The sequence below is a fragment of the Carya illinoinensis genome, chromosome 11 (assembly GCF_018687715.1).
Source record: "Carya illinoinensis cultivar Pawnee chromosome 11, C.illinoinensisPawnee_v1, whole genome shotgun sequence".
Lineage (NCBI taxonomy): Eukaryota > Viridiplantae > Streptophyta > Magnoliopsida > Fagales > Juglandaceae > Carya > Carya illinoinensis.
Genome location: NC_056762.1, coordinates 35,931,441 through 35,989,003, shown reverse-complemented (window position 1 = coordinate 35,989,003; position 57,563 = coordinate 35,931,441). Strand labels below are relative to the sequence as shown.

General features: G+C 34.6%; 3 protein-coding genes and 2 long non-coding RNA genes across 5 annotated transcripts; 4 read left to right on the top strand and 1 right to left on the bottom strand.

Annotated features, from left to right (window-relative positions):
• The first annotated feature begins 6,722 nt into the window (after positions 1 to 6,722).
• Positions 6,723 to 7,298, top strand: LOC122282442 (late embryogenesis abundant protein At1g64065-like). Its single transcript, XM_043094395.1, has one exon. The coding sequence runs from the start codon at positions 6,723 to 6,725 to the stop codon at positions 7,296 to 7,298; it is 576 nt and encodes a 191-aa protein (XP_042950329.1).
• Positions 7,299 to 10,942: 3,644 nt separating this feature from the next.
• LOC122281000 lies at positions 10,943 to 12,272 on the top strand. Its single transcript, XR_006230113.1, has 2 exons — positions 10,943 to 11,650; positions 11,907 to 12,272. It is a non-coding gene; the product is annotated as an uncharacterized LOC122281000 (long non-coding RNA).
• Positions 12,273 to 12,770: 498 nt separating this feature from the next.
• Positions 12,771 to 15,020, bottom strand: LOC122281951. Its single transcript, XR_006230347.1, has 4 exons — positions 14,760 to 15,020; positions 14,592 to 14,676; positions 13,286 to 13,349; positions 12,771 to 13,084 (listed from the first exon to the last, which is right to left on the bottom strand). It is a non-coding gene; the product is annotated as an uncharacterized LOC122281951 (long non-coding RNA).
• A 1,003-nt stretch (positions 15,021 to 16,023) lies between these two features.
• On the top strand, positions 16,024 to 17,022 carry LOC122281888. The gene has a single exon (XM_043093744.1). The coding sequence runs from the start codon at positions 16,182 to 16,184 to the stop codon at positions 16,851 to 16,853; it is 672 nt and encodes a 223-aa protein (XP_042949678.1). The 5' UTR covers positions 16,024 to 16,181; the 3' UTR covers positions 16,854 to 17,022.
• Positions 17,023 to 26,983: 9,961 nt separating this feature from the next.
• Positions 26,984 to 27,965, top strand: LOC122282585. Its single transcript, XM_043094521.1, has one exon. The coding sequence runs from the start codon at positions 27,158 to 27,160 to the stop codon at positions 27,815 to 27,817; it is 660 nt and encodes a 219-aa protein (XP_042950455.1). The 5' UTR covers positions 26,984 to 27,157; the 3' UTR covers positions 27,818 to 27,965.
• Positions 27,966 to 57,563: the final 29,598 nt, after the last annotated feature.

The window sequence follows — 57,563 nt, the reverse complement described above, 5'->3', positions numbered from 1 at the left end:
ATGAAAATGCACAAAGCTAGAATACATGAAATGAGAAGAAGAGCATGAACATAGAAAGGATCCCAAAAAGTTCATGCCTTGTGCTCTCCGCCAAGAACCTTGAAAGTATGTCCTTCTTTTCCTCCTGGAAATCAGCAAACAAGTTTTCAAGATTAAACTAAAACCAAAGCACATCTTGTCGTACCAAATTGGAAGGTTAATTTCAAACTAATACTTCTCACTTGTAACAATGCTTCCTTCTGTAAATATTTTGGAAACCAAAAAGCAATATTTTTTTTCACAAGAACAAATATTTCCAAAAATTAAAAAATAGAAGTGTTGAAACTTTGAAACTCATGCAATCTTGTTGCACTGCCAACAGTTCCTCTTGGTTCTAATCACTTCGTACACAAAATTGTTGATAATTTTGATGTTCTTATTAAGGACAGTCTCGCACCCAACGTTAAGAAACCTCTTCAACTTTCAGAATGGATCGACATAGCACCAATAGACCAAAGCATTTGGATCATCAAAAACCTTCATGAATGCAATTCCCTCTTTGCTCACCTTTCGAGTGGATCAAGTGCAGATGGGGGAGGGAGAGAAAGAAGGAGAGGGAGAAGTTTCGGTATGAGGGTTAATTTTAATTCTTTTTAGAATGCCTACGTGATACTTATTGAGTGGCCAATGTGAAAATAGTTTTCACATCCATCTGGCCTCAAGGTTTTTCCGTTCAAGTAATAATTGATACGGTGGGAATATTGTTGCCATGACTTTTTGCAGCGACTTTGAACCTTTGCCGGCAAATAGTTGTCACTGGAAAAAGTTAGGAATTAAAAAACTAACCGACCTCTCCTTTTTCCTCTCTCTCTCTCTCTCTATCTCTCTCTCTCTCTCTCTCTCTCTCTCTCTCTCTCTCTCTGTGTTCCTTTTGCCCATTTCCAGAAAGCCCAAACCCTAACCCTTGGCTTCCTTTCCAGCTCGTCTCTTTATTTCCAAAGGGTGGAACCCTAGCCTAAATCTCCTCAAGGAGAGGGATAAACATTGGCAAGCTTCCAAATTTTGGTTTCCATTTTTGTGGATTTGTGTTCTGCACGAAATGGCAACTTAAGGTTACTCCGAAAATTTTGTTTTGCTTCCAACCGAGATTGCTCCTCCATTCCTTTGGATCACATACTTCCATTTTCCTTATTTTGATGCTTAAACTTGCACCTTGGGGAGAACAAGAACAAGTCAGGTAACACACTTAGTTCCTAAAAATCTCTTTTGGTTGGATTTATGCTAAGCAAACCGTGACATGCTATATGGTTTTCTAAAAATCTACTGTTGACCGATTGTGTGTAGTGGCTTCCAAATTCGAGTTCTCATTTATTTTCTTCTGATGCTTGTTTAATTGGGTGTGTAACTGAGTTGAGGAAAGGTGGATAGAGTAAAAAATTGTGCAACTATAGCTTGAGGAGGTGAAATGGAATTTTCTGCCCTGTTTTCATTTCATTTATGTAGTTTTGGAAAAAAAAATTATATTATGGCTATTCATTGCCTTTTCTTGAGTTTGAATCATGTTTTGACTATGTTTAACCCTCTATTTATATGTGTTAAACAAGTGGAGATGAAAATATATTTTTTTAACACTTCTCTTTAAGATTAATAGCTTAAGTAAGTGACCAAGGATTTTATTCAAACTAATAGGTTCGATTAGATTTTCTGGTTTCTAAATCGTGATTGACATTATTTTCTACAGGAGGTTGGTTTCTAAAATTAGTTGGCCTACAGGTTGACAAAAATAAATCTTATCTATCACACTATTAATAGAGGCTACAACTCAACCATCTATTACATTGTCAAATCAAATGGTTAGCTTATGTATATCTCCAAATGATATATTTTAGATTGCTGCATTTTAGATGCTTCATTTAGCTTCAGATAAAACTGTTAAGTTATATATAGTCGTGGAGTAAGTAGAATCTCTTTTAGCTAAGATATCATTTGCACATGTCTAGTTCTGTTTCGCCCTTTAGAATACGATCCAAGCCCAGTAATCCTTTTGCTTTCTGTTGTTGTTTCTTCGCGATTGTGTTCGGGTTCGTTTTGTCTAGTTCGTTGTGTCCGGATCGATTTGGGATCTTAGAAATTTATTTTAGAAGTTTCTTGTAACTTTGTTGTGTTCCTCTGTCATATAGGAATTTTTGCTATAATTTCATATCATACTCACCATAATACGGTTGTGTTCCATGCAGGATGTTAATATTGATTCTTACTACAAAAATTTTAGTACATCTACGAGAAAATCTCTTGAAGCTTGGTCTGGTTCACAGCTTGATTTGAGCCTGGTATATACTTTTGGTTATCCATTAACCAATGAGAAGAATATTCTTTATCAATAGCTTGAATTTTTTTATCAATCTCTTGAAACCCAAATTTTTGATAAGTGTGAATGATTTTCACTATCTCTTCTTTGGTGAGTTCCCATTTACCTAATCTGTCAAGGACTTTTAAGAGGTTGAGGAGATGGTTGAGGCTCTGCTACGTTTTGAAAGTTTAAATTTTTTTGAAGACCAGATGCAACTCTAGCCTATCACATTGGTCACCCTCACAAGATACTTAATTGGTATCCAAGGTTTGCAAAACTTTGTGCATTGGAGTTGTAGTTTATCTTTTTATCAATGTTTTCTCATCTTTTACATGACTAAGTTTTGGTTATGGTTGAAAAGTTAGGCCTGATCAGGGATTCCTGGAGAGGGGTATTGGAGACAACTTGATCACTGCCAAACTTGGCCCATTATGTTCCAAGTCTTGCAAAAAAGTTCCTCAAATGACAACTTTGGCTACCTTTATGTTATTGAGTTACTTTGTTTTACTTTTTGTTAGTTGTAGTTACTTTGCGTTCATCATATTAAACTTGGAGTTTCATTCCAAATTCATGAATAATATGGTTATTAGAATTGACTTATTTTTATTTATTATTTCAAAAGGTTTGAGAGGAATCTTTTCTGCAGGGTCCATAGCAGCATGGTCGTGGCCAACATTTTCCACCATAGATCAACAAGTTCCAGAACCAGATTCATGGGGGAGGCAATATGCAATGCAATTGGTGGAGATAATGAACAACCAGCCTACAATTTCATACCAAATCATAAGGTTGGATCAATCAACTCCAAACCTATTCCATTGGCCCAATGTTGCCATGTCTGTGTAAATTAGATGGATCATAAAATTAGTGTACTCAATCTTCCATGGATTGATCCTTGTAAAAAGGGCCAAAACCTCATTGTCCAAGTTTATATGAATCAAGAGAAATTTTTTGTTGCAACTTTAAGTGTACTTAGATTCATTGTAAGTGATTCCATGCTCTTTCCTCTATCTTCATGGGCATCCTCTGTTATAGAGTAAAAATAACAGAGTTCATATAGCAGAAAGCTTAGTTTCTCCATGATTAGATTTTTATTAGAAACACACTATCTACATGACCAAATCCAGGGTTGGATTTTGGCTTTTTTGATTTACTTTCTCTCTCTTTTTTTTTAGATTGATATTTGCCTCGTTTTGACAATTGATAGATTTCATTAATTTTGCTCACCTTTTCTTTGTAAGACTATTAGCAAGAACTTTTTGTGCTGGCGAGAGCGAGTAGTTACCATAAGTTTTTGGTTATTTGTGTCTCCTCTAATAATATTTCAATTATATTTATTCTTCTTTATTGTGAGTTGAGACTCATGTTACTGGTTATTTCTATTTCTATTTTCAAGCCATAGTAGTGAAAATCAATTTCATTGACAATTTCCTTACTGCTAATAAACTTAGGTGTAACTTGGGGACAAAAACTATAACAAAAGCTTCCTTAATAGGGAAAGCTGTAACCTGCAAATATGTCAAATAAGACATCTTTCTAGAGTTAAGACTTCCAAAGTGTTTGTTCCATTCTCTTGCCTCTGTGTTAGGCATACTGATGACACTTGGATATATATATATGGTATGTGATCGTAGATATATATCTTTAGTAACCTTGTATTACCCCGATTGCAAGTTAATATCTTTAGGCTCCGTTTGGTTACACAGATGAGATGAGATGATATGTTTTAAATAGTAATAAATAAAATATTGTTATAATATAATTTTTTAATATTAATTTTGTATTGAGATTTGAAAAAGTTAATTTGGTTATTATATTTTGTATGAGGATTTGAAAAAATTGTAATAATAAGTTGAGATGAGATGAGATAAGATTTTTAGTATTGTGTAACCAATCCTCACAGATATATCTGTTTAGTACAAATTTTTTGTTTAGTGTAATATTTTTTCTAATTTTTTTTTTTTTGTAAAAAATCTTTTCCGACGAGTTACATTCGTTGGAAATATTTTTGACAGGGACTATTTCCGACAAATATTACCCTCCAGAAATAAAGTCGTCGACATTTAACCATGGTTAAAATGTCATATTTCTGATGATTTTAATACTATTTCTAGTGATTAATAATCACCACAAATAGGGAAAATTTGCTCCAGCGAAAATCAAGAAATGTCAGGATCAATTTTCGGCAATTTACCTATGATCAAGAAATCACAACAAACCGGTTTTTGTTGCGATTTTGGATCATTTTGTTACGGGTGTAAATATGTTAAGTAAATTAGTCATAAATTTTTATTCTCATATCTTATTTTGGTAATATTGGTGTCTTTGAAAATTTAACTCAATTATCTACAAATTTGTGTTTCACAAGAATTTTCAAATTTTACTAGGTAAAAAACTAGACAAAATGTTCACTCGATTGTTTAGTTGAGTGAAGATTCCAAAAAACGATTTTTTACTAGGGCTTGGACTCTTTAACTGGTTTTCTTAAACCCTAAGTATATATATATATATATATATAGAACAATATGCATGACTTCTGTGCTGTGGAGAGAGGCCAGAGATGCCATTGTCATTGTACTTTTTAGAGAAAACCTAAAGAGATTCATTGCGCATTGAAGATAGATTCTCTATTGATAAACAGACCTTCATCATATTGTGCTGGTGTTTGAGTATTACTTAGTCCATTGGTATGGACATGTTCGTTGGTTGTAAGGATTTCTGGAGCTGCCTGGGTGTAGAGATCGATTGAGTTGGTGCTCTTGGTGAAACTATAGACAGGTCGGCCAGTGGTCTGGAGCTGCCAAAGTACAGAGATTACGTGGGATACTGATAGTGTTACAAGCTAGATTTAGTTATTTTAACGATCTTGTAAATGTTTCTAAATTAGTTGTTACAAACTTAATTTCTATAGTGAATTTTAGGTGGTGACTTATACCTTGAGATGTTTTAGATTTTGAAAACGTTTTTCAAATAAGTTTCCATGTTGTTATCAAAATTGATGTGTTAATTATTTACTATGATATAATTGATTGGTTGATTATAATTCAAATAGTTCAGTAAATTTAGAAAATACCTATTCACCCCCTCTAGGTATATTTGGGATCTAAACACTTAATTTTTCATGTAGTATTCCGAGAGTACTTAAAAATTTTCTTATTTTAATTAATATTTCTACATTATGTCTCTTAGAAAGATTTTCAATGAACCACTCAACTTCTGTTGCCTTCTTATTATTAATCAATGCAAGCAATGATTAAGAAAAGAAAATGGGTGTGGTCAAAATGCACACCCCATCACGATTCACGCTACTGATGGAACGTTTGCATTAATCCTAACTCGTTCTTGCAAGTGCCCAAGAGTGCGACTGATAGATCGATCGATAACGTGCATCCGATTAATTCCAACATTAAAAAAAAATGGTAGATCTTATTTTTAAAGATGCTCTAAATTATCCTTATATATATATATGCTCAAAACTTCAAGCCCTATAACTAATTATTAAAACTAATTTATGGCAATTCGCTTGTGGAGTCCAGGATTGTCTCTGTGATCTGCTCTCAATGCTCTCATAGCATATAATTATATAATAGATCAATATAGCAAAATTGTGACAAATTCTAAATGAATATAGGAAATAGTAATCAAAGAAACTTCTTTTTTCTTTGCATTCCTTTCATGTGATGAAGAATCCGATGAATTCACATATAAGTTTAAAAGATTTCACCCTATAACATTAATAATAAATTAATTACCGGCCGATAATTTGACAGAAGAAAGTCAATACAAACAGAGAGAAACCAAATTAACAAAAGCTGGAAATTTAAAAATAAAATAAAATAATAAAGCTGTTTAAATTTGAAACTGATATGCTGCAAGGTTTGTCAAAAGAGGGACCCATCAATTAATTTTGCTATCGTTAGCATTATATGTGAAAGCATTGAAACTAATGAACTAACCTCTTAAGTCAATAACCCTAGCTGCCAACTCGTTTCTTGGTAATTGCTACGTACGTACGTATATACGTGTAAACCAAGATGTACGAAGCTGGGCGCTAGCTGCATGGGTGTGGGGGCTGCTTCTTTCAGAACAAGCTTATTTCTTTGTCCTATTTTCAATTATTTTTTGTATAATTTTCCAGGCGCCTCTATTGACAATAACCTAATGGCTACGACAATTTTTCGTACGTTTTCATTTGGTCCAATAACAACACAATATTCCACAATCTTAATCATGTTCATATTCCACGAAGAATAAAGAAATTAATGTCTAGTACTCCTTGGTTCCATATATATTGAAAGCAACCAACTCCATTAATAGCATACAAATATCACTTTAGCCAATCGAGCTAAAAGGAATATCTTGGCAAGGTTTCAAACCCAGTACATATACAACCATGTTGGAGTCTGAGAAATTCAAGAGCAGGCAGAATAGGAAATGCTTTGCATATATCATAGCTGGGGTTGTTTTCCAGACCATAATCATTCTGGTTTTTGCATTGACAGTGATGCGCATCAAAACTCCAAGTGTTAGGCTGGGATCCGTGACGGTGGATAATCTCAACTATAGTGCATCGGGCTCCCCCTTCTTCAGCATGACTTTGAACGCCGAAATCGCAGTGAAGAACAAGAATTTCGGGCACTTCAAGTTTGATCATAGCACTGCTAACGTAAGTTATAATGGGAATGCTGTTGTGGGTTATGGAGATATTATCAAGGGACGTGCAAAAGCTAGGAAAACGAAGAAGATGAGAGTTACGATTGATGTTACCTCAATTAATACTGGTGCCTCAGATACTGCTAAGCTGAGTAATGAGCTGAATTCTGGGAATGTGACGCTGACAAGCCTTGCGAGGTTGAGAGGGAAGGTGACGCTGATGAAGGTGATGAAGAAGAAGAAGACGGCAGAGATGAACTGCACAATGACTGTTGACTTGAAAGGCAGGGCTGTTCATATTTTAGATTGCGAATAACATGTTTACCGGTTGATTTTGTTTAGCAAAACTGTTCCTCCAAATCTGTTCGGACTTTGGAGAATCTGCTCAACAAAATTTGATATTATTGGAATTATCATATATTATTTCTATTTTGTTTCTTCTTTGTTTTCTTTATCTCAATTCCCTCTTTTATAGATGGCCCTTCAAATCCTTCTCTTGTATTGCTTTGAGACAAGTAAAAATCAAATTATAATAAGGGCAAATTACTTCAAACTGAAAAAAGCCTAATTTTCTATCTCTAAAGTATTATCAATATGTTTCATTCTAATTCCAGTCTCCATTGGAGTCCATTCGTTTGGATTATTTCATGTAGTTAATTTTTAATTTTTCTTAACGGTCAGATCTTTAATCAGAAATGTAAATTTAAATATTTAATTTTATAATTTACTAGAGGTGAAAACAGTCCGGTCTGGTTGGGTTCGGTCCGGTCCGATTCGGTCTATTATTTTTTCGGTCTATCATTTTTTTCGGACTGGACTGGACCAAACATCTAGTCGGTCCGTTCGGTCCGGTCTCATTCGGTCGGATCTAATTATTCTTTTTTATTCTTTGTTGTCTAGATGACTAACACAAGATGGAGGTGAATTGAGTTGTATTAAAAAATAACAATTATAAATTAAATATATAATATAAAATATAAACAAAATATGAAATAACAATAAATATAAAGAGTAAGGGTAAGAGAGAAGCAAACTCAGTATGTTAACGAGGTTCGGCCCTACTGCCTACGTCTTCGCCTCAAGCTACCCCTTGAGAATTCCCAAATTCATTATTCAATCTCCTTCAGGTGGAGATAGAAACCTATTACACCTTTGAATAACACCACTACAAAGGATCCGTATAGAATACCCTCTACACTTGCAATCACTTTACACGTGGTAATTCAACTATTCCCCGTGTAGAATACTTTCTACACGCACAAGGGTTATACACACTATTTTTCTGGTACAAAAGCTGATAGTGGGTAGGTTATCAGAAAACACTCCTCAATGAGTGAAATAAGAATAATACAACGCAAACTATATCTCTCAAAATGAATAAAGATTAAGGCACAATACTTAGAGAAGAGAGAATGAAAGCTTTGAATGAATGTTGTATGCTCTTGGTGTTGTAAATGTGAAGCTCTCAAATGATCTATTTATAGGCATATGAGACTTCATATTCAAATTTAAAAAGATTCACATGTCAAAAACAACATCATTCACTTTTTCAAAAAAATCAAATCTAATATTTTACTTTTGGCATATGACAAAAGGAGCACACTTTCATTTTCAAAAAATTCAAACCTAATTTTTTACTTTTTGCATATGACAAAAGGAGCACACTTTCCTTTTCAAAAAATTTAAATCTAATCTTTTACTTTTTGTATATGACAAAAGGAGCACACTTTACTTTTCAAATTTTTCAAACAAAATCATCTACCTTTTGTATAAGTCTAAAAAAGCATCAATCACTTTTGAAAATATTCAAATAAAACATGCACATGTGAAAGATGACAATCAATCATCTTTAATATTTTCAAAGTTCAACCCTTTAATCAAGGCATGCACATGTAAAAGATGACAATCAATCATCTTTCAAAATTTTCAAATTTAATTTTCAAAAATATTCATGCACATGTAGAAAATGTATTTTAATGCTTTATAATAAAATATTAATTTTGAGCATTAATCCTAATTTTGAATTTTAAGAAATTTACAACATTACTTTATGACTTTAATGTAAACTTATTTCCTTCTTGCTCATGCTTGGTTCTTTGATGTGCTTGACTCCATTGTGTGGACAACTTGAGTTTGAAGCTCATTTATTCTTTGAATTCATTTGTTATCATCAAAATCCATGTGTAGATTTATAATCACATGAAACTTGAAACCTTGGGTTCAATATTCTTTTTTTTCTAAATAAATCAATTAAACATTTTATTTAAATTACTAAATTAAAATTAAGTAAATTATTAATATAGATTATGTAACTAACTCATTAAAAAAAAATTTATATGGTCAATGATACATATTATAAATTATATATACATACATAATACATATTCTAAATTATAAATTATATTTATATATAAATTATAATATATATATACTATATACATATATACATAACGGGAAATTGGTATTAGGTTAGTTAATTTATAATTTACCAATTGTTTTATATTTACTTACAATTTAGGTATTTTAAAAAACATTTATCTAATAACTTTAATTAGATATATATGTAGATGTTAGTAATTAATTAATGGTGAATTGATTATAATTAATTGATAATATATACTATTTAATTAATAGAATATTATTTTATAATTACATATTTAAAATTTTATATTATAAATAAAAATAAATTAAATAAAAATTACATAATTAATTATATAAAATAATATATATAATAAAAATATATATTTTTAATTCGGTCGGTCCCGTCCATGACTCACGTTCTCGAATAATTCATTTCTTGGGACCCATATCTAAGTCCTTTCCCTTGTCACGGCAGATCTTATACCATAAAAAGTAAGCCCTTTTGTTCTCCTCGCAGGTTTCGCTAGTTTCTTTGTTATCGTCGCCAATCAAGACCAGTTTATTGGGGCCAGTGTTGTGTAATTTGTATTCAGTTTGTGCAATGGCTAGCCAATCCTCGAATAGTAGTCCATGACTTCACCGTCAAGGCTAGTTTCTCTGTTTTTTTTTTTGGAAGTTATTTCCTTTGTTTACTTCAGAGATGCTTTGCTTTTTCTATGGGTTTTGTTTTTATTTGGTTGGTGTAATATGTATGTCAAATCATTTCTTATCTGCTGGTTATTTAATTACTAATGGTTTATTCTGTGTTTAAGTGTATGAAGAGCTTGTGGCTCGAACTGGTCCCGTGAAGCTTTAAATCTACTTTCAACAGGCACGTGAGGAGCTGGTGCCTTTAATCCGAATATATGAGCTGAGCCGTTGGATCCGATACACGTGTTACAATCCTGATGCACCATATATATACATCTTGTTCCTTGTAACCCTAAGGGCAGATTTCATTTGTGTGTATCGGCTGAGAATAAGAGGCACAGAGGGAAAGAGGGCGATTCTAGGGTTTTCTAGGGTTTGTGCTTGAGGGAAGAAATCGGTGTGATTTCTTTGTGAGATTTGAGTGTTTCTGTATGTATCTGAACTGAGGCTTCTCTGTGATTGATTTGATTCATCAATAAAGATCTCTGAGGCCATTCCTGTCGTGGATGTAGACCATTAGGGTCGAACCACGTATCTCGGTGTGTTCTTTCCTTGCTTTCTTATTTCCTTTTATTTTCTTGTTCATATATGATTCTTGTAATCTCCTGATATATCTGTTCTTGTTATCTTGTTGATCCATGCGTTATAACTGATCTGGAAGGTGCTGATATATTGATAGTTGGATCTGTGTTGGTATAATGTTGGTTTTGTGATCATAGCCGATATGTATATATTGTTTCTGATGTAATCTTGAGCATTCTATTATTTCTTTTGTCATAAACAGAAAGAAGTACGTGTTGTTGTTTTCTGTAAACAAGCCTTATATATATAGGATATTAAACTGTGATTTCTTTATTAAATCTTGGCATAATTTTGTAACTATAAAACACAAGTTTTATAACAGTTGGTATATTTCGTTTTGGCAAGAAAAGGTTTTGATTCTATACTTTCATTCAACAGTAAGCTGCTTGAGTGATGGGAAAATGAATGTTTTTGAACGAAATTTAGTTAGTGCTTTACTGCTGAAGTAGCCGTTTGTTTGGATGCTGAGAAAAACGATATGAAAATAATAATCAAAGGTACAACCAAAAAGCTGTGATTTTAGATAGGGTTTCCTTTTGGTTCGCATGTGTTTGCTTGGTAATTGTGATAGTTTCTTTAAATATTGCAACATGTCATAGGCGTCGGACTAGTCGCTAGCATAAGTGCAAGACGGAGTACTGATGGCTGTATCTTTATTCTTTAAGTTAAGAGCCTTAGCTAACTTAGCGTCCTAACTCCTAAGGAATAGTCACGTTTGTCTCGACGTGGTTATCTTCCTTGAGGTCAGTTTGTGTCTTAGTTGAACGTAATGTATATTCATAATTTGCCACGACCCAACTCCATTCACCTCAGTCTGCTTTCGTGCTTGCAGGATGCTAGGGGAAATGATGTTGATCTCAGCCAGTATAAGGGGAAGATGCTCTTGATGGTCAATGTTGCATCCCAATGGTATGCTTTAGCTTTTCGTGTTTTATTTTTCTTTTTAGATCTGTTAGTGCCTCTGTCTTATCAAGTGCAGAAAGTTGGCTCAATTCTGTTGGAGACTAAATATTTGGATCTGAATAAAATTTGCCAGTATGTGAATTATGCTCCTTTCTTTCTTGTTATTTAGCTGTAGTACTGGATGATTTAGTTCTGACGTTCACTTTTGAAATTTGTGGGTAGACATGAGAGATTGAAAATTTGAAATTAGCAATTGTTTTTTTTTTAATCATTGTATAATTGTACGAGACAGATTCAATTCCTTCATTTGCTTCCTGGGTTTATGCCTTTTTTCTCCTAATCTTAGTTGGAGTAATGCCTGATGAAACTTTATTTCATGCACTGTAAGGTGGATGTGAATGGTAAAGAAGCTGCTCCGTTGTACAAGTTCTTGAAGTCTAGCAATGGTGGGCCTATTTGAAGACAATATAAAGTGGAATTTTTCCAAATTCCTGGTTGATAAAGATGGGAATGTTGTTGACCGTTATGCAAAGGTGGCCATAGAAAAAACGAAGCTTGTTTTGTAATGGACTTTTGTTTTTGTACTGGACTTTTGCATTTGTATTGGACATGCCAATAAGTAATTATTCTAACATATTTTGGTGTATTGAGAAGTTGTACATGTCTATCGCGAACTTTGTTGGAGCTTGGAGTTGTAAATATGTGTAGCTCTAGTTTTGGTAATTTGACAAGTTCTACTAGACTTTTGCATCTAGTTGAAGTTTCAGTCAAATTACAAAGTCTAAGAAATGATACCGTCAACTATGATTTCCGGTTTTCTAGTTTATATTTTTATTTTATAAATCTGATATAACATGTTTTCTAGTTTTGTTTTCCATGGATGTCACATAGAATCCATGAGCCAACAACTCTAGATCCAACAACACAGGCAGAATGATACTTTTTTTTCATCAATACCATCTGATACACAATTACAATCTGAAACATGGCATGATCTGTATGAAAACGGGTCTCAACCAACTTTTAATTTTGACCATAACCATTAAACTTAGGCCACCATTTCACTTGTCAACAAAACCATAATATAATTATCTGAAAGTTCCAATATGATAACATATGAATCATGAAGTAAAGTCCATTCTGATCTATCAAAAGTCGAATTATCTGCTTTCATTCTATCATCACAAACCTGCAACTATGCTTCTTTAAGAAAAAATCCACAAAAATACATCCAAACCACAAAAATGCATTAAATCCACAAAAAATCCCTATATTACATTCAAGCCACAAAAATACATTAAATCTACAAAAAAATCTTTGGATTACATTCAAGCCACATAAATACATTAAATCTACAAAACAAATACATTAAAGTCCATAAAAATACATTAAATCTAGGAAAAAAAAACCCTAGATTATATTCAATCCACAAACAAATACATTAAAGTCCACAAAAAATACATTGAAGTCCACAAAAATCCATTCAAGCCACAAAAATCATTTCAGTGATTGTGATCCGTCCATCCCATGATGCAACGATTGTGATCCATCAAATCCAAAGTGCATCTATAAAGAATAAAACTCAAATATTAACGTGGTGTCAATAAATACATTAAAATATCAGAAAAAATTAGGATCCACTTACACTTTTTTGACTCTGAATCACTATTTCTCAAAGTTGGGATCTAGTAATTCAAAAGCTGTGCTTTGTGGCACACCCTGGTGATAAATACTCATAAAAACAAAACAATAAATGATATAACATACCACGGATGGGGGATTTGAGCTAGATGATGTTTGCGTAGATGGTTGTTCTTTCCTTTTTCTCATGCTGAGAATGAGACAAATGCATTGTCAATATATGCATGGATATACAAGCCGTTCAAAAAAAAAAAAAAAAAAAATTACTCTACTTTTGAAAATTAGCAAAAGTAATGTCATTTGTTTATGATCTTAAATATAACTCAATTTTAAAACATGAAGATATATATGCTACATTTGTATGTGTCTGTAAGATTGAGTGAACTAATAATTAAAATGATGGAAAGCTATATATTATTAAATAGAATGAAGTAATTCAATTGCTTAAGCGTTAAATAGAGTGAGGACTATATATAGAATCCTTTATAGCATAATTTTGGCAGTTAACAATTGTGAGTCAAGTGATGTTTCTTTACCAGATTATATCAATTGTTGTCTAACATCCAGTTGTCCTTTTCCTGAATATTCCTTTGTCTTATCATTAAATTTCTCCCACGTACATGGAATGGATAGATTGAGGACTGTATATAGGAAAACAATGGCTCCAACTTATTTAATAAATGAAGAGGGTGATTTGCCCTCTCTTTCTGTATGTCCATGCACCATTTGTCTTCATCAAATTTCTTAAAGCTTCCTGACCGAAAGGAAATAGGCCCGTAGGTGGGGATGCCCAACAAGAATAGATAGCCATGATCATGCACATGCTGAACCAGTGTTAGGTATGCTATGAGGAGACAACCAACTGAAGTAGGATTTTCATAATGTAATGCCAAAATTTTTTGAGCAATTTCTCAAACATTTCTCAAAGCAGGGCACCATCTAAATAGAAGGTAAAGGAAAACTTCATTTGAAGCTTTTTCAATTTAATTAAATGAAGAGGTAACAAATAAAAATCACATTATATACTGCAAGTGAAGATTGATGTACTTCGCGGCAACTTCGAATATACGTATGTTAATGCACAAACATGAGATTAAGATCAAAAGATTGGCAATTAATCTCTCTTCTCTGATCAACTATATGCATGTCACCATCTCGATCGAAAGCTGCTTAAGCAAAACTACTTTGGTTGGCATACATAATCCATAACGACAGCACCAAATAAATTAAAGAATAGATAAGAAGAGAATAGAAAAGGCATACACGCATGCACAAAAGTCCTATATATTTGTATAAAATACATGTACGCATAATTACATGCGTTGCTTCAGCCTTAAAGAATCTAAAGTCAAAGACATGCATGCTTTTCCCTTCCAGAATCATGGAACTACATGCAGCCTTGGGAGATATGCCATATATAGAACATACGCACCTCCAAGAATAATTTTCGCTGAGATGATGGCCTGACACAGATCCACCCACGAGGCCCGAACTCTGCTTGTGTCAAAGTACCCAAACTGTTCAAGACCAGAGCCAGTCATTAAGCAAAATTTTGAAACGAAATCTTGAAGAATGCCTGAAGAAATGTGTAAACACTCACCAAGAATATGCGGAGGACTGGGTTGGGAGAACCGAATCACCTCTCATGGCAACCACAGATCTCTATCTCACCCTCCCCGCTGCGACTCAGAGTTACGGGTACGTGACGATGGCGACCCAGACAACCAGACGGTGACAGCTACCAAAGACATCGACCGAAGACACACGACACGATGGCGAGGGTGACGTCTCTGCTCAGATCTCCCTCTCTCTGGTTTCGCTCTGCATATCCCTTTCAAAATCTATTTCCCTCCATTCCGTGATATTTGCCCCTCTCTTTTCTTTTTTTATTTTTCTATTGGCTGAAGTGGCACTGCCACATCATCTGATGCCGCGGCGAAGACGCAGGGACGGTTGTCCCTAGAAGAACTCATTTTTTAATTAGCTTACGATTTTTTTTAAAATTTTTTAAAAAAGTTTTGAAAAGAAAGTTACGAAAAAAATATATTGAAGAATCTCGATGATATCCCTTGGAGAAATACTTAGATCTCGGTAATGGGTCTCTAGCATTTCTTTCGACAAATTTTATTTTTATTTTTTATTTATTTAATAATTAAAAAGTATTTTTATTAATAATGTGAATTTTATTTCTTTTTTAAATATTTAAGAATATTTAAAAAATTTAAAAAATAAAATAAAATATACTTGCTGGAACTTAAATTTGGATACCAAGGCAGTACCTGTAGAGCCACTATATCCCTCGATGTGAGTGTGGTAGCATCACCCAAAATGCTTTGTGCATGGACGCGTATACAGACAAATTGTTTACCGTGTAGCAAAAGTACTTTATAATTGTTGAGTAATTTTATGCATCAGTCATTATTTATATTACACACCACATATTTATAAATTTTTATAAAGTGTAGAGATACTTTTTATAGAATATATAAATATTTTTTATAAGGTATATATTGTAATAATAGCAGCCAATATTTTTTCTTAATTATTCCTACAAACAACATTCATATGTATGTCATGTCATGTACCTATCAAGATGTCTCCTCAAACCGGAATAAATTGCCTCTTCAACAAATAGGTACAATCGAAGTTTCTTTAGGTAGCTAATGTTAAAAGGATCAAAACGTGTTTTGGCAAAAGTCATGGACTCTAGAAGTCAATATTCCAAACTCAAGCGCGTGAAAAGAATTTGGTACCGGTTGTTAAATCCTACCTGTTGGGTCTCTCTTTCTACGAAGCTAACCCCCCCCATTATACATATAGTACCTTATAATTCTCTCCGTGTATATATATATATATATATATAACACATCACTCCCACCACTCTGCCACAAACAATTCACCCTTTTCGAGTACTCTTCGTATATAGATCGAAGGATATAGAAATTTTTTCTAGAAAAGAAAAAGGAGAAAATTAAATCAAGTGTTTTCTTATAACTTTATCGTTTGTAAGAAAAAGCAGAAAATGTCTGGTCATGATAGGAAAACCGAGCATCCCTTAGCACCAGCAAACACGTACCCCAGAAGCGATGAAGAATCAAACACTTCGCAATCCGACGAACAGCTCAAGAGAAAGAAAAGAATCAGGTTGGCCATGTATATTGCTGCTTTTGCTGTGTTTCAGACCGTAGTCATCGTGATCTTTTCTCTCACTGTTATGAAAGTGAAGACCCCTAAGCTCAGGTTGAGCAGCACAGCCGAGTTCCTGAAATTGAATACGAGCACTAGTACTGGGGGCAGCACTCAAGCATCACCACCTTTCTTTGACATAAGATTCATAACACAAGTAAGGGTAAAGAACACAAACTTCGGTCCCTACAAATATGACAGCACCAATGCCACGTTCCTGTACCAGGGCGTGACTGTGGGGGAATTCATTATTCCCAAGGGTAAGGCTCGGATGCTTTCCACCAAAAAAGTTGATGTCACCGTTAATCTGAATTCCAATGCCATAAAAAGCACTACGAGTCTTGGAAGTGAATTGGAAACAGGTCTGTTGAAGCTGGACAGCCAAGCCAAACTAAGTGGGAAAGTGGAGTTGATGTTTGTGATGAAGAAGAAGAAGTCTGCCCAAATGAACTGCACAGTCAGTATCCATTTGTCAAATAGGGCATTCCAAGATTTGAGTTGCAAGTGAGAAATTTAATTCTGCTTCCGTTTATTTCTTTTGTTTCATTCCCGTCTTGTTGAGATGATTTATAATATCTGGAATTAATTTGCTGCTTAATTTTATGTAATTTGTATGGTGGTCAGGATGTATACAAAATTATAAATAATTGGTCACGATCCCAATGTACGTGTTCCTATTTTCTTTGTACTTCTTCTCTAGTCTCGAATTAAAAAATAAAGGATGAAAGTATTCATGATCACACGAGCTTAAAGAGTCAATTTTTTTTTTTTGTTTTTTTTGTTTTGAAAAAATAAAGTCATCACAAGGCCAGGCAGGTGAGCGACTGGACAACTTGTGTAATGTGGGCAGTCATCATGGACTTGACCCCTCGCACCTACCCAATTTCCACCGAAGGCTTCTGAACAGCTTAACTAAAATTTCAAAACATAATTAAAAAAAAAACAATTGACATTTGATTTTGGGCAAAAGACAAGCAGTACTTACTAGAAATGGTACTGGTCATCGATCGATTCCATCCAAGATATCGGGACCCAAGAAAATTTTTTGAAATTTTGAATTGCAAGTGGGAGCAATTTTTAACCCTTGTATTTTGAAATAGAATAATTGTGTTTGCAGTCCTAGTAAGGTGATTGCACATGTACGTGCGCCTTACGTATTTTTATCATTGTTTTTAAAATCGTACCGTACCGGCCACTGGACCGGTATAGAAATTATATATATTTCGTACCGGTTTAAATACCAGCCGATATTTCGGCCTGTACTGGCCTATGTACCGACCCGTACCGGCCGGTATTTCGGTCTCGTTTTTTTTTTTTTTTTCATTTTTTTAAACTACAAATTTATTTTTTTTACTCCCAATTTAGACTAAACTATTTATAATTTATATAGATATATGTATTTATGTATAATTTATTTATATATAAATTATTATTTTGAAATATAATTAATATATATAATTTATTTATATATCGACTATTCCGAAACGGTACACGAAACGGTACCGGTACCAAAATATTTCATTCCAGTGCTTTGACCGGTACGGCATCCGGTACGGTATTCAAAACATTGGATTTACACTAAAATGAAATGAATAACTGCAAAAGCCCCTACCAATGAGTCCTTTGGTGCATGGGAACCCAGTGACTACCAACGTCTTCTAAGCCTCATCCCCTTCTCACATCAACTTAGTCCCTTTCCGTGTGCCCTGAGCCGCTGTCCCCTTCTCAACTAAAGTTTGCCGTCATTGTTGCTGCCGCCTTCATCAGAATCGCTTAACCCACATTATCCCCTTTTCAAATCAAGTTTCTTGTCGCCAAACCCATCCCCTTCCTCAACCTTAACTGTCGTCCCCTACTCAAGTCCGTCGTTCTTTTCATCAACTTGAGTCCATCGTTCCCTTCATCATCTCGAGGAAGTCATGCCTTGCCTCAGCCCTAATTCAACAAGGTAAAACACATCATCTAGATCAAACAAAAATTACGCATCATTGAAAATTTAAGGGTCTGTATTTATGTGTGCAGAAGTTGTCTGTTGATTCTAATTGTGTTTGAAAGTTTGAATGCAATGCTTTTCTTTGTTCTTTTGTTAATAAGACAAGTGCATTTTCGAACATGGACATGGAAATTTACAGGGATGGATACAGGATAGATGTAGGTAAACCAAAGGATCCCTCCTGCAAGTCTGCCCTCTAATATGAAAAGCAAAGAGCTATGATCCAATATATCTATTAATTATTGGTGACAATATTTTAATCTGAAAGTTCTGTTCACAAGAAAAGAGAAATAGAGAGAGAGAAGAGAGCCGAACACATGATGATATTATATTTCTTTCTATAAGATAGCTAGATCCATCCTTGTAGTTCAGACCACTATAAGAAATTGGACCTTTTGCAGCGATTTTAATTTTGTTGGAAATAAAATTGTTGCAATAGCTTATCAAAAGCAGTGATTTCAATACACTACAAACTTTTATAACAGTAATTTCCATTTTGTCTATTTGTAGCGATTTTTAAGTTATTGTAACGAAAAAAATTGCTGCAAAATAAAATTCATATTCATTGCCGAAATTTCCAACGACTTTTTGTGTTATTACAACGATTTTTGTTGTTGCGAGTAAAATTCTTGTTTTGCAGCACTGTGATTATCGCTAGGATTGAAGTGCCGCGCCAAATGCCTTATTTCACTTTTAATTTCCCCTCAACTTTTTTTTCCCTATGTTTGCCCACTTCGACCGAGACTCGAGCTCTTCTGCACTTCGACCCATTCCCACCAACAAACTCCAAGTCCATTCTCAATCCTTGCAACGAAAACCCTTCCCAGCGTGCAACAACGGCTTAAGCTCCTCCTCTTATTGCCTGGGTTACCGATTCTCCCATTCCCATTTCCCCACACCTACCTTCTCTAGAGTCGTTTCTGGTTCCCCAAATTCAAAGAAGATTTTAATCTCCTCATCGTAAACCCTAGTGTGCGCATAGCCTTTTCTCAACTTGAATATTGTCTCCATTTGGGAAGCTAGGTCCTATGTTTCCACCTTCGCTTACCCTAGACGATTCCGTGTCTCCATTTCTAATAGGAAGATATTAGTCATCTGTTTTAAAAAATGATCAATTGAGGCTCCAAGTATCTCCTATTGCCATTGAATTTATCTTCTCCCCTTTATGAGTAGGTTGCATTACAAAAGGTGTTGTTTTTAGATGTACACAAATTTTTTCTTCCTCTATGAAACTGATTTGCATGTGCTTCTGTTTGAGGTATACTGGTTGTATATCTGCCTCTTGTGTTTGGATTGCTCAATCAGTTGTGGGTATTAGATAATTTGAATATTCACCAAATAGAACTTCTTTTTGCTGAACCAGAAGTTACTCATTGAACAACATTACCCAGAAAAAGTCTTGTAATAAAGGTGTTTAATTAAAGTTTTGGGTGACTATTTTAGATCATGATGTCAGTATATTAATCATGTCTCTTGGTAGTGATCGAGCCCTCCAGAAACAAAACTTGAACCTCCGAATCCCTCTCCACGCAGCTTGAAGATCTAATATCCCTATTTTACATTGATCATAGCTATAAATACACATTGGTCTTCGCATGCAATATCTTCATTTTGGGTCAATGAAACATTCAATGTAAATTCGTTTCTCCTAAATCTGCATTAATTGACTCAATTTTGGCCCCAATTAGTAATATTTTAAAAAGATAATTGAAATACAAATTAATTCATAACTACTTCACAACTCTGTAAAAAAATAATAACGTACTTTTAAGAATTCAAAGTCATACATACATCAAGTCAAAGAAAGAGTAAGAAAATAAAAGAATAAAAATCTCAATAGATCATAGTACCAGTTTTTAAAATCTGAGTAAACTATTAACACAGGTAAAAATTAATCTGTGTGTCATGAGGCTATGTTGTGTTTTCCATACACTCATGTTTGATTGGAGTAATGTGATTATGAAAATTAATATATATTAGATTTTGATGAATTACATGGCACTACAAGAAAATGGTCATTTTGTAGCGATGTATAAGAGGGAGCATTATAACATAACATCAAAAGATGTATAAGAAATGCTAAAAAAGAAAAACACCTCAATACAAGTTGTGCCAATTAATTAAAGAATGTTCATTTCTCCATCTCATGACTGGTGGGATTTGGTCTTGTTTTTCCAACTTATTTATATAAGTAACTTAGTGATATATTTATAGAGTCAAGCAAATAAATGTCTCTTTAATGAAATGTGGAAAGCCCCAACTTCTTTCCAAGAAAATCAAACTGCCATACTCTATAGATAAGATAGGAGCATCTTGATTGTTTTCTGGGTATTATGTTGCTCTAAATACTTACAAATAAACATTGGCTGAAGAGTTTGAGGGATTGAATAACTTAGAATAACATGTATCCTTCTACCCCCACTATGAGCATCTCTTTCAATCAATATAGTTAGGTTCAGTGCGTGTCATTATATGTACTTTTACCATACAGGCCTGATTATGGCTTTCCTAATGAATTGCAGCAAAAGCTGTTAAGACTAGAGTCTCACAGTCAAAAGCTCAGCCTCATAAAGCCTAGAATGATTGATTATCACATCTCAATTTTGGCAAAACTTAAACCACTTATCTGGTATGGACAGCACACATAGTTTAAGTATAGCTTGCACATTTGTGCTATGGCCTAACCTCTTTTCATATTGACATTCAATGTGCTATAGATTTAGTCTGAATAAATTAACATTACAACTTCTCTGGTGCATAAACTAATTTTTCGATAAACTCATATCACTTTAATCATTTTAATTATAGGGTAGCTGGGGTGAACAACATTCATCTCTAATGTCTTCAAAAAAACAACAAGCTTTTTTCACTTGAATTTGTGAGGGGGCAACTTTTGCAAATTCTGGTTTATTAACAGCTTTAAAGTTGTCCAAAGTATGATTTTTGAAAATTGAAGACCTCCTCAATATAGATCAGACATCTAGCACTTGATATGGACTTAAATTTTTGCAACAATTTATTTTGGTTTGTTTCTATGTACCTAATCAGTAAATGTAATTAGCAGTACTCCATTTGGTGAATGAGTTGGCATGCATCTTGTGCATACTTAAAACCGAACTAGCTGATTTTCCGGTTATTTGTTTCCCTATCCGTTGGTGAAGTTTGGTTGTATGCCCTGTGTTGTAATTCAAAGTTTGATTTGTAAGAGCTTTTTTCTGATTGTTTCTTGTTTGTTTTCTGTTAAATAAACTTTGTGTATATATCAACAGATTTAATTTCTGTGTGTGTGCAGACATCATATAAATATGGTTTCTCACAGTGTCCCCTCTCCCATATCTTTGTTTATCCAACATCATTGGCGTAAGCTAGCTAATAGTCATGCATTGCTCATATTTATCTCTGACATCTTTAAGCTTAAAGACCACCACAGGGAAAAAAATAAGATTAGACTACAACCATAGCAATGGTAAATTGACTCGTACAATAACTTTTAAGTTCCAATAAAAGGTGACCTGTGGATGTCAAAAATCAAGTAACCATTTGGACTTCTGTAAATTTCTATCAATTTACAGTTGTTTTCAATTTTTTTACTTAGCTTCTTATTTTGCTGTATTAACAGTCATTTCTCGGTTTTTATATTTTTTCAACTGGTCAAATGTTCATTTTTCTTTGTCCTTACTATATATATATATATAGTAGCACAAGATTGTTGAATGCAACAAAAAGGGGATTGCCTCATATCAAAAAAAGATAAATTGCTAAATGCCATTTTTGGAATGCTAATTCACTTTCATCACTACAATTATATATCCCCTATGACAGATAGTTGGAATTTTTTTTTAAGTAAAAATTTTATTCAATGATTTTAATAGGCAATGCCCATGTACATAGGGAATATAGTAAAGAAACATCTAATTTGTTGCACCGTACCTAAAATTTGCATAGCCTACCAACCATCTATACATTATATCAAAACACTGTGTTTATTTGATGAAATAAGTGATGATATATTAATGAAAGTTCATAGCTGCAAATGCACTTTTCTTGTAGACTAATTTCTATTTGTTTGAGTCAGAAAGTTTGAAGTTTGTAAGCACGAAAATGCACCCTTTATATCTGCATTTTGTGTGGGTGTTGATGTGACTATTAGACGTTTCTCTCACACATACGAATATTTTTTTAAGATTCAGCAAAGCTTGACCTTGATATGGGTGGGAGAAAGAGTACTGTGGGTTTATCTTGGAAAATAATGGTTATATATATATAACCAACGTAATTGTCGAGATCGGGAAAAAAAAAATACACCAAAATGTCAATTGCAATATTTTGATAGAAGTTCCAACGATTTCAAATGCTGCAATTACAGTTTAACAACGATTTTTCAAACATGAATGACCACTTTTGCAACAGTTTTTTGCTATTTGCAGTGCTTTTAGATCTATTTTCAGCATTTATATTACGTTGCAAAACATTATTTGCAACAATTTTTAAATCAATCACTGGAATTTCACAGATTAATTCCAGCAATTTTTATAGTGATTGCAACGATTAATAATACTGCAATTACACTTTAATAACGATTTTTCAAGCATGGATGACCACATTAGCAATATTTTTTGCTATTTGCAGCGCTTTTGGATCTATTTTCAGCTTTTGTATTACGCTGCAAAATATTATTTGCAACAATTCTTAAACAAATCGTTGGAATTGATCTATTAATTCAAACGATTTTTACTGTAATTGTAGCGATTCCAAATACTGCAATTACACTTTAACAACAATTTTCCATACAACGATGACCACATTTACAACAATATTTTTCATATTTGTAGCGCTTTTGGTTCTATTTTCAGCATTGATATTAAGTTGCAAAAAATTATTTGCAACAATTCTTAAATAAATCGTTGGAATTAGCAAATCAATTGCAACGATTTCTATAGTCATTGCAGCAATTTTAAATACTGTAATTATACTTTAACAACGATTTTTCGTACTTGGATGATCACATTTGTAACAGTTTTTTCCTATTTGCAGCACTTTTGGTGCTTTCTTCAGCGATTATATTACACTGCAAAAAATAGTTTCCAACAAATTTTAATTAAATCGTTGGTAATACATGAGAGTTATTGCAGCGATTTAGATAGTTTTTGCAATGATTTTAAATGCTGCAATTACACTTTAACAACGATTTTACAATCATGGATGCCCATATAAGCAACAGTTTTTTTCCTATTTGCAACGCTTTTTGTTATATTTTCAGCGTTCAAATTATGCTGCAAAATCCCATTGGCAAAATTTTTTTTAAATATTCGCTAGAAATAGAAGATATCAATTCTAGCGATTTATTGAGTATTTGCAAGGATTTAAAATGCTGTGATTGAGATTTCTCAGCGATATATCTTTATGGGCCTGAGAGTTACAGCGATGTTGGGAGTATTAACAAGGAAAAAAAATTCGTTGGTAATGGTATTTTTAGTAGCAAATTTTTTTTATCGATGCTTTGAGTAAAAAAGAAGAGATAATAGCGGCGAACGTGCAAGGAATATTTTAAAATCGCTGGAAATGAGTATATGCAGCATTTTCGATGGTTTTTTGCAGCGATTTTAAGCGCTGTAAATGACCTGATATCTTGTAGTGGACATCCATAACCTTGGAGAGCTTCTATTTGAGCTCATATAGCATACGTTTATCTTGGGGGGGGGGGGGGGGGGGGGGGGGGAATAGAGGAACTAAGTAGATCAAGCTAACAAATTTATGTATGACTTACAAATTCCTTACATGCTCCATTGATGATGGAGAAGGTTGGTAATGGGCAGTTGAGCACTCGACCACTGGTGGGGGAAGCCAGTGATTGGCAATGGACACAGATTTAAGGAGGAAAATTTCTAGATTTTGAATCCACTTCATTTGTGTTGTTTTTTTCTCTCAAATAGAAGCAGTAACAGTTTGGTCATTCGAATAGAAATCATGTGCTCACGTATTAGGACTGCAAATTAGGAGTCCCTGTATGGGAGTACTGTGTAACAGTACTCTTTGAAATAATATAACTTCTCAGGAAAAAAAGAAGAAGAAGAAGTTAAAACTCACATTTTACAGTCTTCAAGATTGTGACCCCCTCAACCCCATAACAAATGCTGGCGCTATCTGGTGCGAAATGTTCCAAATTAAGAGACAGCAAATCCAGTCGACAAAAAACTTTGACAATTGGTTCAGATGGTAATTAATACTATTTGGGCATTTCATTATCCTTTTTGTGATCAATAATGTTGCTTCGATCCACTTGTGTTCAAGGGCTGTTCAAAATTAATAATAGTTGGGAATTTGCTTTTGTTTTTATGGATTGCGAGTTCTTGTAATTCTTTTATTGAGATATATACTCAGCTTTATGCAGATAGAGATAGTAGACAGCTTTAAAAGTAAAAATAAATAAATAAATACAAAAGGGAAGAAGAAGAAGATAGAGATAGTAGACAAACTTCATTACATTAAATACAATCCGTAGACAGGTTTTTAACCCCCAATATTAAATATGTATCATGCTAGTGCCACCAAGAGTAGCGATTCTTGGTGGCTTCTGAGGATTCTTACCAACAAGTGCAATGCACTTTTTTTATTTTGTGTTAAATTTTTTCAAATATTTTTAAATTTTTTTCTTTTTAAAAAAAGAAAAAATTTACAAATTCATTTAAAAGTACTTTATTAACGATCAAGTAATATATATATATATAAACAAAAAAAGAATTGATGGCTTTTCTTGCACTACATCTAAGGGTGTAAATCGGTCCGGTTCGGGGGATAAGTTACTTTCGGTCCATATTTTTTGGTCTATCATTTTCTCAAATTGGATTGAACCGATCACTCATAGTAGACTGTTAGCTATCGGTCCATATTGGTCCAAACCAATTTCAAATGGGGGCTTAATCATACAAAAAAGCCCATCATTCTTGAAATATACAAAAAATTCTGCAATGTGTATTTTCAGCTCATTAGTATAAAAAAAGCCCATAATGTTTATAATTTTGAATAATATAACTATTTAATTCTATTTGTATATTTTTTTCATTAAAAATAGCCTAAAAATTTATCAAAATTGATAATTATATATTAGTTAATTAATAATTATAGATTTAACATTTTATATAGTCAAATCATAGGTTAGATGAAAAAATTACATAATTCACTTATATAACTACCATATAAAATAACATATATAATTTATAAAAACATATTTAAAAATATTTATTTGTAGTTCAGTAGGTCCGGTCCGGGATGAAAAAAAGGCCATCCTAGGACAGTAAAAAACCCATTTGGTCCCACAAATAGAGGATCGAAACCGACCAAACAAGTTTTTGGTTTGATCCGATCAATTTTTTTGGTCCGGACATAAAATTTTACCCTCCTAACTATATCCTCGGTGGAAGCAGCATTTTCCATTAAATACAGTGAAGTCCACATGCCGTGTCTAGTTCTCTCTACATTAAATAAAGTAATCAGCCAGAAAATTATAGGGAACTCCCCAACTTTTATAGAGTTGTGCAAAAATCTCAAACTTTGTTGATCATCTGCTTCAATTAGAGTTGGAATTCTCAAAGTTCATGATCATAACTGTCGTCTCAGATTTTAAAAGTTGGAGTTGGAATATGTGAAATGATCATTTCACATTGAAGAAAGTAATCTAAAGGGAAATTATTTGTGTGTAATTTCTAGGATATATAAGTTCTATATACGCACTTGCTTTGAAAGGCAATTAATCTAAAATTCATATAAAAAATTTAATTTTTAATAACAATGGACATCACTTTTCTCTAAAGAGAATGCGTTGAATTTAATCATAAAATTGTATTACTCGTGTTTAAGCCCTTGTTCGGGAACACAAACAATCTCATAATTTTCTTTCCAAACATACATACATCACTCAAATGTAAATATTTTTCAATTTCAAAATTTTAACTTTTTAATCTAATTATTAACTAATCATTATAACTTTCCAATACTTCCAAACAAAACACAAAATAATATTATTTTTTTAAATTTCAAAACAAAAATTATATATTAACAATATTTTAACTTAATAATAATTTTATTCACATTTTTTAAAATTTAATAAAATATCTTAATTCAAACTATTTATTACTATTCACTAAATTATCGTCTCATCCATTCTCCCAAACATCTCCAAATCGTAAAAATGGGGATCCTGTGCAACTTGGGCCCTCGAAGGTGCCGTAGAGGATGTTTCATTATGCATGGGTACTGATAATGGCTTGGTATATATCCTAAGAAACCTTGACCAGTACGCGTCTTTCTCCAACCCACACAGGAGCTAGCATTAATTCGGTATATAAAATCTTCTTCGAGAAGACAAATACATAGACCATCTAAAAGTCAGAAATTCCAACCTGATCAGCCGCGTTGCTCGCAATCACTATAAACAAATTGCTTAGTTGTGACCAGTTATTTTTTATAAAAATGACTATTTTTATTAAAATAAGTCTGTATTAATTGTAAATAGTCATTTTCTTCATATATATAATTCGTCACAAATGATCATTTTCCTTGTAGTGAATTAATCTTCATATTTAACTTCTTGCACCCTTTTTTCCTTGAAGCTCAGAACCCCTCGTTCCCGTTTCACTCTCTTTATCATAGATCTAGTCATCCAAACACTATAAATAGCACAATTTGCCCCTGCCATTTCTCCACACCAACCAATTGCTTTACATTCTAAAATTCCTTTTAGCTAAAGGGTTCCTTTAGCGCAGAGAAGGGAAAACTACTTTTCTAGCTAGATATACACCGTTCGAATTAAAGGGAAGAAAATGGGCGAGCAAATTACGAACCAACAGCCGGTGTACCCACTGGCACCAGAAAGTAAGATCCCAAAAAGCGATGAAGAATCAAACACTTTGCTATCCAACGAGCTCCGAAGAAAGAAAAGGATCAAGTTGGCGATTTATATAGCTGCTTTTGTTGTGTTTCAGACCATAGTCATCCTGATCTTTTCTCTCATTGTGATGAAAGTTAAGACCCCTAAAGTCAGGTTGGGCACAATCGAGTTAAGGAAGGTGACCACTACAGCTGGAACTCAAGCATCGTCACCTTCCTTCGACATAAGCTTCACAACCCAAGTTAGGGTTAAGAACACAAATTTCGGTCCCTACAAATATGACAGCTCTAATGCCACCTTCCTGTACCGGGGCGTGACCGTTGGGGAAATCTTCATTCCTAAGGGTAAGGCTGGGATGCTTTCGACCAAAAAAGTTAGTGTTATTGTTAGTGTCAATTCAAATGCCCTGACCAGCACTACGAGCCTTGGAAATGAGTTGGGTACCGGGACCTTGACGTTGAACAGCCAAGCCAAGCTTAGTGGGAAAGTGGTATTGATGTTTGTGATGAAGAATAAGAAGTCTGCCCAAATGAATTGCACCATCTCCATCAAGCTTAATGCAGACAACGCCGTGGATTTGAATTGCAAGTGAACATGAAGCTGTTTTATATAGCAGTTTCCTAGCTATGTTTTTCTTTTATCCAATTTTTTTTCCTTGGCTTTGGTTTGTATGTTGTTCTTATAATTATTTCGATTGCGAGGGAATCCTATACATGATGCAGATCAAGATTTACTCTCTCTCTCTCTCTCTCTCTCTCTCTCTCTCTCTCTCTCTCTCTCTCTCTCTCTCTCTCTCTCTCTATATATATATATATACACACACAATAGTTCTATACTTAGTTAGTAAATATAAATGGGGTGCAGTCGGCATGTCAGCCGCTATATATTATAAAAATAAAAAAAATAAAAATAAAAAAATGAAAAACGAATGAAAATGCAGAAGAAAGCGATTGAAACCATTTCTTCTTTCCCGTTTCTGATGTGCGACTGTGAGAATGACGAACTCTTAGATCGCTTCCCCAGTTTCTTCAGTCCTTCCTCGTGGGTGTAGATCGTTTGTCGCTGGGTTGGGCATCTGGTTTGGGTGGGCTAATTTCGGGCCGGTCTACGTGTTGGAGTATAGCCTCTCACATTGACAGCATGGAGTTGAAGTCTAAAGAAGAAAAGCTAAAGGCAGAAAAAGAGAAGGAGAAGATTTAAAATACAGTTATTTCTGTTACATTTCTGTTATACATTTATTCCTCTGTGTAGTATAAATATTACATAGACCTTCATGTATTAATCATCAAGTATCGAGTTAATTCATATCAGATTACACAATCCTTCCTCTGTTTTTAGTTTTCTCTGCTATTCATCAAGTTCTCAACATGGTATCAGATTGAGAATTCACAAACACTGCTTCCGCATATTCTTGCAATCTGCATTGCACACTCTGATCTTTCTACTTCAATTACAATCTTTCTACTTCGATTACATATTTCTGCTCAAGAATCTTTAATTCTTGTTCCTCGAGAATCTTGTTTCTCAATTCTTGCACTTTCTTTCCAATTCTTGGAAACATGGCAGAAGAAAACTCCCCTAATTCTTCAGCTTCATCTCGTATTCTTAATCCTTCAGATGATTCCTCTAGCCCATATTATCTTCATCCTAGTGATAATCCGGGTTCTCTCTTGGTGTCAGAAATCTTTGGAGGAGACAACTACATTGTTTGGAGTCGTTCAATCAGCATTGCCCTCACTGTGAAGAACAAGATAGCTTTCATTGATGGCTCAATTACTGCTCCTCCTACTACTCAGCGTCTTAATCATACTGCTTGGCTTCGTGCCAATAATTTGGTACTTTCTTGGCTCATGAATTCTATTTCTAAAGATATTAGAAATAGTTTACTCTATGTTGCATCTGCTGTAGACCTCTGGAATGAGTTAAAAACAAGATATTTGAGAAGTGATGGACCAAGGGTTTTTCATCTTGAAAAATCCCTAAGCTGTATAAACCAAGGTTCATCCTCAATTACAGAATATTTCAGTGCTTTCAAGACCCTTTGGGATGAGTATGTCAATTATAGGCCACTTCCAACTTGTACATGTGGCAAGATGGCTTCTTGCACCTGTGATCTGTTCAATTTCTTGCTTCTTAGGCAACAGTCAGATTACGTGTTGAAATTTCTGGTAGGATTGAATGATTCTTATGCTTCAGTAAGAAGTCAATTGTTACTTGCTGTTCCATTGCCTAGCATGGCTAAAGTGTTTTCTTTGCTGCTTCAAGAAGAAAGTCAACGGCAATTGACCAACTTCACAAGTAATGACACACATGCTTTGTTGGCCAAGCATTATACTCAGTCCAATCAGAATACTCAGTCCAAGTTCATCAAAGACAAGCTGAAGAAATCCTCACTGCATTGTACTCACTGTGGTTATAATGGTCATACAATTGACAAGTGCTTTCAATTGCATGGCTATCCTCCTGGATGGACTGGACCTAAGGGAAAAAGAAATCTTCCTTCTGCACATACAGCCATTTCAACTGAAGAGGTCTTTATTAAAAACAGTAATGAGAGCCAAAGGTTTAGTCTAACTGCTGAAGAATTCAATAAACTCATAGCACTTGCCAATTCGAGTTCAAATACTCAGAACATTGATACATCCACAGCAGCAGTAAATCTAGCCACCACTCAATTTTCTGGTAATCTTTTCAGTCAATGCAATTCTGTTTCTACCAAGTTAAAATCTGAATTTTCTTGGATCCTAGATACTGGTGCAACAGATCATATGATCTGTTCACCACTACTATATTCTTCTACTCCTAAACCAGTTACAAATTCCATAAATCTTCCTAATGGTCAAACTGTTCCAGCATTATATATTGGAACTGTAAGTCTTTCTAGCACATTACATTTGCATAATGTCTTGTGTGTTCCAAGCTTTTCATTCAACCTATTATCTGTTTCTAAACTAACCAAAGAATCTAATCTTTGTCTATCTTTCTTTGATTCACATTGCCTTTTACAGGACCAATCAATGAAGAAGATGATTGGGATTGCCTATGAGAAACAAGGCCTTTATTACCTACCTCAAGCTTCTTCAAAAGCTAATTCTTGTCAGCACAATCAGCTTAATCCTACACCAATCTCTGCATCAATCATTACTCGAAATCAGCCAAACCTTTGGCACTACAGATTAGGTCATGTCTCAAATTCTAGAATACCTTTTCTTAGACAAATAGACAATTCAATAACATTTGATTGTACAAATGTCTGTGAAATTTGTCCACTAGCAAAGCAGAAAAAGCTTTCTTTCCCTGTATCACAAAGTATTTCTAATAAAGAATTTGAATTGATTCATTGTGATATATGGGGTCCTTTTGCTACTATATCATATTCTGGTTTTAAATTCTTTCTCACTATAGTAGATGATTTTACAAGATGCACTTGGGTGTATATGCTTAAAACTAAATCTGAGGTTTCATCTTTACTACCAAATTTTTGTAACATGGTTAAAACGCAGTTCAATACCTCTGTAAAAACCATAAGAACAGACAATGGTTCAGAATTTTTCCTTACAAAATTTTATGGTGACAATGGAATTGTACATCAAAGAAGTTGTGTAGAAACTCCACAACAAAATGGAGTGGTTGAAAGAAAACATCAACACTTATTAAACACAGCTAGAGCTTTGATGTTTCAAGCAAACTTACCTTTAATTTTTTGGAGTGATTGTGTATTGACTGCAGCCCATATCATAAATCGAATTCCAACTCCTCTTCTCCAAAATAAAACACCTTTTGAAATGTTATTTCACAAATCACCAAATCTTTCTCATTTAAAAATTTTTGGATGCTTATGCTTTGCATCTACAATTACTAGTCACAGACAAAAGTTTGATCCAAGAGCAACAAAATGTCTATTTTTAGGATATCCTTCTGCTGTCAAAGGTTACAAACTTATGGACTTAAACACTAATAGAATCATCATTTCCAGAAATGTTGTGTTCCATGAAACCAACTTTCCATTCAAAAGTCTTCCAGTTAATTCTGCCATACCTAATTTTCTGTTTCCTCCTTCAGAATTCCAATATAATTCCTCTCATATAAACAATCCTATCTCTTCTGATCAAAATATTACATCACTGATTCCTAATGAATCAGATTCCTCTCATATTGACAGCTTCCATCATACTGACTTAGCAAGTTCAGATTTCTCTCATATTGACAGCATGCACCAAAATGACTTAGAAAGTTCAGATTCATCTCATATTGACAGCAACCATCAAACTGACTTAGCAAATCCTATCCCTGCTGTCAGAAAATCATCAAGGATTAAACAAACACCAAAATTTTTGCAGGATTATTATTGTGGTACTGCCTCATTGTTTCCTCATGCAATCAACTCATCTGCTTCCATTGGTTGTTCCTCTAACACAGGTAATCCCTATCCTATATCCTCTTTTATTTCTGTCAGTAGACTTTCAGCTTCACACAAAGCTTTCTTAGCTTCAATTTCTATTATCAAAGAACCAAAAACATATCAACAAGCTGCAAAATCTCATGAATGGCAAGTTGCTATGAGAAATGAACTCACTGCTTTAGAGTTAAATAAAACCTGGGAACTTGTTACTTTACCTAAAAATAAAAAGACCATAGGTTGTAAATGGGTTTTTAAAGTGAAATACAAGGCTGATGGAACCATAGAAAGACATAAAGCAAGGTTGGTAGCCAAAGGCTACACTCAACAAGAAGGATTAGATTTCTTTGATACTTTTTCCCCAGTGGCAAAACTTACTTCAATTCGGTTATTATTAGCTGTTGCTGCTATTAAGGGATGGTATATTCACCAATTAGATGTAAATAATGCCTTTTTACATGGTGAATTAAATGAAGAAGTTTACATGGAAGTGCCCCCTGGTTTGGATGTTAAACATCCCAATGTAGTTTGTAAACTGTTAAAGAGTCTTTATGGCCTGAAGCAGGCATCTCGACAATGGTTTGCCAAACTCTCTCAAGCTCTTCTTCAATATGGCTTTACTCAAGGCAATTCTGATTGCTCACTTTTTATCAAGAAAACTGCCACTTCTTTCATTACTTTACTAGTATATGTAGATGATGTTCTACTAGCTAGTGATAATCTAATTGAGATTCAGCAACTCAAGATATTTCTGCATGATAAGTTCACAATCAAGGACTTGGGGCAATTGAAGTACTTCCTAGGATTGGAAGTAGCCAGATCAAAATCTGGCATCTCTCTCTGTCAAAGAAAGTATACTTTGGATATACTTCAAGATGCAGGTCTCACAGGTTCCAAGCCAGCTGCATTTCCAATGGAATCTACTCTTAAACTTAGTACAGATGATCCTAATCTCTATGAAGATGCCTCGGGTTACAGAAGGTTAATTGGCAGGCTACTATATTTGACAGTTACAAGGCCTGACTTGGCCTATTCTGTTCAAGTCCTTAGCCAGTTTCTTGCTAAACCAGCAGTTTCTCATTATCAAGCTGCTATGCGTGTGCTTAGATACTTAAAAGCTACACCTGGACAAGGATTGTTCTTCTCTTCATCTTCAGATTTTCAATTAAAAGCCTTTTCTGATAGTGATTGGGCAGGTTGCTTAGACACCAGGAGAAGTGTTACAGGATATGCAATTTTTCTAGGAGATTCTTTAATCTCATGGAAATCAAAGAAACAAGCCACAGTTAGCAGATCATCTGCAGAAGCAGAATATAGGGCTCTTGCTGCCACAACCTGTGAGGTGCAGTGGTTATTATATGCCCTTCAAGATCTCAGTGTTGATCACTCTCAGCCTACAATGCTTTACACTGACAGCAAATCAGCCTTGTCTATTGCAACTAATCCAGTACAACATGAGAGGACTAAACATATTCAAATCGATTGTCATCTTGTTAGGGAGAAATTGCAGCAGAATGTTATAAAGCTTTTCTATATTCCCTCAAGATTACAACTAGCAGATATATTTACCAAGCCTCTCGGATCACTGCCTTTCCATCATAATTTGCGCAAGATGAACATTATCAATATACATGCTCATCTTGAGGGGGGGTGTTGGAGTATAGCCTCTCACATTGACAGCATGGAGTTGAAGTCTAAAGAAGAAAAGCTAAAGGCAGAAAAAGAGAAGGAGAAGATTTAAAATACAGTTATTTCTGTTACATTTCTGTTATACATTTATTCCTCTGTGTAGTATAAATATTACATAGACCTTCATGTATTAATCATCAAGTATCGAGTTAATTCATATCAGATTACACAATCCTTCCTCTGTTTTTAGTTTTCTCTGCTATTCATCAAGTTCTCAACACTACGTTGGGTGGGTCAAGCCCGAGCATTGTTTGGGTGAGCTTGGTGGGCAGAGTTTGGGTCAGCTTTGTGGGCCATCACCTCGGGTCAACTTGGTGGGCCAGCATTTTGGGTCAACGACATGGGTTAGTTTCGTGGGTCGATCAGCGTTTCATGGGTCATCTTCTCACTTTACCGTCGGCACCACCATAACCAGGTTCTAGTTTTGATATAGATCTATCTCATTATGTTTCAATAAACTTGGGATTTGCATGAACATGGTAAATATATTTGTGGCTCCGTTTCGTAGCATTTGCATGAACATGGTAAATATATATGTTGGAGCATTCATATGGGGATCAATATCTTTGTTTGAAAATGTTGTTTACAGTTCTAGTTTATTTTTGCTCTGGTTTGTTTCGTGTAGCAAGCCAATGTAAACTAAATAAATTGAGATTTTGAAAAGAAAAGGAAACAAAAATAAAAGCTCATTACGATGACATACAAGGATATGAATAATGTAAACATGTGACATGTTGTTATTGCAAGTTCAATGCTTATTATATCACTCATGGAATGTCAGTCTTACATGCATTTAGTTGATAAAATCAAGTTGCAGGTTACAAAAGGCTGGCATGATGGAAGTAGCTTTAATGATACATAATATTGTTCCTGAAAGATTTTTTTTGATTTTTAATTATGCTGATTGAATGGAGAAGATGAGAGAGCATTCTATTGGCTTTTCCTCCATACTTCCTGGTTCTTGTATATTTTGATTTACTAGATTCAGCCAACAATCTGTTAATGCCTTTTTTATTTTTTTTTATTTTTTAATAAGTAACAATCTACTGGTGCTTTAAGGGAGAATTAGGTAAAATAAAACCAAGCCTCTTATAAGGAATCAATGAAGAATTAGAAACTTTTAGAATCATATATTGCTACAAATAGTTCCTCAGAAATATGGTTATTTGTGTCATCAACTTGATTCCTTATTTCTAATTGTGGTAAATGAAGTTAGTGTTGTACTTGCACTATTCTTCGAGTTTGGTTCTTTCGGATTGCCTCCAGCCTAGCTATCATCTTTGCTTGTTCCTTGTCTATTATCTCTAGTCCTCGAACTGATCTTCAACTTTGTCCTCTTTTGAATGGAATTTATGGATTGGGAAAGCTTTTCCTTGTACTTTTATGTTAATCCTACCTTTATCTTGTTGGCCATCATTGGATCTATGACACTACGTCTTGGTTAGTTAGATGATTGGGAGATTTAATAATTTTCTGGTGCAAAGGATTGAATACTAGTTCTCTATTTTTAACCCTACCTTCGATATAGTGCTTAAATGGGACGAGATAAATTCACTAATTGCAAAATGCTACTTCTAGGTTAAAAAATTGGCTTGATAAGTCTACTGAAACAATTGCAAAACTTTTTTTAAAGAGAGCAACATATAATCACCATGCAAATGGACCTGGCATGATCAAGTCCGCTTTGAATATGGTCTAAGCTTGGGAAGGTTTTACTCTAGCTCCTCTTGGGCCAACTGACAACTGAACGGTCTGTAAGATTAGTATATAACTTACCTTTAGGGAAAGACGAGTCTTAGGCAAGCTAAATTGCACCAGGGTTTTAAATATTAGAAATTGAATAAAGATTGCTAGCTTAAGTTGATATGTCTTACGATGATGTGGCTCAATTTTCATATTTCCTTTTAGGAGAGAGGTTTTTTAGTGAAAAAAGTTGGCATTTGTGTTTCACAAAAGGAAAAAACAAATTACTAATCTCATGAAAATTAGAGAAGGAAAGTATTAATGTTATACTTGCTCATATTTTTTTCCTTTAAATTTAAAATCTCGAGGGTGTGATGTACAAGTTTAGTAATAAGAAAATAAAATTATGGCTTCCAAAATTCAGGTTTTGACTCCAAATCATGTAAGATGTGAAAACTGATTAAGTATTGTAATCATTTTATTGCACTTCAACTACTTCACTTTGATTTAAGTTATAACATTAACAAACTCACAATTGGTTAAAATCTATAACCTTCAAATTTTGCATTGTTTAGTTCCACTGCCTAAATTATAAACTATTGGCTTCAATATTTACATTTCGTTACCTCCAATAGAATACATCAATTTGTTTAATGAGTTTCTTAATGGGTGAAGCAAGCAAGCATACTTTATTTATTTATCATGCCATTCCTACAAAATGATACCAGTTTTTTTTTTGTTTTTTTAAATTTATTTGCAATTCACAACTACTTTTTCAACATCTGAACATAAAAGTGAACAACTTGTACAGGGCATGGGAAAAGGGGAAGAACACGCATCTCCCTTAACACCATCTAGCTCAAATCCCCCAAACTTAGTATGTTATTTCATAATTAAAAAACCTATTGCAACTCAATGTTTAGCATTCTAATTATTGTTATTATTTTTATGTTAGGATATCCCTCAAACTGGTCTACCAAACTTTCCAAAGGACGTGCATGGTTACTTTGGACCAATTCCTACATGGTCACCAGCTTTCCTGCCATATCCAGATGGCAACAAAAATCTAAGTAACATTCAGGTACCTTTTCAACTTCGTTCTAGTGTTTTAGTTATAAGTTAATTATTTTTTAACTTATTTATATATTTTCATTTTTTTGTGTTAAGCAAAACGTTGGTTATCCATTTCAATATGGGATGGGACCTCCAAGGCCATTTATCACTACAAGCTCCGTGACAAGTGTAAGATTTGGTGAAGAAGATAGACCCGATTGTCCAGAAACTAAAGGGCAATATACTTTTGCTAGAGTTGATGAAGAAATTCTGTTGGATAGACCAGATGAACGGGAAACTGACGATGGCACTCCCGGTAGACCAAATGTAGCGACATCGTTGGATGGTGATGATATCATTGAGGAGCCAAAGTCAGGGATGAAGTTCAATTCATTTGAAGATTTGTTGAGCTATTATAAGCAGTATGCAAAAAAAATACGGGTTTAGAGTGATGACACAAAAGAGTGAGAGGTCAGAAGATCAAAGTGTCAGATATGTGACCCTTGGTTGTGCACAGGGAAGGAAGGCTCAAATTAAGAGTTCCAATGTCGCCAACCCATATCCGACGGGAAAGACGGACTTTAAGGCAATGATTAATGCTTTAAGAGTCGAGGGAAAGATGCGGTTGGCAACAGTGAATAATTCACATAATCATGTAATTAGCTCACAGAAATCCTGCTTCTTTCGATGTAATAGAGAAATGAGTGAGACCGTTAAAAGAGTCCTAGACACAAATGACTTAGTTGGCATCCGAATGAATAAGAGTTACGGATCTCTTGTAGTTGGCGCAGGTGGCTTTGAGAACCTCCCATTTTTGGAAAAGGATTGTCGCAATTACATCAACAAAACCCGTCATCTATGACTTGGTGCAGGTGGTACTGGAGCACTTTGTGATTATTTTATGAGGATGTAGAACAAGAATAACGGATTTTTTGAGTTGATGGATTTAGACGATAACGGGAGGTTAAAAAATATTTTTTGGGAAGATCCACGTAGTTGGGCAGCCTATCAATATTTTGGTGATGTCATCACATTCAACACCACATGCCTGACTAATAGTTATGAATGCCCTTTGCACCATTTGTTGGTGTAAACCACCACGGGCAGTCGATTTTTTTGAGAGCTGGATTGATTTCTGATGAGGACACAGAGACATTTATATGGCTATTTCAAACTTGGTTGCAATGTATGAACGGAATAGCTCCAAAGGCAATTATTACTAATCAAGACAGAATAATGAAAAATGGAATTGCTATTGTCTTTCCGGAAACTCGACATAGATTTTGCTTATGGCATATACTAAAAAAAGTCCCCAAGAAACTTGGATCATATGCTAACTACAAAAGTGGGCTAAAAACTAAGCTGATGAAATGTGTGTATGACACACAAACTATTGAGGATTTTGAAAAATGTTGGGCCGGGTTTATTACATGAGAATGCGTGGTTGAAAATTTTATACAATGAGCGTGAGTATTGGGTACCAGTTTTCCTAAAAGAGCACTTTTGGGCTGAAATGAGTACAACCCAGCGAAGCGAAAGTATGAATGCTTTTTTTGATGGTTATGTCCATTCAAAGACAATCTCGAAGGAGTTTTTTGACCAGTTTGACAATGCCTTGAAGAAGAAAATTGAAAATGAAAATCAGGCGGAATTCCAGTCATTTAGCGGCACCATTCCCTGCGTATCTAGATCTCCAATTGAAAAGAAATTTCAAGAGTTGTACACCAACGCTAAATTTAAAAAAGTTCAACAGCAAGTAATTGATGTGCTTGATTTGGATCTATCTCTACAGACATCTGATGGTGTAATGAAGAGTTATTTGGTAGAAGATGAAGTTCATATTCAGGAGTTCACAAAATAGGTTGCATATTCAGTGGATTTTAATTTGGATGACTATAATGCAAAGTATTCATGTGGGTTATTTCAGATGATGGGGATACTGTGTAGGCATATTTTGGCTGCATTCAAATCTAATGGTATAAAATCATTACCAGACCGGTACATTTTAGACCGATGGAGGAATGATATTAAGAGGAGATACACGTCAATCTGAAGAAGCTACGATGCAGGGGATCAGAGGCCAAATGGTAATAGATATTCAATTCTTTTGAATATGTGTTATGAGATGATAGATTATGCAGTGAATTCTAATGAGCAATTTGAAGATGCGAAGAAGATGATACATGAGATGACTGGATTATATTGTCAGAACCAACGCCCCTTATCTATGACCCAAACAGGTTCAAAGGCGACGAACCTATTTTTTTGTGTATTTACTACAATATTTCTCTTATATTTCTACAATTTTTATAATTATATCATGTCCTATTTAACATCTCTTTGCCCAAAAAAGGTTCGGAACCTAGTTTTACAACACTGGATACAACTGCAGTTGGTAGTTCATAATAAGTTAAGAGTCCACTTATTGTCAAAGGGAAAGGAAGACCTCTATCTCTTAAAAGAGCATATAGGATGGAGACAGACATGCAGAAGATTAAAGCCAAACAAAAGAAAGCACAAGTTAGAGGAAAACGCAAACAGGTGCGTGTTTATAAACATTTGGGAGAAGTAAAATTTATTTTTATGTTCATGTGTGTTAGATAGATAAAGTTTCACTTATTTCCAGTGACTATTTTCACTTTTTACTTAATTGTTAGCGAGATGAAAGAGATACAATAGCCATGGATACGTGCATGAATTTATTTGATGACGGAGATACAGCAGCCATGGACACACACATGAATTTATTTGGGCCATCAAAAGTAAATATCACCAATCTTGGACAAGTGCAGGTATCAGAAATAGATCAAAGAATTGTAATAATTTAATGGTTGGTCAATATTTGTATTGTGATTGATCAAATTTGTTATTTATAAATAGTGAGTTCTAGACAACTCAACTTTTAACAGTAGTGGAACCACGCAATCTCATCCTATGATTGGTAGTCAAGAAAGTGTAAGATTTCTAAACTTTGCATATATTAATTGTAATATTTACATGAGATTAATATTTTCAATTTTTGTCCTATCAGATATTTTTTTGATTGGATGGCGCACAACCAAAGCTCCCTGGGTGGAAATGGGTCACAAGAGTGGCAATAATGTGGTTAATGGTTGAGCCACATTGGTTTATATATATATATATATATATTTGATGATATAGGAAAAAATGTTAGAAGTGATTTTCATGAACATCATTGTAATTTGGTTGCATCTTAGAGGAAATATTTGTGTCAATCATGTAATTATATATGTGGATAGAACGAGGAGGTTAGACAATTTTTTTGAATGAAAAATTGTAATATTTATGCAAATTAAACAAGTTATGAAAATTGTAATATTTATGGAAATTAAACAGGTTATGGAGAAGTTGATGGAGAATTATTCGGATGAGGTTATACAATTTTTTTTTTTGAAAAATTGTAATATTTATGAAAATAAAACAGGTTACGGAAAATTGTAATATTTATGGGAATTAAATAGATTATGGAGAAATGTGATGGAGAAGTTGAAGGATGAGGTTATACAATTATTTTTCTTATAAAATTGTAATTATTTATGGAGAAGGTGATGTTGAAAGTGACTCATACTTGTCCAAAGCCTTGGAGTTCCGTATAGCTATATACATCCCAAAGCTAGTCATTTTAACTTATTCATAATTCGTGTTTCATGAAAATGCAAGAGAGGTTATTGATATTATAATGTTCTCTTTGATCACCTATAAATGATCAGGCAAATGCAGTTGGAAGGTGCAAATGGAACTTTCAAGTCCCTTAAACATATGGATGCCTATGTATGTTATGTCTCTTCCCATCCTATGCCCTTCTTTTATAGTGCTAGCTCTTTTATATTTCAGCATATACACTACTTGTAATTGCTACCAGAACTAGATATTCTAATGAAAATATGTGGATAAAAATGTTTAGTACAAAAACTATGAGAATAAACAACTCTTGTAAATCAGACATGCAAATTGTTCTTGCAGTTACAACTCACAAGTACTTAACCATGCAAAAGTTAATACGTTCAGAAATTCCTCACTACAATAATGTAGTTGCCCTCCTGTGATAATTTACAACCACTCTAGCAAAATGGACCGAATGACCATTTTAATACATCAAATTTATATGGGAAGATTGCAAAAAATCTTCAAAACTGAACACAATACTTTCAAGACTGATCTAAAAATAAACTAAGCAAATTTCAAATACATTCAAAAGTGTCAGGATGTTCTCCTTACATATGACACATTTAGTACATTTCAACTGATCAAAGTGATTAAAAAAGTACAACGGGCTACATGAATCGTAGCATTGGCCGAGACTCATTAGACGACACTAGATACATCAAAAGTACACCACAAACTATTACTAAAAAAAACCATGTCAAGATTAATACTTTTAAGACTCCCTTGTACTTCTTCTCCAATGATTTAATTTTGGATTCTTCGATGCGTAGCCGCTCATGAAGTACCCTGTCATGCCTCCATTCAGCTAACTCTAACGTCATCTTACAATAACTATTTTGCTCACTTTGAATATCAATCCACTCAAAAAAGTCATATTGTTTATTCATCTTATAGTTTGGACAATTGAAAAATCTTCTACCAAAAGTATTTGTTTTTCCAGAAGTTCTTGGCTTCGCTTGGGAGCTACAATAGCAAAGTGGTCTCTTCAAACTTGACCCAGAATGAAAAGCAGAACTTATTTGCTATCATAATATTGTAGTAAAACAAACCAACAGATCAATATATATTAGACAGTATATATATGCATGGGAGAAGAAATGTACACTGCAGCTATGGCATATTATAAAGCAATGAAGATACATAGTTTGGGGAAGCTCCTTTATGCATGTGATTGAGACATACCGAACATAAATCAGTATTGTGATTTTAGTTTTGGGCATCAAATGAACGTGAGAGATTCACCAAACCAGAGATTCACACGAATAGGAACCATTAAAGAAAACTACAAGCAAAAAATAGGGGGTCTACCAAAGGGATATTCATCCCATTAATAATGTTCTCTCAACTAGCTATCTAAGTAATGTTATATCAACTGTTCACTATTATCACCTCAATTCTTGAGTGAGAAAGTTCATGGCTGAGACCTAATAATTTAGTGTTTGAACTTCAGCATGCAAGAGTTTCTCTCTTCTATCCCTTAAATATAAGATAGGAAAGCTTACAAATCTTACAAATCTAAGTGAGAAAGTTCCCATTGAACTTCAATGCAGATGCATTTGCTAAAGCTTACAAATCAAGCAAGGATAAGAAGATTGTTCAAAAGGCTGAGGAGGAGTCCCTTTAGACTGTGATGTACTTAAGCTCTTGGGGCCCCAACTAACCTCTAACCTTGATTTTCGTAGTGGCTTTGACCTCTTAGTTTTCAGTGGTTGCTTCTTTCTAAGTGATCTATTAATTAATACAGCCTTTTGTACATTTTTTGGAGGTATTATGTAAGATGTTCAACAACTAAGAGTCATTTGAATGAATGATATATTTATATTTCTTCTTCTATTTATTAATAATCGTGAAAAAATACACTACTTTCTTCAGAAATTTCAAGTTAAATGCCTATTTTGCATAATCCTTGGATTTGCTAGTAGAGAGGTGAGCCAGCAATATTGTGTCCTATTTCTTAACTCTTTACATCAATGATATGCAATGATTTAACTTGCAAGAGAATATATCATCCTTCAATATTGACATGTCAGGATTTAATTAATTTGTACGAAAATACATTGACATGTCAATGATACGGAGGGAAAGAGCATTTATTTTCTCAATATTGGCGGTTCTCTTTTGCTAACCTATCAATATCAAGCTCTAGTTCACAATATTGCAAAGCTTTTTCTTCAGTACTCATACGTATAAATCAAGATGCTAAGGCAAAAAAAAAATAATGTTAGGTGGCTAGGCTGTAAGCATGTGTGTGTACCTCTCCCTCCACCATTTACGTTACTCATCAACAAAAACATACCTCACGAAACCAAACAGATTTCTTTTATAAAAATAACAAAGTTTCCTTTTTGCACATTGACATTTATCAAATCCCAATATTCATTGCAGAAGATACTAAAATACAGAAACTGCAAAAATACAAAAATACAAAAATCCAAAAATACAGAAATACAATAATGCAGAAATACCATAATATAAAAATATGAAATAACCTGGATAGGGGTGATTGATTACTAGTTTCGGGATCAAGGGTTAGGGTTTCGGTATGGGATGAAGAGTTAGAATTTTGCAAATGATTTCGGTTCGGGGTTCAGGATGAATGGGAAAGGGATTTCGAAGGGAGGAAGATGTTTGTTGAAGACGAAAAATGGGTCGGTCACTTTCTGGTCGTCAAAGGGAGCTGGGAACATAACGTGATGCAAAATGGTGCAAAAGGGAGAGCTAGCCTTCGGAGATCAGCGACGTGGACTCGAGCTCAGTCAGGAAATGGAATGAGAGAGAGAGAGAGAGAGAGAGAGAGAGAGAGAGAGAGAGAGAGAGAGAGAGAGAGAGAGAGAGAGAGAGAGAGAGAGAGAGAGAGAGAGAGAGGGAAATGGAATTTGGAAATGAGAGTTCCCAGATAGAGAGAGAGGAGGGAAAAGAATTCATGGCTTCTAAGGGATTGAATTGAGAGAGAAGTTGAAAGGAGGGATAAAGCATCAAAACGGTGGGTTTTCTTTTTATCCACGTCAGTGTAGCCGTTTACACTCTGTTTACTCAAAATGACTGCATCCAAAGTTTTTCTTTATTAAAACACGTGGACAGCTTACATCAAGATTTCACGCCGGTTGCACAATGTTGGTTGCTAGTAGAGTTTTTGATATACATATATACACACACGAGAATTCTATTCATGTCAATTATATATTGTAATTATTTTCTAGTGATGAGCAATTCAATTACTAAGCGATCTTGTAGTTAGACTTGTGCATAAAAGGGCATGGCCTAATCAATCCGATTGGCCCCGAGTAGAGTCGGGTTTATCGGGTCAAACCCTTTACAGGTTTATTACACATCGAAACCAATCAACCCGTTGAAACCGTCTCCATTTCTTTCTCGTCCTTAAACCCTAACATCTCTTGGAATCAGCCAAGAATCTCCTACTCCGACCACACCCCAGAATATCAAGAGCTACTACTGGAGCATCATGGTAGCCGTGATGATCGCAGAGTTGTTGTTGTTGGCGGCACTGAAATTGAGTTCTTCAAAGTGCTCTTTGTTGTTGCTTATGAAGCTAGGATAGAGAAGCCTCGCGATCAGCATGAAGGTGACGGTGGAGCGCCGGAGCTCTAGCATCGTGTTGCTGTAAAGATCATGACGAGGCATCATGTTGCTCGAGTAACAGATCGAGCTTGCTGCTCCCAGAGAAAGAGAGAATCGAATCGTAGATCTACTCCCGGAGGAGCTTGCTACTCAAGTAACGTGGCATCGCGATCAGCATAAAAAATCTTCGCTCCACCCTTTAATCGTTGCATAGCCTCTTTATTTTGATTTTAGTTTTGTGTGCTAAAACTAGGGAATGAGACCCAGCGTGGATTGCTGAAGGTCCAACATCTATGGTAGAATGAAAGAGGAGATGATTTATTAGTTCGATCTGACCCTAAATTTTACAAGTCGGATCGGGCTGCTCTGTATCAGCATGCTCTACAAGTCGGGACGGGTCATGCCCAAATCTAACTTAGTTGGGTCGATGTGCAGGCCTACTTGTAGTTGTAGGAGATTTAACTATTCATCGAAAAAAATGATTTATACAGTTTTAAAATGTATAAATTTTACATAATATATTTGAAAAAATTAAGGCTGTTACATGTGAAAAATCTCACACTGCTATGATAAGTTTGTGATACCCCGTACTTTAATATATTTTTATTGAATGATTATTTTAATTGATTTAAAATATTAATTCTTTTGTTTTAAATTATCATATTTATTGCTGAATCTATTATATGATTTTTAAGTAGTGAAATTTATTTTAAAAAAATCTAGTTACAAGTACAACTGTGCACTAATATGTGCATCAATCCAATATAATTGGTTAAAATGTAAATTTTATTAAAAACAGTGCTAATTTAGATTTTGAATATGAAAAAAACAATATTGGTATATAGATTATACATAACTTTGCTTGTATATAACAAAACTCATTTATTTTTATGTGCTTTCTTAATATTAATTATTATTTTGCATTTAAAATGCTCTTTATTTTAAATTATTTTATTGTTGGATTTTAACTATTTTATTTTATTCAATCACTGCATTTGAATTATTTTATTTAACTCGTCATTTTAAAATTTATATTCATTGGATCAGTTTGAGACCCTGAGTTGGAAAAAGCTGGACCTAATTTCTTTTCCCTCATTTTTCCTTTTTCCTTTTTCTTTTCTCCTCTTTTTCTTTTCTCATTTTTCTTTTTCTTCTTTCTTTTTCTTTTTCTTCTTTTCCTTCGCTTTTCCCCCCCCAGCCTGTGCGAACCTCCCTCTCTCCCTCTCCCTCCCTTCATTTTCTTCCCCTCGCCCAACACCGCCGCCCATGCCACCGTGAGCCACACCGCCCCTCCCATTCTCTTCCCCTTTGGCCAGCGAACACCCCCCTTCATTTTCAGACCACCTAGTGCCACCGTTAGCCACCACAAGCTCCTCTAAGCCGCAACATCCTTTTATTCTAACGCTACCGTCGCTCCACCTCTGGCCACCATCACTTCATCACTGGCCTCTTGCCAACCTGACCCACTCATTTTCAGCTCTGATTCATCGTCGAAGCAACAACCACGAGTTAAACTCCTTTTTGGCCATTTTTTACTTCCACCGCCGTTTGTGCCGCCACCCACGGCCAACTGTCACTTTCACTAGCTTCACTAATACCTTTAAGTCATTCCTTATCAATTCCAAATTTTGGTTTGTTCCCATTCAAAAGTGAGTATCTTGTGACCCACGACCACAGTGTATTTTATACTGTTAAGTTGCTTTTCCGCTACCTTTTGCAACTCATTGATTCTCTAGAAATTATTTTATAGCGCTATAAGTATTTTCTAAATTTCTTTTAAGATTTAAATATATTTTTACATTAATAATAATTGTGATTTAGTTAGTTGTGCCAGACTGAGTTTGAGGAGTCGGGAGTCGATTGAATTGGAGGACAGAGTTGTGTATATAATTGTTTGATGTTGATTGATGTTTGATATTGTTGTTGTTGGTTATTTTTTGTATCTTATCGTAAGCATTGCACAGTGCATGCATATTCATATTAAAAAAGGAAAATTGAGTTTTCGTATAATTGCATGCATGTTCATGTGTATATTTGAAAACTGGGTTTTGAAGCGAGAAATGATTTTGTGTATATTTGAATGATTAGATTGACTGGTTTGAGTCAGAGGTACTGTAGGGATAGTGATAAGCATGGATGGTGGTAAAGTCCCCACTTGTGATTCCCACCTACGGTGCACTCGTAGGGATGTTGGTAAAGTCCCGTCTGTGATTCCTGCATACGGTGTACGCATAGGGATGGTAGTAGAGTTTTGCCTGTGATTCCTACCTACAGTGCTCTGATGGTTTGGTTAATGGGTCATTTTATGAAAAATTGGCAGTTGTTTTAATGGACTAATAATGTTTTAGGCCAAAGTGGGATTTTGGCGTGAGTGGAAAATGTGGATTTTTGGACCTCATGTATATTGTTGTTGTTTAATATATATATTTTTTATCTTGTGGGCAGTTTGAATTATTACTTACCTGCGGTACCGTCTTTCGTACTGTAGCTTTGGATGCAGATGAGGAGGAGGTTGAGTTTGAGGATGCGGCTCTGCCGGAGGAGTGATCGGGAATCACTCTCTTGTGGGTTATGACTTATTTCTCGATTTTAGTTATTACTGTTGATTTGTATTATATTTTTACTGGTTATTTGTAATATTTTTAGTTCGTTTGTTTTTAAACTAGTTTGTATTTAGACAAATTCTGGTATTGAGTCGATTGACTTTATTATTCCGTTAAGTTATTTTTTGTTGTACACTTTCGCTTGCGCACACACTTGGCACTTAGCGATGGAATGTTTGACCCGTATTGTTATCATCCCGACGTCTCGATTTCCACATAGCCGTACATGGGAGTTGGGAGTGTTACGAAGTTTTTATCAAAGAGATTGTTCAAATTAAAGCTCACATATTTGTAACTATATTTGTAACTATATCCAACGTTACTATGTAAAATAACAAGAGAATCAACACTGCCTACCACCCCAACCACCACCCCGACCTGATCAATTATAATCTGGGGACTACTATTCCCATCGATAGACATTCTGCTACTGAAATGGGTACCAAATGTTGTATTCTAATTTTTTTTTTTTATGTTTTTTCAATATTATTTTTTTTATTCAAAAAAAAAAAACGATATTAAAAACTAAACAAATACAAATGCCTAAAAACATAAATAAAAAAATACTACCTATCATTTTCCGTATAATTTATAAAGCTTTAATTAGAAGAGTGATTGCGCCAATAAAGTTGTGGTCAAAGGATTTTGACCCAGTTGTGAAAGAGTGACCGATGCTTGCATGACCTGCAATGGTGCTGAAAGCAATTCTAGGTTGACAAAGTGAGAGACGAGTACACACTATCTCCTTTGAAGACTTATCTTGTCCTTTTTTTAATAAAACTTTATAATTTGCAGGTGGGTCCAAAAATATTATACAAATTAATTGGTGGTACTGTTAAAGTATATCTTATTCATAAATACATTCCTATATTATTTCTATCGAATAATAAATTGATTTCTTTTTCTGATCTTTAGTTAGGTCTCGTTTGGTAACACAGACGATATTAGATGAGATGAAAATTGAATAAAATATTATTAAAACATAATTTTTTAATTTAATTTTTATCTTTAGATTTGAAAAAGTTAAATTATTTATTATATTTTGTGTGAAAATTTTAAAAAAATATTAATGAGATAAGATAGAATGAGTTGAGTTGAGATAGTTTGTATAACCAAATGAAGCCTTAGCCTTCCCTTGACCTTGAATTTTTTTTTTTTTTCTTAAGAAGGCTTGCATATCGATAAGGAAAATATTACAAGATACTAAGGGGGTCTTTTCCACTATCAAGATACATAATACTATTAGGAATGATATCTAAAGAAATGCTACCAAATATAGTGTTTGTAGCGGCCCATTGCGCCACTGAGTGCATAAATCAATTTTGAGATTTATCGATTTTTTTGAAACTCCAATCATTGTGAGATCTCAATTAGCTTGCAATGTCTTTTGAGATCGGGGTGATTTGCCAAACAATATCCTCTCCATAGATAGAATAAATTACTAACTGTGAGTCTCCCATTAAAAGGATAGATGGATAATTAAGATGTTCTGTCATTTTGAGAGCCAACTTTGCTGCTAAAACTCCTATGATCACCAGAGTAGTAGTAGGATTTTCCTCAGTCTATATTTCAATAATCTCCCCTTTTGTGTTCATGCTTACTGCTAAGACTACAAATGCAGAGTTTCTGACAACTGCGTCAAAAGATATACAAATTTGATTTTGGAGTGGTTTCTGCCATAATTTCTCAACTGATGCATTTTGCTTTTCTTGCCAAGCTTGTAGATTTTCTTGATATAAGTAGTTCAGCTATTGTGATGTTTCTTAAAGAGAAAGGATCATATTATTATGAACTAAATAATTATGAAGCCGCCAAATGAAATCAATGATCAAGATTGCAAAAGGTCTAAAATGTTGTTCATCTTGTGAATTGAGATCTAACTTTTGTTTGGAATTTAAGATGAAAATGAACCAATCATTCATAGAGTTTATTGCCAAGGAAGAGAGGTTTAGAGGCCACTTACTCTGACTTCACAGTATTCTAGAAATAGGGCATTCAATAAATAGATGTAGAAGGGTTTCTTCATTCCCATCACAAAGAGGACAGTTTGTGGAGGGGATACAAGAGATAAATCTTTTTAATCTTTCTCTGGTTGGAAGAATATCCCAAATAATTTTTTATAAAATGAGCTTGTGACGATCATGGATTCCGAACTTCCATATCTCTTTCCAACAGATATTCGGGATGGCAGTTTGGATAGTATTTGTCAGATTGGATACAAGATGATGGGTTGATTTGATAGAGAACCTCCCATTTTGAGTTTTCTTCCAGAGGAGACTATCTGGTCTTTGTATTATTATGGGTAAAGGGATTCTTTGAATTTCTAAGGCACTTCTTTGTTGGAAAAGGGATTATAATTTTTGAAGATCCCAGGAGTTATTTGTCATATCAATAAGATCTGAAACCTTGAGGTTTGGTGAAAGGTCGGCTAGAGGGTCTAAAGGGAGAGGTTTGAAGTTTTCTAGAGTCGGAACCCAGGGGTCAAGCCAAACTCTCACCGATAAACCATTTGTGTTTTTGAAACACATACATTTTTCGAGCAAGGCATTTAATTTGCAAATGCATTTAATTTCAAATATTTCTTTGAAAGGAACTTGTGCCAAATACCCACATTTGGTTGACTCATTTTCTATCATGTCTTTGCTAATAAAGTTACATTCATGTTTTCCATCTATCGTAATCCCAAATCTCCATCTTTTTTTGGTTGGCAGATTGACTTCCGTAATTTTAGGTAGAACTTGTGCTTTTGATCTTTTTTGGTTCCCCACAAAAATTTTTTGAAACTTAAACTTGTATTTATAGACTTACAGATAGACTTTGGAAGCATGTGTATTGACATTTGATAAGTGGGGATGGAGCTTGCTACTATTCTGATGAGCATAGATCTGCCCACTTGAGATAGCATTTTAGATTTCCAACCCTTTAATCTTTTGTTTATTTTCCCCATCATCTCTTTGTAGTCCTCTTTTTTAGAACAATTGAAAGTAGTTTGAATGCCCAGATATTTCATTTTTTATGACGATTCTTTGTATGACAAATTCTCCAAGATTTTCCTTCACGCTGCATGGTTAGTATTTTGAGTAATGTAGATTGAGGATTTACTCTGATTGATACACTGGCCTGACCAATCTTGATATTTTTCTAAGGCTTTTTTTATGACCTTTATCGATCTTTCTTTTGCTTTCCCGAAGATAATTAAATCATCTGCAAAGAGAAGATAAGAAAGAGGTGGGCTATCTCTACTAATTTCAATACCTTCGAATTGTCTAGTATTTTCAGATCGTGCCAAAAGACTTGAGAGAAACTCCGTGCATAGAATGAAGAGGAAAGGCAAGATAGAATCACCTTGTCAAAGGCCCCTATGGGCTTTGAAAAGACCTCTTGGGGATCCACTAATGAGAATAGAGAAAGAAGCCATAGTAATGCATTCCTTGATAAGGTTTATCCAAGTTGTGTTGAAACCTAACACTTTCATAACTACAAAAAGAAAATTTCATTCGATAAAATCGAAAGCTTTTTCCTAACTTTAGGCCCACCTGACCCTTCTTCCCCTTGTATTTTTTAGATGGTGAAACATCTCATGGCAATTATGAAATTTTCTTTGATATTTCATCTTGGCACAAAAGCTGTTTGAAAACGAGAGATGATGCTTGGAAAAGTTCTCTATAAACAGTTTGCCATAATCTTTGTGATGACTTTGTAGATAATATTTGTTAGACTGATTGGACAGTAATGATGGAGGGAACTTGGGTTGGCTATTTTTGGAATGAGAACGATGTGGGTATGATTCATTTGTTTTAGAAGTTTTCCATTTCTAAAAAAATTTTGCACAGCTGCAATCACATCCCTCTTAATAGTATGCCAGTAATGTTTATAAAAGAGAGTAGTCATTCCGTGTGGACCTAGAGCTTTGTGATTTGGGATTTGCTTAAGAGGTCCATAAATTTCGGTTTCCAATGGCAATGTAGTTAGGAAATCATTTTCATCCCTTGAAATATGGTTTTCAAAAAGATTTTCAAGATTTTTTGGGAAAGATGGTTATGTGGATGTGTATATGGATTTAAAATATTCTATGAAATTTGATTCAATCACTTATTGATCCATTATCCAAATACCTAGACTTAACTTGATGGATTCTATCCCATTCCTTCTTCGATGTATAGTTGTTGACAAATAATAGAACTTTGTATTCAAGTATGTTGTAGTGTGCCAATTTATTCTTGACTTTTGCCTCCAAAAGATTTCTTCATGCTTTTGTTGTTCTTGAAGTTTGTGGAGAAGGAAATTCTCTCTATGTAAACTCCAAGGGTTTGGCATGGTACTCTGTAGCTAGCTGAGCTCCATCTTAATTTGCTAGATATTAGATTGAATTCTCCCAAAGTGAGTTTTATTCCAAAGTTTGAGTGCTTTTTTTGTTTCCTTGATCTTACTACAAAGGATAAAAGTGGGATTGTTGTTGAAAAGTTGACTCCTTGCATCTTGGATTATAACATTGCTGATCAGAGGTTCACAAGTCCAAAATATCTCAAATTTAAAAGGGGATGCATTTTTCCTTATCTTCATTGTGATGATCAAAATAGGCTTGTGATCTGAGGTTGACGATATTAAGTGCTTAATAGAGGCATCCGAGAAGAGCGTGCTCCAAAGTGCATTTGCTATTCCACTATCTAACTGCTCTCGGATCATCTCATTCTCTTGACGGTTATTAGTCCAGGTGAAAGTCGGTCCCGAGAAGCCTATATCAATTAAGCCATGGGAATCTGTTAAGCTTTTTAATCCACTTATAGAAGTAGATGTGACTGGACAGCCCCCCACTTTATCTATTTGACTAAGTAGATTATTGAAATCCCGATACAAAGCCAAGGGCCTGTGTAAGATCGATGTGTTGATTCCAAATGTGTCCAGAAATTTGCCTTGTGTTTCTATTGAGCTACGGCATAAACAAAAGTAGACAACCAAGGATGATTAGGAGGATCAGAGTAAACCAAAATAGAAATAGCATTTACATTAACATGCACCGGTTCGATATCCACCCCTAGTACCATAATAACAAAAGGCCTTCATTTTTTCCCTAGGCGAGGGCATTTACAAAATGGTAGAAACCTAGTCTATTTATAATAGTAGTAGTGTTTTCATTAGACACCATGGTTTCTGACAAAAAAATAATATCCAAACTATACTTAGATTTATATAGACCCTTATATTTTTGATTGCTTTAGGGCGGGATAAACTCCTGCAATTCCATATCAATGCCCTTCATGGAAGATTTGGAGGCATGGTTGAGCCTGCCTCGTTAGCTTTTTTGGTTTCCCCAGTTGAAGATGCATTTTGTGTAGACTTACTATAAGATTTTGTTCTTGTTGTTCCTTTGGATTTTTTTTCTTTCCCAGATAATTTTGTATTGATAGATAAGAGCATGAAACTGTCTCTTTCTCTTCATTGCCTCTTTCAGATTTTTTGCCAACTTGCTCTGATATTGTTTGAATTTTTTGTTTCGGGAGGTGAATGTCTTCGGTCTCAAGAGGACGCATCCTTTTTTACAAAACTTCAATTTCTGAAAGAGGAACCATGGTGATTGAGCTCTTTGATGGCATTTATGAATATTTAGCCACATACCTGATGGTTGGCCCAACTTTCTTTTTTAAAGAAAATCCTAGTGAGGAATTCGAGCATTGGTTATCCGGAAGAATAAATATTGGGAGCAGCTCCTGTTTGGGATCATCCGGAGGCACACTCTACGTGGCAGCTGTCTAATGACCAAATTGACCCTACTTTCCTTTCCCTCCCTCAGTAGTACTATGCTTGATTTGAGTTAAAAAAGAACCTCTCGAGCTCCCCTCTCCCCGGCTTTCCCCCTCCCCGTCGTCGGCATCCCCACACCAGCAGCACTCTCCCCCTCGTCTCGCTCAACCTCTCCCACTCGCGAATCTCCTCATTCTTTCGTTTCATCTTCTTCGATCTCCCTCCCTCATTTCGTCGTCAACATCCCCCCACCAGCACTCTCAACCATCTCTCCCCATTGTCTCTCTCTTCCTGTCCCATAAACTCCCCCTCCCGAATCTCCTCATCCTTTCGTCTTCTTCGATCTCCCTCCTCGAAGCGAAGCAACCACCGACTTCAACCCTCCCCACCAGAATCTCAGCCCTCCCGAGGAGATCAGTCCCTAAATCTGCCAACAGAAGCCCTCATTCAGCAGACGCGAAGCCACCCTCAGCCCTAATACGCGAATCTGTGGGAAGGTAGGAAGGTAAATAATCTGTGATTCTAGGGTTTGGGCAATTTTTTTTTTCCTCTATTTACTTCATTATTTTTTGCTCTCTATATTTGCTAGAAACTAATGGTGCGAGGGTGTAGATGTTGCCGATGTTGCCTCTCATGGCATACATTTTTCTGTGTAATTATTTATCTAGCATGAAAGAAACTAACAGAGCTTCTTCTGTCATTTACTTTGCAGGAACTGTGCCAAAAACTCCAAACAGAATAAACAGGGGCTATTTATTACTCACTATCCAGGTTCTTTTGAAGCTCCTTCATGACATACGATTTTAGTTATAATAAAAAAAAAACTCCTTCATCACATAATGAAATTCCTAGGTTAGGCTTGATATTTGAACTTTCTTAGATTCATATGTAATTCATGATTAACTATTACTTAATAAAATACAAGCACATATGGCACTTGATATGTGTAATTCTCATATATCATAATGTTTAATTTATTTTTTCTAATTTCTAACTATTCTTTCAGAATACGTCTTGGACCTCTGTTATGGTAGTTCTATGTTTTAATTTTTTGAAGGTTATTAGTTTGCTCATTCTCGTGGACAAAAATAGGAAAAAAATTAAATGTTTTTTCCATTGATTACTTCTTTGTTGTACTTGATTTGATTTGAAAAGTAAAACAAATGCATATTTGGCTAATGGAAAACTCAATTGCGATACTTTGTTTTAGCTTAACCCAATGGTCTAAATGTAAAATCCCACCACGCACACTACACTTGCCGCTTGTCGTTTGGCAGTATGCTAGCCCTTTAAGCATAAGTTTTAAGCATTGAATTTTGATTAGCTATTGCAATTCTACCAACTGTTGGGTCTGACTAGTTTTGGTTTGCATATGTTTCTGAGAGAAATAGGGAGCACAATTCTTGCTAAAGTCAGATGCATTTTTATATTTTATTCTGCACATACTATTAAGCCATTAATAAAAATATGAGATAAAAATGTTTAGTTTCTGATTTTGGTAAGATCAAAGTTTAAAATAAGCTATTAGTTTTTGTTTTACTTCTGTCAAGGTAAAGTCCTTTGGGGGGTTTTGAGAAAGATTTGAAGTTTTTAAGTCTCCCTATTTTTGTTTCTTCAAAAGAGAACTAAGCTTTCTACCCAATGGTGTTTAAAAAATATTTATGAATATCATTATTAATTTATTTGCTATCCTCCCTCTTCTCTCAACATAACCCACATCATTCACACGTGTGAAAATGAGAGACATCCCTAACACACACTATCTCTCTCTATTCATGGTTGAAGGTTCTTAGGGTGTCCCCTTGTAAATTGACAAGAAAGACTCATAATGTGATGTGTGCCAGCTTGGGCTCGTGCAGGGCTAGGCACCTTCCTTTTCATTCACAGAACAAAATATTCTCTGACACAACACAACACAACCCATGTCAACACTTTGTAATTAAGCTACAGTCGCCATCTACATCAGTCCCTTTTTTAACTATATGACACTAGGTTTAACTTGGACAGTTAACTACCTGAAGTTGACTTTATGAAACCAAACATTTTGGCAAAAATAATTACTTGATTCTTGCCCATTTTACAGCTGGAAAGAAATTCTGGAAGGTGTGATTTTGTTATCCTTTTAATCAATTGCCTTGAGAAACCTTCATGCATGTCCCCCCGCTAGAACATAATGATGTCTTTATGATTTACCTTACTTTTATGTAAGTTCCCAGTGTCTACACATTCTCGAGAGAACCTCAATAAAATCAGTAGATTTTATTGGTAATTATAAGTCTCCTTGAACTATTTCATAAATTTTATGAATTACAGACTCCTGAGTTCGACTTCTCAGAAGCACAAATTTATCTTTGGTTTTTTAGAATCAGTCATGTCAGCATCTCAATCATCATCTTTACTTAATGATTTTGTCATGGAATCTCCAACTTGTTGGTGTGGTTTGAGGACACCACTAAAGACATCTCACACATCGGTAAGTCAGCAACTTGATGCTTTGGTTTGCTTTGTTTTGTCTTACCTAATGGTTTGCTACTTGGGGTGTATTTTATCATATTAATTGGAAATTTTTTCTGTGTGTAGGGAAAAGCAAGGTGTGAATTTTTTGTATGGGCCGATATACTTCATTTGCTAGATCTAAATTTTCGTGCCCATGAGAATAAGGCGACAAATATTACGTGGAATGATGTATTACAGCGCGAGTATGCCATTCGGAAAATGGAAGATAAAGTGAGAGAGATAGCAAAGAATCTGAAAAAGTAAAAGCGAAAACTTTTGTGTTTGTACTGGGTTCTAACTTTTGTAATAGTGTTTATTTGGTTTGTCTAAATTCTATGTAAATTTGTCTAAATTCTATGTAAAGTACGGTGTATGAACTCTTTTTGGTTTTGCATGGTTCTTTTGAAGTGCACATGGTTTGAACCAAGACCATGTATGTAAATTGTACCCATCCGTGTAATACAGAACTTTTGTCAATGAAATTGACTTTGTAATGCCTCTAGCAAAGTGTTATTTAGTGACATTGCTCAAAACAGGGATGTTATTAATTTACAATAAGTTTTTATGCACTTGAAGTATTGTTTTTTGGCTGCTTATGGTAAGTCGTTCAACATACTGGAACAACCACAGAACAGGCGTGAGAGTGGACTGGAAACGAAGTGCTATACATATTCTTGATTTAATACATAATGTCAAAGCTGGTTATTGGACTGGAACAATTCCTGCTATACATACTCTTGATTTGTTACATAATGCAGACTGGATATTGGACTGGAACAATTCCCGGCCATCAAATTTGTTTGTGTATTCCATATATACAACTTCCAACATTTTGGCTACATAACAGTAATGGATATTGGAATGGATATTGAGTTGTACAATACAACTCTACATTCATCTCTGAGTTATGATATGAAATATATACAAATATTTACAAAAGCCATCATTCTAAAATCAACAAATCTTCAGTTCAGTGCATCCTCTTCAAACTGAGATGAACATAGTGACAACACATTAAATCAGCCTGGCTCCAAGGCAGCATATAATGCATTTCGAGTGAATCGTCAACCCAACAATTTTCACTTCGCATCAAATTAATACTGCGTTTATCTATGGTAAAAAATAGAGACAAAACCCAAAAATACAGTCAATAAATAGTGAATAGCAGAACATCAACCCAACAATATTTTTTTGCCTAAGAATACTAACTCAACATGATAAAAACTTCCTAGTAGATATATGGAGATGAAGGCATGCAATCGATCGACTCAAAACTGATGCTACCAACTCGGATCAATAAGCAACATTAAATTAATGTTGGAACTCAAACTATGAACCATAATTGAGATAGGCTACATTTTTTAAGGTCTTTTAACAATCATCATAATAAGACCATGAGATACATGGAGATGCAGGATTTTCCATGGATGCATGACTGATGACAGGATTCCACAAGGTGATGACAGTTTCAGATCTACCCAGCCAAGACGGAACCATCACAAGAAAATGTAGCAGTTGTGATTGACTTTTTTCTGCATTGGGAACAAAAATCAGAAATGCATGATTGAAATTAATAGTTCCTATCATCAAAGAAACAGAGCTGCCAATTATAAGTCATTTTTACCTGCCATTCAACACAATCAAGATTATCAATCTCACTGTATCAACTACAAAGAAAAGCAGAAAAGCCATGCAATTAGCTACCTTACATCCTTATCAACTACAAAGAAATTGCTTTAGATCTGAACAATTCTTAATACTTATGAGGGGCATGACTGATGACAGGTTTCATTATCAATCTATCAAAGAAGCTAAATGGACATAAAAATCGTTCCAACAACCCATCTCAGAAAACTCTCTCCACCCAACTCAACTAATACCAATAAGTTAGGTTTATATGGATGTATTTACCAATTTATTGGTTGATTTCAACAAGACCACCGAAACATTTCCAAAACTATTTTAAAAATCACATCCAAGCCTCCATCTTTGGGAGTCATAATAAGGTCCGATCCTCATCTACACCAACACTGATTTCACAAAAACTTCCAACAACTCACAAAATCAATATTTACAACCTGCAGGAGATTGAAAAGCCATCGGGTATTATATAAAAATTTAGTTAAATATAATAAAGATCTAAATGTAATACATAATAGAAAGAGTTGTTACTTTAGCCCTTCTCAAAAATTCCTACAATGTTAAGGTTGAGATCCTGGGCTCTCACCCACTTCACTTTCATCTACCAAGAGTTTCCTGCAAGTCTAAGTTCCATTGACCAAAAAAAAAAAAAAATAGAATTTGAACTACTAAATATCAAGTAACAAAATAAGTATCAACAATTAATACCTGTTTTTTTTTTTTTTTGCTTTGTTGCCAGTTTCTCCACAGGTGGAGCCTTCCTCTTATTTGGAGGTCTCCCTTTCCCTCGAACGACGTTAGGGCTTAAAATCCTTTTACCCTTATCCAAGGCCACCGTCGACGTTGGCTATCGTTGATTGGATAGTCGACTGACATGTGGAACTTTCACATGTTTTATCAAACTCATCAACATAGTGCAGTAATGCATGTACTTTGTCATTGTTTGAGGATATTTTGGCTGCTAGTTTCTAACATCTTTGGATCATAAGCTCATAATTACGCGTGTCTGATCTACCCCGCACGTCATCATAACTACTTCTGATTAATGTGTAATGCCTCTTTAAGTCCTTTCTCCATCGATCTAGGAAATATTCTTTCAGCAGCATATTAATATTTTTCAACTGACAGACTCTAAGTGCATGCCTACAAATAATCCCCCTCATCTCAAACAAACCACAAGTGCATTTTACCTCACACTCATCTTCATTATAGTAAACTGAGTAATGAACTCTTTTGGTTTGCTCATCAAATGATATTTCATCCAACACATCAAAAATTAAAATGCACCCCTATGTGTTTACCAACCAACAATTACAACACATTAGGCTCATAAACTCTCTTTGGATCTCCTCAAACTTTGCATTTGTATAGACTTTTTTAAACTACTTCTCAATGTTGAAATGGGAGACGCAGGAGATAGTTTGGTTGCTACAATTGAAATCAATTGTTGTCTCGACTTCCACTTTCTTTCTAAGAGCATTATCGAATTGGTCGACAAATTCCTTCAATGTCATCCTAGCATGGACATACCCGTCAAAAAATGCATCCATACTTTCAGACCTTTGCGTTGTACTCATACCAACCCAAAATACACTCTTAAGGAAAACTGGAACCCAAAAGGACCTTTCCTCATATAAGGATTGAAGCCAATTGTTGTCGAGTAGATCATACTTTTCAAGTAGTTGACCCCAGCTCTCCTCAAATTCTGTGGTGGTCTGTGAATCATATAATGCCGACTGGATGTCAGTCTTCAACCCAAAGTTGAA

What these genes read in the sequence shown, in the direction of transcription:
- LOC122282585 (XM_043094521.1), top strand. Translation starts at nt 27,158, where the DNA reads ATGGGCGAGCAAATTACGAACCAACAGCCGGTGTACCCACTGGCACCA.
- LOC122281888 (XM_043093744.1), top strand. Translation starts at nt 16,182, where the DNA reads ATGTCTGGTCATGATAGGAAAACCGAGCATCCCTTAGCACCAGCAAAC.
- LOC122282442 (XM_043094395.1), top strand. Translation starts at nt 6,723, where the DNA reads ATGTTGGAGTCTGAGAAATTCAAGAGCAGGCAGAATAGGAAATGCTTT.